Below are 55,151 nucleotides of genomic sequence, written 5' to 3'. Positions count from 1 at the left end.
TTTTTGGTGCTCAAAGGGGTCATTGTACAAAACCACCCAATAACGATAAAGATCCAAACAGCGCTCCAATGATAGTTGATTCAGACCCAGCCTGAGGGATCTGTCAAGAATCCACCATTGTTTCGACGCTGGAGCAGATGTAGACAAGAACGTCTCCTAAGCAACTGAAGTTTTGTTGTTGAATGTAATAACTGACATAGCAGTCTTCATTTACTCCCGACATCTGAAGACACAGTGGATTACCTTTGCTTTTCAAGGGAATGCATCCTCTGATCATTTTCGTATGCATCATTCATGATTTCGCAACTTGCCTTGCCTAGTATCTTGCTAGTTAGCAAGTTCTGTGCTGGCTAAATAAAGAGTTTTATGAGGGGCAGGGTAACTCATTAGCATTTAAAGGAACATGGACCAAAAAAGCTTACTGAATCCCTAAAAAATCATACCAACTTGTGGAAAATAAGCATGCGACGACTCCTTTAAGTTTTAAAGCAAGCGCTTCTGTAATTTTATGTGAAAAATACTGTCTTTACAACAAATGGAGTAATATTTGAATTGTGTACTTTGTCAACCTCTGATCATGTTTGAGAACAACTATAAAAATTGTGTAACCCTCTTTCTATATAATAGGGCTAAACATGTGAAACCAATGGTGAATCCACATAGCACTGATCTTCCAATGTCTCTGCTTTTAAAGTATTTCTGTATAGTTTTCAGTATTTTGAGATTATATTCATACATTCTCATCATTTAGAGAGACCACAATTTTTGTTCAAGTGTTGATTGTTAAGTAATTTGTTGTTTCTTTTAAACTGTCAGAACAAATGTCAATAAATATGGGGACATCACATGATGTATTATACTTCTGACCTTCAATACTACTTACACAAAATATACCAAGTGAAAAAAAATTAACAAAAGTGAAATGTTACTCATCAACAATAGCTTAATTCCCCTTATTGCTTTCATGACCTATAACTAAACTAGATTCCTAATAATCCAAATAACCCTGTTTGCATTATTAAATAATCATCATACATATTTGTTTTGTAAATGATAAAATTTTATTCCTTTAATATTTCTGACGAGCTATATTCAGCATCAGCAGAAAAAAGTAATCAGGACACAAAAGATGATTGTACAGAGAAAATACAAGCTCTGTGTTCAGTGCAGTGTGTCTGAAGAGCGTCTGGGTTCAGTGCAGCAGCATGAAGGAGAGAAGAGAACAGAAGAGGAACAGGAAGCTCTGAGAGACGCTCTGAACACCGTTACACAGGTTCCCTGAGCAGCACGAGACGCTCTGAACATCACCAACAGGCGCGGTGCCATCACAAATAGATTTAGAGACACAGCCTTTTACTACTGTTGACGGGCCTCCAAAACCCCCTGATGAAAAGACAGAAAACAAGTGTTTTTACAAGCTGGAAATTGTATATTTTGGTCTGTATCAAATACTCAAACAGCGATAAAATATATATATATTTTTCCCGCAGATTCTAACCTGTTGCTTTAAAGCAGCGATCTTCACTTCCTGAACAGCTCAATATGTTCAAGCAGCTCTTATCGTCACAAGAGTAACACGTCCTTCCGTTGGACACAGTAGAAGACTCTAAAGAAGAAAACAAATGTATTCATTTATTTTCTTTACAAAATAACCACTCAATCAATACACCAATGACAAGCCACACCCTTTACTGTAAAAGCACAATACCTGGAGCATCTTGTATATTGCAGTTGTCTGAGGTGCAGCACGCTAGAGATGTCTTTGCAATACCGAGGTTCATGGATCCAGTGGCACACTCAGGAGTACAGTCTTTGACTTTCACTTTAGCAGTCATCCCACCTAAAACATGGACGATTCAGGAAAGACCAGTTCAACACATTTTGACAGAAAACACATAAATGTCAAAATGTAGAATTTCTTATTTCAAAGATTAATTGAATTTTAATGCTAGTGTTATCTGAAAGAAACTTCTAAATAGAATATTCTGCAATAACAATCATAAATCTTTGAGGAAGCAGTTCCACTATTAGTAACATTTCCAGTGACACAGTAGCAGTGGGAAAAAAGAAAAAAATCTTATCAGTTAAAAGTGGATTTCGAAGCATCATTGTCGACTTACCAGCTTGTGCCACCGTTGTTAAACTCATGCACTTGGAAAATCCACTGGGGCATGTTTTTTGCTTTTGATCTGAACAGGAACCCGTCAGACCTAGGCACTCATAACAGCTAAAAGAGTGTCCTTTAAAACAAAGAGAGATATTAATAACCTGTATTTGTATTCAATATCAATACAAACACTATTTGTCTTTGTACCTGCAGTGAAAAGACTGAACAGGAGAAAAACTGAGATCTGTAGATCCATCTTTGAGCAGGAGGGGAATGAAGTACTGAGTTTGTTCTGGTGCTCTTTTTATAGCTTTTCAAAGGGGGTGGTCTTTATGAGAAAATGAAAGAAGTAGACATTACTAAAAAATTAATCTACATAATTTATTTAATGTTTAATGAACTACAAGGGATGCATAGGACTACTTAAACGAATCATCTTAAAGAGATGCTTCACTGCGAAAATAAACATTCTGAGTCGCTCATGTTTTGTCCAAATCTGTTCGACTAATCCTCTGTGGAACACAAAAGAAGATGGTTTTAGTGTGGTTTGGGTCTCAGCAATCTTTCACTCTCGGGTAACCTCGTGGTAAGAATAGTAATTCACATATCTGCACATATTATGATTTTTGTAACAAAGAACTGTTTCTTCAGTTTTCACAAGCAAGGTGGTTTACGTGCATGTGCTGGTGTTACATAACAAATATTTTTTCCCTTCTTAATATCATATTGCATTCCTGAGAGCCACAGCCCTGCAGAGTTTAGCTTCAACCCCAATCAAACATCTCATGAAATGTGTGTGCTTAATGCGTGAAAACAACGATCATTGGTTCTCTCACGTTTCAGCTTACGTTTAAAATATTTGATGTGACCTTCAGAAATTTAATTTAGTAAAAGTACAAGTACTTGACTGGGGTGTGTACAACAGGCCTGAGCATGCATCCCTCTCATCAGCCTGAGACATAAAGTATCATCCAGCCTCAAGCGCTTGGGGGTGAATGTGGAGAATTCAGCGTTTTTACGGCCCAAACAGCATGCCCTAACTACAAGTATGTGCCCAAAAAATTTGAATATCAAGGGAAAGTCTATTTATTTCAATTATCTGTTTCAAAAAAATTAAACTTGCATGTTATATCAGTTCACTACACACAAAGTGTGTGCAGGTGACGTGATTGGATTCCAGCAAAAACAATTTTGGTGTCCACACTAGGCAAGACCCAACAGAATCATTCAAATATCACAGCCAATCAGAAGCATGCGTGGGGGGACTCTCTCTGGAAGCACAGTGTTATCGCAACGAAATTTATACGTTTATATTCTCATTTATAAATATTAAAGCGTTATAACATCCTTAAATACACAAACTGAGTGACTCATATCATCTCTGTTATGGAATCTTTGCTTGAATTTTCAAGTTTTGAGGTAAACTGCTTGTTGTTTATTTCAGTATGGCTTTAAGGCACGTACCATGTTTAAACTTGTATTAGACATGTTTAACTTCGAATAAAGCACATAATTACCTGAGATTATCTACTGTCATATAGTTTTATGCTCAAAAGGGTGAAGCTGCAGTAAAGATTAGTTGGGAGCCAGAGCCTGTGTTTTTATAGCATCAAATTTTTAGCTAAAATCAAACTTTTAAACATATATCAGCTTGACAACAACTACCATAAATGACTAAAACCATATTTCGGAAAAATGTACTGGAAGTATAATTTCTTTCTTTTAATTTTGACTCAAGTCTCATTCACATGAAGAGGGCACTTCCAGACCTATCGGGTTTTTTTCAGACAGTGTTCACACGTTTTGCAGCGTGTGTGCTGTGATCATTTCCAACACTTAGACGTATTCCTTCGCCTCTCATTCCTGTACATCAATTAATCAAAAAAGATATGATAGGAAAACATGAAACCCAAATTAGCACTCATTCATATCCTACTTAATAATAGAATCACAATGTAAAGCAACCAAAAGTAAAACATATCAATCAAAGATAAGTGCTGTTTAAATTTCCCCAAGTCATATCCTGATATGCTATTGACGGATACTGCAGTCATGCTTTTGTCAGTTGTTTTCACAAATAGCCCTCTAACACATAGACAACAACCACATGTGCTCAAAATAACCACCACTACCCCTAATGAGACTAACACTGATCCTATTAGCGAACTCCATCTGCCTGCAACTTATTAGGTCATTTATGCCTGAGTTTTCAGCTAATTCATTTGACAATGCAGCATGTATTGTGCAAGCAAAAAATTCAAGGCTATCCTATTTTGCATTGCCATTGCTGACTTCCTTGCACTGCACTTGCGGTGTAGTTAACAAACCTCTGCTGATTGTAATACAGATAGTTTATCCAATCTATGTTTTTGTTTAAAAAGGGCCGACTCAATTTCTGAAATCTATTTGATTTCTTGCTTTAAATTTATCTGGCGGCCCCCTTGGACCCCTATTGCATCCAAGTGCACCTTTTTATATAATGACCTTCTAGGTAGGCTTCTCCTTTGCTAACCCTCATGTAATTGTTCAGTAGCTCCCTTAGATCTGGTGCTCTGAACATCTAAAAAGGCATAATCAACTGTATTATTGTACATGTCCCTTTCCAATTTCCCCTATGCATTGTTCTTATTTTTACATCTCTGCATAACCACCATACATCACCTCTGCCCGTCTTCTGATGGGTCAACCAGATATTGTTATATATTTTTGTGGTTATAGCGCTTTTAACAACACAGGTTGCATCAAAGCACTGAACAGTATAAAGCAGAAGAATACAATGACAGTTGAACCTCTCTTGTTGTAAAATGCCCGTTACAGGTTCCTTACTCCTGTTTCCTTCATCATCTCCCTCAGAGATTTAACTTTGCTAACATACTCTGGGATGAATTCACTGCAATACCCTGTGCAGTACTTCTTTGCTCCCTTCCGAGATCACTCTACCCAATTACTGTACTGAGTTTTCTGCGACCATTAGCTTACCCTTTGATACTTTCATCCCTATTCTGTGCAGCTCCATCAACACTGTTTTGGTTAGTCTTATGCAACCCTCTCATGTGTAGTGAGCAATCAAATTGTCATCTACATATTGTAGCCAAACGCCTCCCTTGAAACTTATGGTTTCCATTCAAACCTGGATGAACATAAGGGGAGATATTGCCAGCCCTTGAGGAATTTTTGAATAGCTGTAATTAACTGTTCTCAAGTCATGTACTAGTCTCCACTTGCCATTAGGTTTTCTTACAGGTAAAATGGGTGTGTTACACGCTACCAAGACAAGTTTTTAGCATTTTTAGCAGTCACTAGTCTTATCCCTACCCTAGCTTCTTCACTTATTTTGTATTGCTTCCTGCAACTACTACTGGCTGCACGTTAGCCATGCGACTCGCATCAAAGTCTCCCTTGGCCCATAGCTCTTCAGGTAGTTCCCTCACACCTGTTCTTTGTCTCCATCCACAAAATGATGTGCTTTTGTTTCATCCCTACTTCTGTTTGCTCGTATGGAAGTAAATACCAGCCATACTCACGGTTTACTAACACTCCTCCCTTCAACCACACTACATTGCCCATCATCCGTTGCATCGATCACGCACAGGTGTAATTTATCAGATGCCTTTTATACGCCATGCACTTTTCTTTCTTACCGCCAAATATTGTTAAGCATGTATCGCTGAACTAGTGATGGCTGCATTAGCTGAAGTTTCTAGTCTAGTCTTGTGCTCTGATTCTTGCCTGTGTTCTTCAGATGCCTTTTTGCCTTGCTGTTTCGGTCTGTGTTTGCACCTCACCTGGAATACTGCTAATGTTTTTGGATTATCCCACTCACGCCTTCCTTTGGACAATCTCCTGAAATGTGCACTGTTTGACCCAGGCCTGTTTTATGACCACATCTCTGTCTAATAAAAGCCTGCAGATGGATCTGTACGTCCCGTAATGTCTCGTTCGCCCCGTAACATCTACAGAGTCCTGTATAAAATGAGATGAAATTTGTCACTTTCACAGTTAGAATTTTTCTCTTTTTTTTCAGTCAAAATATCTGCGGAAGAATATAATGTTCATCTTTCGAAAATGTGAAATGAAAATAGTAATAATTATTATTATATCATAACTATACTTTTGTTTTTTACATTGTGTTAAACGTCTTTATACAAACATGTTAGTTTTTTTGGATTGTGATTAATTAGTGAACACTACGGGTGTTTATGGTTAAACTGAAGAGTCTCTAATATCTGACTAAACTTTATCTTTATTTAAAGTCAGCGTCTGCCACAGACACACATGTGACTTCGTATGACACACACGTTTCCATTGCATCCGGTTATGTGGGTTTTGTGTGTGTGTGTGCTGTGAGAAAAGGTCAAGGATTCGCTATTATGTATCGCGTGCATCTGCACCAGCAGCCGCTCTTGTGATTCAGCTTTGTTTATTTAGTTGCTTTTGACATACCACTATTTTAAACAATTAAAAAAAAGGTCATGCGACATTTGCATTTTCATCCTGTGCATAAATAAATCAATGAATAACTGAAAATGATTTATGCAATTCGAAAACGCCATATTATTGAAAATAATTAAAACAGCTAAACTCGGCTAAATCTGCCCGTCAGTCATGTAGGCCTAGAAGTAATCAATTATCTTGACTTTTTATCAGTTTTTGATCTTGTTGGTCTTTTTGTTGTTCTAATTAGCCTAATTTATGGCAAGATGAGGTACAATTATTTTGCCCCTAGTATGTATGTATAGCACGTTATTATCATTTGTCAGATTTAGTCAAAGCAGTTTTGAGGTTAATTGATTTAATTTTGTGTTTCTGGAAAATAAGATGTGCGTTATGTTGAATATCAAAGTGTTTTGTGTCTTTTGTGATAATAGATTTGTGGACATGTTTATGTTTTTAGGCTTTTGGAGTAAAAAAATATATTGTTTTGAATGCTTTTAAATATGCTATATATGACGCTCTAAAAAAAAAAAAGAAGATCCAGTTGCAGCTATTGAAGAATCCAAAAAACGGTAATTCCCATTGGAGCAAAAGAAGAAAAACGTAGGCAGGCTAATTCACAAAAGAAACCACCAAACAAAAGACATAGCGAACAGGGTATATATATAACAAAAAGAGCTAAGATAAAGACACACAGCTAAAGGTAATGGAACAATCATAGTGAAAGTGGTCATGGGAAATGAAGTCCAAAAATATATAAATAAAAAAATATTAAGAAGAGTGTCCTCTGGTGGCTGTCAAGGGCCTACCAAGGACGTAAAAGACACAAGTTGTATGTCTGTTAAATTATAGTTTTTATTCATAAAGGAAAACTTCAAATTAGTATTGCTGTTATGACATAACTTCTAATAAAATAAGGGAAGCTAAACATTTATATATTCATAGACCCGTATATAAGTACCAGAATAAATTTACGTTTGAACAACTGATTCTGATTTGCCTGAATAGTATATTATATTAAGAAATTGGCCAATATTATTCATTAGTACGAAATGTTTTCCTAAATGTTGAAATTAACAGTACAGCCCAAACTAATAAACTTAGTTGCTTTTTATGTTCAGATATATTAAGCAATACTCAAACACAAACTGAGTTGAAGTATAGGTTTTAGTATTATAGATTCAGTGCAGCAGGATGAAGGAGAGCAGAGAACAGGCGAGGAACAGGAAGCTCTGAGGGACGCTCTGAACACCGTTACACAGGTCCTCAGAGCAGCACGAGAAGCTCTGAACTTCACCGACAGACGCGGCGGCATCACAGAAAGATTTAGAGACGCAGCCTTTCACAACCGTTGACTGGCCTCCGAAACTCTCTGATGAAAAGACAGAAAGCACAGGTTTACCTAAACTGGCAATTTATTTAAGCAATCTAAAATGCCTAAAGTGAATAATGGAGAAACAAAAGTAACGACAAGCATCTATCTTTTCCAGATTCTCACCTGTTGCTGTAACGCAGCGGTCTTCACTCCCCGAACAGCTCATTACGTTTACACAGCTGTGCCCATCACAATAATAGCATCGCTTTCCATTGGGGACAATAGAGCTGACATCTATGGAAGTAAACAAGGGTTCTTTCATTTTATTTTCTTGACAAGCATGACATCTAATGAAACAAATCAAAGGCTGCTGCCTTTAGTCGTTTTGTGCATCACCTGTATCGTCTTTGGCATTGCAGAGGTCAGTGTCACAGCAGGAATAAGATGTCTTTAAAACGCCGAGGTTCATGGACCCGTTTTCACAGGCGATAGCGCAGTTTTTAATACTGACTTGAGAAATAATCTCACCTGAAAAACACGAATGATGCAAAAACGCTGTAGAAAGCAGTGCATCGTCTAACAGAACAGAAATAAAGTTTTGCGTTATCTCATTTTAAACATTTGCTTATAAAATAATAATTATAATAATAAATAAATTGCCACTATTGCATCATGAGTAAATTATACAGCATGATCATATTAGATTTACCGATTTGTGTTACTGCTGTTGAAGTCATGCACTCGGAAAATCCACTGGGACACGTCTGTTGCTCACAAGAACCTGTCAGACTTATACACTTATAACAGCTGAGACTGTTTCCTGTAGTAATAAGAGAGAGACGGTAAGAGAGTGACTTCAATTGTTTGTTTTTGTCTATTCAATATTCAAAGTCTTACCTGCAGCGAAAACAATAAACAGAAGAAAAACTGATATTTGCAGATCCATCTTTTAACAGGTGCTGAATGACATAACATGTCTGTTTCAGCGCTCATTTTATAGCTAATACGAAGGGGAGGGATTTAATGAGAAAATTAAATGAATAGTAACTGATCGCACCGAGCCTGCTCTGATTTCTGGACACAGGACTGATGGAGGTGTTCCTCAGTGGACAAAAGCATGTGACAACATTCTTAAATACATGAGAGCCACACACCTCTTAATGCAATACAATATAATTGCAACCATATCAATGTGTTTCAACCAGAAAAAATAGAAACAATGTAATGGACGTTACTATTTCTTTTACTATTTCTTATTTGTTACTATTAGGGTCAGTGGTTGAACTGTTACATAAAGAATTGATGATGATTGAAAATGATGATGTAACCTTACAGCACTTTTTTTACAGCTCTGTCTTGTTATTTATTTAAGATTTAAAACGACTTTTATATTTGAAACCTTAAGGTTAAAGTAAAGGTTAAAGGTCCTGTTTGATATTTAAATATTTAAACTTGTTGCGAATGGCGTCACGGCAACTCCTTAAAAAGCCTAATGGTACGAGAAAATTACGATTTCAAGATGTAATACATTTGGAGACAGAAAGAGAGAAAAGGGCTGAGTTTGAGGATTAAACTTCAAAATAAACATGAAGCTACTTTGTTTCCAGTCCAAACAATGAAGATCATTTATTTGTTGAGCTATTTAATTATTATAACAATTGATGCTAATTGTATAGATCAGCTTTTATTTAATCTCTTTTATTCATTTTCATTTCTTTTATTCATTTATTCACTCTTTTATTAAAGTCTGAAATGTAAAGCTTATCATTTTATAAAACGTTTTGTTTTACAAACCACTGACTACGCTTGTTTAAGTTAAAAATAACAATGTTGTTGAAAATGAGTAGAATTAGTCCTGCTATAGTCTGACTAACAGGACTAAAGCTACTCAAGGCTTGAAGGTCTTTTTACGTAACACTAAAAAAACACCAGGAGAGATCCTTAAACACCCGTTTGTCTCTATAACACTCAACACAGTCCACAGTTTCACTGCATGCAGGTCTTTGTGGCTTAGGTCTTATATTTTCACACACGCTGAAAGAAATGTTCTGTTCAAAGGGATCATTTCAGTACGTTTTAGCATAAAATCCGCTTGTTGAAAGCTCTAAAGACCCCCAGTGTCAACGCCAAAGACAGAAAATGATTGCATTTTCACTTTCGCCAAATACATTTTTTAATCTTTACATATTTCACGATGCCACGGTAAGGATCAGAGGCGGACAGTAGTGAAGCGCACCTGAATATTGTACTTAAGTATGCTTTTTGAGCATCTGTACTTGAGTTTTATTTCTTATGACTTTAACCTCATTACATTTTACTCCACTACATTTCTACCATGTCCTCAAAGTAGAAAGCCGTCTCTATGTAGCAGCTTTAAAAACAGTGGGTGAGTTTTTTTGTTATTGGTGTTTTTACAGGTGCTAAAAATCAGCAATCGCTCTTGAAGGGTTGCGCAAACGTCCTTCCCTAAAAGACAACTGACGACAAAAGTGAACAAGAAGCCTTCCATGGCTGTACTTAAGTATGTTTCAGTTTTGTGAAAAGATTACAGACTCATTTCGTTTCAACTGTTTGCTTTGTCAGCCTAAAACAAATCATACGTCCAGCCTAGTCCTCCTATTGATAAGCTAGTTATTACGCAGGTATTACAAACTAGTCCGTGTGTTGTTTCAGAAGTATATGGTATTGCAATTATAAAACAGAATGATAATGAAACTTATGCATCGTCCTTTGGTTATTTCAAGCACATTTACTGCATCAAAGACTTCTATAGCTCTATAGCTGTTTGAGGTTAGAGCTAAAACTCTTGCACGCTACAGATTTAATGTATAAACTTTTAAATAGTTACATAAAGTTCATGAGTTTTTACGTGTGCTTTTTTAAACCCAGTTCTTCGTTGTAGGCGACCAAAGATGCCTACACAGTATAAACGCAGCGACAGACAGTTTAACACTTTACATGTGAATTTTAACACTACTACCACAGTCCCACTAGTGTTTAAAGCAGGGGTGTCAAAGTCAATTCCTGTTGGGCCGGAGCCCTGCAGAGTTTAGATGCAACCCTAATTAAACACACCTGATCCAGCTAATCAAGTACTTCATCATACATGTATATGTGTTTTAGCAGGGTTGAACCTAAACTCTGCAGGGCTCCGGCCCTCCAGGAATTGACTTTGACACCCCTGGTTTAAAGTATACCCATGTAAAAAAATTACAATTAAAATGTCACACTTGCAACTGTTGTTCAGATTTTATACAATGGGGTATTTAACAAGCCAGATGTTGTTTTTCAATCCTTTGAGTGTTATTAATAAAGTTAGACGTAACGTTAGACGTAAAATCAAGAGTCTTCAGACAGATTGAAATTCCAGCCTTTATTTAACAAATGGGCAAAGCGGCAACTTATCAGATGTGTAGAGGTTAATTAGACGTATCCATGAAATGTCGCACAGAAACATAACATAGTGAATAAAACACATAAAATCTGCAGTTTTATCTAGACATGAACAAATATTACAGGGTCAGTTCAAAAATGAAAATTACTTTCAATTATCTTTGAAACCTGAAACCTGAAGATTCAATACAGTATAAGATTTCTGTCCCTTGAACGACGCTCCGTGCAGCTAGCACTTTATAAACGTCATAATAAATTAATAAATGTATTGGTGTTTCGATTGTTTAAAAAAATGATCATGCTTCTTACACGGTGGCAAGAGTGATCTTCTGACATAAAATAAATATTCTTTGGTTTTATGGGTTTTTTTATAATTGTCCAGTGCTTTTTATGTTTCATTTCCTCTCGCTATTTCTGAATTAAAGACACATGCAAATATGCAAAATGTACAGTATATTTTGATGACATTTATGGTTATATTTAAGAAATATTTTATATCAACATTCCTTCAGAAACAACTGGAATACTAGAGTAGACAGGTTTATTATGATATTAATAAAATACATCAGATGTTTACTGACAAAGAAAAATACTCAAGACAGATTTAATTCAATGTTCATTTCAACATTTACATGATTAAAATCAAAAGCTGTATCTGTAAATAATGGACCTGAGCTCACATTATAGCAATTATGATCAACTGTATTTTTATTAACTGACAAATATTGGTAAATACTGTAAAAAAAATGTGACGCTCGTTTAATGCATATAATGTTAACTAATGGTATACTTTTTGTTGTAAAGTTTTGCCATTTCTTCCAGTTGTAAAGTAGATTTTGTGTGTGTGTGTGTGTACATGGTTTTTTAATGCGCTTTTTGGGTATATCACTAAGAAAATAAAGCTGCTTGTTATGGTTTCTAAGGATTTCAGTACATTGATTGGTTAACCATGCTGTAGTCAAACAACCCAAAGCCCATTTTCACGATTGACAAGATTTATTTATTTCTTGAACAAGAAATACGCGTAGAAATATGCGTAACGTATGAAGTGCAGCGGGATTCACTGAAACAGGAAGTAGAAGAGCAGAGGAGCCGACAGCAGGAGGAAGCTTCCCTTATACGCTCCATCTGATCAAGACAATAATGAAAATAATGGTTTTTTAACAGTGCTGCTGATAATAATAGCAATTAAAAATTTGCATTGACTGAATCAATCGATTTTAATCAATTAAAAAAACAAAACAATCAATACTTGTCTCGTTTTTAAGCATTTCCTTTTCATTCTGCTCTAGCTGTGCACTATTGAAATGAATCCTCTTTATTTTATTTTTTATTTTTTATTTTTTTTACATTACCTGCTCCGTTGCAGAGGTCAGTGTCACAGCAGTGGCTGATTTCTGTCCCTTCTTCCAGGACATGCTGGTTCCCAGCTTCACAAGTAACTGCACACCGTTTAACTGTGGACCACAGCTTAGCGGAATCTGCAAAAAAACCCAAAAAAACTCAATATACAGTAATATAATATAAATTCCTCTTGTTATAGACGCATAATTGCAATTGTGTGGTGAGTTAAACCGATACAGTAAACTCTAGTTTCACTTTCAGGAAACTATGACTACATTTTTTCATCATCTCGGACTTACCAACTGTTTTTTCTCTTGCTATGCTTTCACATTTGGAAAATCCATTTCCACATGTCTCCACTTTTGCTTCACAGGTACCTCCCGGAGCAGATGAGCATGTGTAGCACTTCAGAGAGTGTCCTTAAAGACAGAGAAAGACATTTAGTGACCTCTCTGTGTCTACATAATAATATATTTTTTTAACATAATTAAATACTTGCTGTTTTTTGTACCTCCAGTGAGGAAAACGAACAGAAGAACAGCAGAGACACGCAGATCCATCATGCGTCAGGAACAGAATGAAAAAGGTACGTTTAATTTCCTTTTATATCTCTTCAGAAAGGGGTGTGCTCACTGAGGGGACTATGAGGTTATTGTAAACCGGAAAGAAATTAGCATCTTGAACATCAGCTCATTAGGCACTTGAGCAAACAGGTTTTACAAAAAGAGTGACTTTTTGATCAGTTTAAAAAAACATGCACTGCTAGATTGCCAAAATGCTAATGAAATCATTTGTAATTGTAACAAACTTGCAGCAAAAAAAAAAAATGCAGCATTTGAAATAATTTAAATGAATCTCTCTGTTTAATAAATGACGATAAGCATAGTTTTTACATTTACTGGCACATTTTTTATCCTGCACATTTTATACAGTTAAAGGAATTATAATAATGCAGCTAAATAACAAGGAAATAATAATAATAATAATAATAATAATGAGGAAAAGATTAATACAGTTACATCAAGGTTGTTCTCGATTGTTATAAGAATTCTTTTCAAGAATTTTCTCACATCTAAAAACACGATCTCAAAACTGCACGAAAACTTCCGAGCCAAAGTCAACCATTTAAGTCAAAAACAGAAAGGTCGATCGGCCAAAACCTAACCCTACCTTACCCTAACCCTAACCTGACCCTAACATTTTATAAACCATGCAATGGTTCGTCCCTCAGGGTCTCAATGGGACCTCTTAAACCCTAGCGTCTTGAACCCCTGGGGCCCTCCGTTACAATGCACACCTTCTTCTATAGGGTCTTATATCTCACCTTGTGGGGGTCCTGGAAGTATAAATCAAAGTGCGTTGCGGAGGTCCCATCGAGATCTTACTTTGACCCAAAATTTGGTGGCTCTAGCTCAATGTCCCACCGAGATATGGCCCTCAAAAATTATAACTAAATCATTCTCTTTTTTTGAGGCATATGACTTTCTGAACCAAAATGAACACTAAACCTATTCATCTCTAACAAAAGAGCACACCCCCTCTTGCTATGACATAGCTTGCGATTACTGGAAATGAGAAATGGGGTGTACTTGGTTGCAATACAATACCTCGGCGACTGGTGGCGCTAGAGACACCAAAACATGTGCAATCGACTATCGTTTACAGCCATGTATCCATTGTTATCAATGTATGCAATTTTTGTGCTAAATAATTTGTGGGAATTTTTTCAATAGCATGTTTTTTTTCAGGGGTGACCAATTTCGGTTTTCTTCCAAGCTTGAACCTCACCTGCCTGTAGCTTTCTAGTAACCCTAAGACCTTGACTAGCTGGTCCAGGTGTGTTTGATCAGGATTAAACTGAACTCTTCAGGACTGTAGCTCTCCAAGATCAACCAAATCGACATGAGCAAGATCCGTGCATAACCGATCATTGGTGATCACTGCAAGATGCACGCCAGTTAATGCTGCAATGCTGCTTTCTTATTTAAAATGATTTGGTTTTTTTATCCGATTTCATGCAATTATTTATTTAAATTATACATGCAAGTTTGTAAACACAATGACAGTTAAATCTATGTGTTAGATATGTAATTCTAATATTTCTATAAAAACGGTAAAATACGGACATAGACGATAAAAAAACACGCACGATAAAAAATGACTTTCTTCTAGAGGGTGGCTGGGTGCTTCCTTTGGAGATCATTCGGGAGGAGCTCAGAGTAGACCTGCCGCTCCTCCACATCAAGAGGGACCATCAGATCGTGCTTTTCCTCCCGTGCTGATTTTCAGTGTCCCACTGGGAGGATGTAAGTATACTTTTTAAATTACAAAGATTACCTCATTTTGAATGCATTACTTTGCCCAACACTTTATAATCCATATGACCAATAATTAATTATATATAATTAATTAATTTTTTTTTTTTTTTTTTTTTTTGTGAAATGTAGCTTACTTATGTCTTGTATTTTGAAAGAATACGTAGGCTATAGCTTATGATAGATGTATTTATTAGTTTACTGTAAAATCCTTTGAAGTAGAATGTTTATTTATGTTATGTCATATGATCTCCCCGATCTGTCTGTGGAACACGTGACAGACTGAAAGCTTTTCATTGGTTTGGACTTCAAAGTCCAGAGTTCATAGCGCCTCAAAACGCGGAAGTGCCGTCGACCCGTCCGTAGTGGAAGTGTGGCTGTAGAAAATGCGGTAAAACATCGACAAAAGCATTAAATTCATATATGTAGTTGAATTTTGTTTTGTTTTAATGAATTGCGAGCGGTCAGTAACGTTGATCTTTGATATTTCCTGCTCGTGAATCTGTCCCGATTTTTTTGTTTATGTTTCAGCTCATGCTGTCATATTTTGGTTGTTTAAACAATTACATTATACGTAGTAAAGAAAACTAACCGTGTTAAAATAAGTAGATCTTAAATGCAGTTTATTAACGTGCATTGGCACACAGCTTTGAAGCTGTTACTTATGCGATTAAAAACAACATAACAATTTTCATTAACTGATAATACATGCAATGTTTTTGCTGCTTTATTGTCGTTTATTTCATATATATATATATATATATATATATATATATATATATATATATATATATATATATATATATACACACACACACACACACACACACACATACACAGTATATATTTATATTTATATACAGCAAATATTTATATTTGTGTAGCGTTTTTGAAGAGATAAAGTGTAATTCATCCAATTCCAGCAGCCATAAAGTCTTTATAGTCTACTTAAAAAGTTTCTTACAGTCATTTTCATATCATGTGAGCAGTGATGCTCGAATGAATGTTTATGATTGTTATGATCTAGTTGAGTCACAGTGTTTAAAGAGTCTGTTTCTCAGTATAAAGAATAACTGTACTGTGACTGGAACAAAGATGGTGTGTGTGTGTGTGTGTGTGTGTGTGTGACCATGTCTGCTAACACAGGGCCCATTCAGAAGAGCCGTTTAACAGACTCTACGAACAGCATGTCAATAATTAGATTTAACCGTCTTCTCAATTGAGATGTATTTTGTTCTATTTGAATGTATTATGTGTTCACAGTCTGCTTTATACTCAAGTTGCCTTACGCTTGAGAGTATGTGTGTGTGTCTGTGTCCATGCAGGTGTTGGTGTGTGTGAGCGAGACATGGTGCCGGAACATGGGAAGCAGCAGAAACGCCCGTCGCAGCCGACTCCTAGCGAGAGCGACACGGACGGATCGTTCGTGTTTGAGGCCAAAGAGGCCTGGAAGGATTTCCATAACTCCCTCAGACAGTTTTACGAGAACGGAGAGCTGTGTGACGTCACCTTGAAGGTATCTGGCGGAGTGAACGCGGTCACACACAAGCTTATTCTGTTTCTAATTCTTTTCCTTTTCGTTTTCTCTCAAGGTTGGGAACAGATTGATACCATGTCACAAACTGGTTCTGGCCTGTGTGGTGCCGTACTTTCGTGCCATGTTCCTCTCAGACATGGCTGAGGCCAAACAGGATTTGATTGAGATTCGAGACTTCGATGCCGATGCCATCCAGGACCTGGTGCGCTTCGCGTACTCCTCCCGCCTGACGCTGACGGTGGATAACGTCCAGCCGCTGCTGTATGCTGCGTGTATTCTGCAGGTGGAGCTGATCGCTCGGGCCTGCTGCGAATACATGAAAGCTCACTTCCACCCCTCCAACTGTCTGGCCGTCCGCACCTTCGCAGAGAGTCACAACAGGGTGGACCTGATGGACATGGCCGACCGCTATGCCTGTGAGCATTTCAGCGAAGTGGTGGAGTGTGAGGATTTCATCTGCGTCTCGCCTCAGCACCTCAAAACGCTGCTGGCCTCCAGCGACCTGAACATTCAGTCCGAGACTCAGGTCTACAACGCCGCCGTTAAATGGCTCAAAGCTAATCTGAAACACCATGACGTCTGGCTGGATCAGATCATGTCTCAGGTTAGCTGCTTAGGGCTGGCATAGAAAGTTGTCGGGGGCTCTTTTTTTTTTTACACACTCTTTTTAGTATCGCAGTCAGAAAGAGATAAATAAATGTATTTATAAGTGATGTTTTACACAATGCCAAGTTGAGTGTTCATGAGATGGATTAGCTTAAGGGAAGAGACTGTTCTGGACCACAGTAGTTCAGAGAAGTGATTTTACCAGCCCTTTCACTCGCTCTGGAGAGCGAGAAGGGCCTTGTAGTGAGAGAACATGACCTCTCATGTGAGGAAATTTGCCTGATGAAATATCCTGACATATGAACACATGGTCAAATGCTGAAGTACGCTGTAGGATCTGGTTAGCGAGTGATGGTGCTGCACAGATCCAACGTTTGCTTTTAAGCTCTTGTTGTCAGCAAATATAGAAGTTGTTCTCTTCTCACACAGGTGCGTCTTCCTCTGCTGCCAGTGGATTTCCTCACAGCCACTGTTGCCAAGGAGGAGATGATCAAGGCCAATTTGAACTGCAGGGACCTTTTGGATGAAGCTCGGAATTATCATTTGCACCTTAGTAACAAAAGCGTTCCTGACTTTGAGTATTCGATCCGTACGACTCCACGCAAGCACACCGCAGGTCAGGAAATACAGCAGAGGCTCTTCTTACACTCTTGCGTTCTTCTGCTGTCTTTAATGGAGATCTCTGACAGGTGTGTTGTTCTGCGTCGGAGGACGGGGCGGCTCCGGTGACCCGTTCCGCAGTATCGAGTGTTACTCCATCAGTAAAAACAGCTGGTTCTTCGGGCCTGAAATGAACAGCAGACGCAGACATGTGGGAGTGATTTCAGTAGCAGGTGAGAAAGTTAAAACAGTGATTTCCCTAACTCTAACACTTAATTAAAAGTAGGGATGCACCACTTTTTGTCGAGTACCAATACCTGTATTTTCATTGCATTTGTATTTTTTTTAAATATTGGTTGCGAAACTCTTACACAGAAAAAATTGGCGTTAGGCCTAGCTCATTTGTCACAGACTGCTTATTACAAATATTATCTATTCATATACACTAAATATCACTGTTTATTTGTTGTAATTACTGAGCATACATAAGTCAGTTCTGATTAAATAATTAATACTAAATAATTAAAAGTTAACCCTAAATTTGGTTTTATTAGATTTGTAGTCAGAGTTGAACATTGTGCACAAGTAAACGCTTCGGGGAATACTAGAACCTCCAGCTTACAAAAAGTGACAAAAACACCTGACTAAAATTTCACATTTGTCATTTTTATAGGGAAAGTTTATGCTGTTGGAGGCCATGATGGCAACGAGCACCTCGGGAACATGGAGATGTTTGATCCACATACCAACAAATGGATGATGAAAGCCTCCATGAACACAAAACGGTATGATAACTAACAAGGTTTCATTGACCTGATAACTAACAAGGTTTCATACTTTAAATAGTAATGAAACAACAATGAATTGCAACTATGTAGTTAGAATGGGCTATTTCTCTCTGGGAATGCCTCTGTGTTCCCCGGAAGAGCTGGAGGAAGTGCCTGGGGAGAGGGAAGTCTCCAAGTGTCCCTGCTTAGGCAGCTGGCCCCGTGACCCGGCCACAGATAAGCAGAAGTGGGTCGGATTGATGTATTGATTGATTGATTATCATGGGATCAAGTCCATGCACCCGTCAAGCTAATGAAGATATTGTACATAAGAGGTTATCCCGTGTTTGTCAGGAGGGGGATTGCTCTGGCGGCTCTCGGCGGACCCATCTACGCTATCGGCGGCCTCGACGATAACTCCTGCTTCAGTGACGTGGAGCGTTACGACATCGAGTCTGATCGTTGGAGCGCCGTGGCCCCGATGAACACACCCAGGGGAGGCGTGGGGTCTGTGGCGCTCGGGGTATGAAAGAAGCTCATACTGAATCACTTACACACTACTGTACACTAAGACACTAGCCGTATCGTCAGCAAAAAGAATGCTGATATAAAATCAGGAAATATGCATAGGGCAGTAATGTTATAAGACTAACTTAAATAAAGAGATGATTGGGACAGCTGATCAATGCTGCTTTAAACACTTCTGTGCGTTTGTGTGTGAGCGATCTTTGATGGTCTTGTTTAGAACAGCGTTGGGCATTATAGCCAATCACAGATTGTCTGCACAGACAAGTGACCAATCATATGGCAGGAGTAAAAAGAGAGTGAACTGTGTGCTACACACTGGGAAATCCTTTAATTAACAACTTGTTCATAAGAGACTTAATTGATCTTAACATGCTATTTTATTCTCGTTCAGCACAATATTCAGCTGCCCAGACAAGCTTTTACTTCTATTCTATTGAGCTGAGACTTCAGGGTTTGGTTGTGTTCATCAGGGCTATGTGTATGCGGTCGGAGGAAATGATGGCGTGGCATCTCTGTCCAGCGTGGAGCGTTTCGATCCTCACCTGAACAAATGGACAGATGTGCGAGAGATGGGCCAGCGGCGTGCTGGGAACGGTGTGAGCGAACTCAACGGATGCCTCTATGTTGTTGGTAACGACCAGAATTTTCCTAATCGTTCTCATTTTCAGCCGGAGTGATATTTGTGAGCTTCATGTGCTCGTGTTTGTCTGAAGGCGGGTTTGACGACAATTCTCCGCTGAGCTCAGTGGAGCGTTTCGACCCCAGGACCAATCACTGGGAGTATATGGCGGAGTTGACCACTCCCAGGGGCGGAGTTGGCGTTGCCACAGTGATGGGGCGTGTCTTTGCCGTGGGGGGACACAATGGAAACATCTACCTGAACACGGTGGAGGCCTTCGAGCCCCGGATGAACAGGTGAGATATAAATGTAGAGCATTGATCGCGAGTTCATTCAGATAGAATGAGTGTGTTTGTGTGTGTTTTTGCTCCAGATGGGAGCTGGTGGGCTCTGTGTCTCACTGTCGGGCCGGGGCCGGAGTCGCCGTCTGTTCCACTCACATCAGTCAGATTCGAGATGTCGGCCAGGGCTCCAGTAATGTGGCTGACTGTATGTAGTCACATCGTCATCCTTTGACGCACTACAACACTAATGCTTCTGCCTGAATGCACTCCGTTTGTTTTTTTTTTAAATTTTTTTCTAATGTTCACGCGATCACTGTATCTGGTGTTTTTTGCTGCTTGAACTGCTGAAAGTAATTTCTCCAAAAGACGATAAGAAATCATCAGTAAACCAGACTACAGCGTTCAGAAGCAGAAGTTCGTTCCTCTAAATATCCATGACATGAGCTCAGTGAAGCGTTCGAAAGGCAGAATGACATCTGATACTTGGTTAAAAATCACAGTTTTGTGACTTCAGGGTGCAAAGAACGGTCAAAAGAGATTGTTCTGTAGCCGGGTGTTTTGCGTTCGTACAATCACAGACGCGATCAGGACAAAACGAGAGATTCACGGGATGGCATTTCTGTCGTGTGTCTTAATGGAACCCTGCATAAAGTCTGTATAACGATTAGATTCGGTTCCAGCTTTAGGTTTGTGCAGACGAATCTAGAGCAATGATGTGTGATAAAGGATTGTGCTTCTGTTCTGCTTTTCACTGCCAAACATGAACAGCCACCCGAGAGAAGCTCAGAAAGGCTTTATGTTGCTTTGGTCTATTACAAATGTAAAGCTTTTCTGGATTGCTTTATTGTGTTCACCTTGTTTTACATGATTTCGATAATAAATATTAAAAAAGTTTGCATTTTTAAACCGATGTGTTGTACCATGAGGGAATGCATTGAGATCTTTGAGTCTGGTGCGTTTTCTTTTTCCAGTGTGACTTGAGTCTTGAATAGAAAATAACGTCTGAATTCTAAAAATGAAATATTTATTTTATGTAATGCATCTTTTTTTTTTTTTAAGAAGAATTGAAAAACAATTCATATTGTTGCTTGTATACAGCAATTATTGTTTGGACTCTAGTGAAATAAGATGATATTTGAGAACTGTCGTTGAAATTTGTGTTTTACATTATTGTTAAGGTTGCATTCAGTGATGTGAAACAAAAATAAATATATTCATGGAGCGATTTATTTAATATTTGTGTAACTTTATTCTGTCCACAGATACTTGGGTATCGACTGTAGTTGCTGATTTAAATGCAGTGTGTTTGATAGAAGTGACTCTTGGCTTATTTACCTATGTGTATATATTACTGTTTGGCTTAATAGTTGTGCTTTTTTTTTTCTTCTTGTTTCAATTGTCACAAAATTAAAAAAAAAACTTTTCTGTGTTTTGAAACCATGGTTTTTGAAGACGTATAGATTAGTAATACATTTCATGCCATATGTTTGAATGTGAATATAATATTGCAACAATCCGTTGCGCCAGTAAACAGATTATCTAACATCAACCCACGTGAGCGGTTTAATGAACGGCGTTGTGTAATTTATATTTTAGTTTTGTATTTGCTGCATTTTTATAGTTTACCGTCCATTTCGTCGCTATAAAATGGTTAAAAAGTAACACGCACGTAAAAGATCTTATTCAAAATATATTGTCCTAAAATATGTGCTGTCATAAGGGTTCTGCGACAAGCTTTTTGAACTTTGAAATTTGAATAAAATTAGAATCACAAAAGAAACAATCAACAAATGTGTGCAGAGAAACTTTTGTTGCTGTTATTTTACACCTGCGTCTAGTTCTGTGTTTAGCATGGACACATTGACTTCTGCACTTCATGTTAGTGTTTAAGTAAATCTGCTTAAATCAGTTAAAAAATGTTTCTGACTTGCTTAGAGAGCATTTTTGATAACTTTATCAACTTGATTGCACCGAAACTATTTGAAATAAATTGGTTTGGATGCAACGTTAAACTGACTTTTTATTGTTCTTTTGCATTATTTTAACACTATTTCGCTGTTTTAACACAATACACACTCTGTATTGTAAAAAAATAAATAAAAGGTGACAAGAGAACAAACACCGTCTTCAGGGTTCTGGTTTTTTTAAGTTTAAAGTGCTTTGAAATAAATATTTTGTGTCAAAACAAACGTTCTGATTATTTCCATTCTGATTATTTTTGCTCAGTTCGTTCCAGATGCCTTTCTTCAAGAAATCTCCCATCTCTGAACACTTCTGACCTAAAACAAAAAACATTTGAAATACTTATGATTATGTAATAAATGTGCAGACTGAAATGTTTTAGCTTTGTTCAAAAACATTTCGGTCCAGTCCTATATATTGAAACTTTGATTATTGTAAATTTGCCCAGTTCTTTTATTCATTATATCTGTAAATGAAACGTTTTTGACGTCAAATCTCCTGGAATCAATCACACGTACTAATTTGTAACGTATTCTTCAGAAAGTACTGACATGTCACATGTTTTTGTGAATTGGATTGTGGTGGATATTAACGTGTGTCGCAGCATCAGATGATCACAGATGGTTTACAACTTACTCTTTGGACTCTGATGAGGGTGAAAAGAGCCTTCATTGTGTGGTGATGTGCAGATCTCCGGAGGAAAGGTGTGTGGAATGACAGAAAAATAAACCCGCGTAATGCTGCTTCCAGTTACAGACTAAAAAACTTGTTAAAAAATTCTATAATGTTTTTGTTAGTCTTCACCCTCATTGGCCTCATCCATTCTGGTAAGTTCATAATAATGTTTACAGTAAATTTAATAGAACACAGTTAATAGAGGAACCACTTTGTAGAAATGGTAAAAGCATCATTCTGTGTTAATTGTGACTGTTTATCCCTGGCAGTTTTATCCAGGATCTCAGAATAATTTAGTACAGTTTAAATCAGTGTTAAATTTACACTTCATTGCTTCATTGGAGGAAATGCTGAAAATTGTATTCAACATTATTGCCAAACTCAACAACAGAAAGATGCATTTTATATATATATAAAATATGAATTTTAAATTTAACATAGGTGGGAAAATGTGTTTAAAGTTTTGTCAACGTTGATCGACAAACTAAATATATTATTTAATAAATGTAGATTGTGTCAATAAATGTTTTAAATCCATGTTGCATTGACAGTAGCAGTAAACTTCAAATAATTTACCAAAATGAAGTTGGCATTTTAGTTTGAGAAAGCAGTGGGACACAAAAGTGAGTCATTTGGCTTTGAAGTCTTTACAACTGAGGTAAACGCAGAAAATTATGATTTTTTGGCAGTTGATTTGAACCATTTGTGACACAAAACCAGTCATAAGAAGTATAGGTGCATTTGTAGCAATGGCCAAAATTACGTTGTTACGATGATTCAAAATGATAAAATTTTCTTCTAGTAAAGATCTTGTTCAATTAAAATATTTTGTACATTTCCTACCATAAATATATCAAAACTTTATTTTTGATTTGGTTTGATTTTTTTTTAAATTCAAGATTTTCAAATAGTTGTATCTCATCCAAATATTGTCCTATCCTAACTTACTATACATCAATGGAAAGATTATTGACCCTTATGACTGGTTTTGTGGTCCAGGGACACATATGATTGTTTATGACACCCTTTGCAGTAAAATATTAGCAGTGCATATGACACTCAAGTTTGAGCTTTACATTTCAGTCATGAGGCTTTTTTTATGATAGAGAATTTGACCATTGTCTTTTGCAAGCGGAAATGTTTCTTCTCTTTGTTTTTAGCCAAATATAATAAAATACAACTTGTTTGAGAGGAAAGGCTTTTGATTTTTCTAAGTTGAACAGGTTTGTGAGTAATATGAGGAACAATAAGATGTTTATCAATAACAATAATGTTTCATCTAAGGCTTCAGTCAGTGTGAGGAGGGCTGGCGGTCGTATGAGGACAGATGCTATTTCTTCTCTTCTGATATGAAATCGTGGCATGACGCACTGGAGGACTGTGTCAGTAAAGGAAGTAATCTGATGAGCATCCAGGACCTTCATGAGCGGGTGAGACGCACACCACCACAGTAACGATGAGAAATAGTCCCCTTTCGTGTAATGATGAGCATGCTCTTGTCTCTGCTCGGGTCAGACGTGGGTCCGAACACAGATCGGCACCTCCATCTACTGGATCGGACTGAATGATGTGGCATCTGAGGGGAACTGGGAATGGAGTGATGGGACTGTTTACTATCCTTACCTGTCGTGAGTCAGAAGTTCACTCCTAGAAGCTGATTTCCCAGATGTGTCTGTAATGATAAATGATGGTGTTCTGTGATTCTGTGAATTGCAGGTATTGGAAGGAGGGTCAGCCAGACAACTGGGCAGATAATGAGGATTGTGGGCAGGTTCTGGGAGCTAATGACGGTAGATGGAATGATGAACCCTGCACAGCCAGACGCCAGTACATCTGTAAACGGTCAAACCGTATGTATGATCTACTAACTTCATATAGCATCCATGTGTGTCTGCTGGTGCGTGACACATCTGTCTCTCTCCAGCGAACCCAGCTCCGGTCTGCGACTCTGCCAATGGATGGCAGACCTTTGGCTCAAACTGCTATAAGAGACGAGCGGGCGTCAGGAAGAGCTGGGCATCGGCTCGCAGTGACTGTGTCCGAGAGGGAGGAGACCTGGTGTCAATCACTTCTTCTGAAGAGGAGCAGTATGTCACCAGTCGGCTAGACGCGTCCTCCTTTGACCTCTGGATTGGGTTTTCCACAATGGTGAGAATTACAACATGCACCGAAACCTGTTGAATCGTTTCCTAACAATTATTTTACACTTATTTTCTTAAAATTCAGGGCAAAACTGCACATCAAGCAGTTGCATTGTTGATATATTTCTGTTGAATGTCATCTGTGTTCACTTCCCTTCTTTTCACAGAAATGCACAACTTTATCCTGTGAAATACAACCAAATGCCACAACTTTCACCTGGTCTGATGCGAGTACATCCACTTACGTAAACTGGCCACCAGGACAACCTGACCTCACGTAAGTCAACTGCTAAACTTGTTGTAGTACCTTGTTAGTTTTCTTTTCGAAACTATAACTCAAAGAAAGTGTTTTTCACTGTAATAAAATTAAAAACCAAAGTCTTGAACATTGGGATAACTCTTACTGTCGAACCCAGTGACAAAGCCAATGGATTGTGCACTGCTATGATAAAAGAATCAGGAGAGGATTATGGGAAATGGAGATCACATGTCTGCCGTTTTGAGAGACCTTACATGTGCAAGAAAGCTTTGAATAGTAAGATCCAAACATTATCAATTCTTTTTTTTTTTGTGCACCGATGCAGTATCGTGCATGACTGAGCTGTTAGGTTTACATAATCATCATGATTGTGCATTTCAGTTGTTTTGATTCAGTGCTTTGCTCTTCTGTTTTTGTCACTCCAGCCATTTGTCCTTCTGGATGGTTGAGTTTCTCTGGAAACTGTTACTGGGTGGTCAGTAACCAGAATCTCCTGACCAGCTGGTATCTGGCTCAGACCAAGTGCTTTGACATGGGTGCAAACCTAGTGACCATCAAAAAGTGAGAATAAGCACTAAAGATTAAGGCAGTTTTGTTTGGATAGTAATGAGTTACATACATACTTAATTTCTATGTTTATTTTTTTCTCTAGCGAAGAGGAGCAATTCTTTATTAATGCACAGTTACCTGATTTTCACCAAGTAGATATACCTGATCTGTGGATTGGCATTTCAGGTGAGTGATACAGACCTTGTAAAATTTTTCAAATGAAGCTCTTTGAATGCTCCTAAGGTGTGTACTTTAATCGAACTTCTGTTTCTAAAAGGCAATACATTTCAATTCACATTTATTTGTATGGCACTTTTCACGATATATATTGTTTCGAAAATACATTTAAGCAAGATATTTTATCGGTCAAAGTAATGTTCAGATGTAAAATTATAAAATCATGCATTTAGTTAATGTCAAGTATTCAGTCCTAAGTCCTCGCAAGGACTTGCGTCATCACAAATCTTCATAAAAGGCTAGCTCTGATCTGGAGCTAGAATAAAACAGAAAATATCCACTGTTTATAATTCATAAGATGGTCTCTGATCAGTATTACTATGATTTGTATTAGTGATCTGAATGTGAACAGTTCATTGAGCTCATCCTGGTGTTTTTCTGAATTTGAAAACAGATAAGGACCAAGATGGCACATTTAGTTGGGTGGACAAAACTGCAGTTGAGTATTCAAACTGGAGCCCAAATTTCCCTCAGAACTCAGCAAACCTGTGGGACTGTGGCCAGATTTACACCGGTAAGATTCTCCATTGAGTTATTCAGTGCAGGGAGAAAGCTTTAGAAAGGTTTTCTTAAAATTTAACTGAATCTGTTTTTGCTTGTAATAGGAAATTATGCTGGTAAATGGGAAACGGCCAACTGCTTTAAAAACCTGGGGTATATTTGCAAGATGCCTGGAGGACAGAATGTGAATCCCACAACAGCTCCAGGTGATCTACAGAAAATCCCATGTTGAGCTGGTTGAACGTACTTTAATGTATATTTTCATAATGACACAGTCATATGACGTTGGTTTTGCAGAGAAGGGTTCTATTCTCTCACATAACACTCAGAAGAAAACTGGCCAACCAGTAGAATTCACACTTTTGGTCACATGGCCAGAGCTGTTACATAAAACTACAACTTGTTGGTGCTCATGTACAGACTAATTTGCAAAGCAACAATTGATTGTAAGGAAAGAAGCTGTCTTTTTTGAGAGAGTGATTTTTGCGTTTTCATTCTTCTGTTCTGCTGGATTTTTTTTTGTTGGTCTGAACGTTGTTCTGGTCTGAATGTGATCATAGAAATGTCAGGGTTTTGTTTTTGTTATGGTTTACTGATTTTTTTTTCTGCAGACTCACACTGTGATGAAGGCTACCTTCTCTTCGGTGAGTACTGCTATCACTTTGAGACTGAAACAGTCAAGAACTGGCAGGATGCAGAAAATTATTGTGTGGCTCAGAATGGACACCTGGTCAGCATCCACAACGAAGTGGATGTCAGCTTTCTGACAGGTAAGAGAGAAGACTGGTCCATTAAAGAACTGGATAATTTTGCCAACAAAACACTGGAAAAAAATCATGTAATATAACACTTTTGGGTAGTTTGTTCAATTGACTTCTTGCTATCAAGGTAAAATTTATACCATAAGAATACAGTAAATGCCTAAGCATTCAAGCATGGTTGTATATGAAATGTTTTGTTTTTGCTCTGATCTCGCAGCCCACATGAGCAGATCTTCTTGGGTGGGTCTCAATGACATTGTCAAAGAGGGAACATTTGTGTGGAGTGATGGAACTCAAGCAGTAAGTGATCAGACATTAAATATACATTTCAACCCACAAAGTGAAAAAGCTTTGGGAGATTAACAATATTTTGGCAGTTCCGCATCCATTTATTTGAAGCTTTATTTTGATCCATGTCAAGCGTTTGAGGAGCTTGTCTGTTCTCTCTGGCCTCTGCAGAACTTTCTTCCCTGGGAGACGAATCAGCCTGATAACTGGCAGAATGATGAAGACTGTGTTCACATTCGTGGCACTGAGCACCACGATACGGGGAAACTCAACGACCTACCCTGCTCATCTACTTACCCCTTCATCTGCCAGAAAGGTGTGAACAATCTAGGGTTTTCCTGTCTGATTGGTTGTATTATTGATTGAGCACAATTATTAGAACATTGTTAAAGTGAGCTACACTAGTCTTTATTGACCGACTTTAAAGAATCAAGTCTATTCTTTTTATTGGTGTGATTTTGAGATGATACTGATATTGATCAAATTCTTCCAGCAAAAGGTCAAGGGCCACCACCTCCCCCAACATCTGGTCCAGGTACTGTTTTATTACTCTTTTCACACCAAATACTAACACGTCACACATTTGTGTTTGTTTCTCAGTTTTACATTGCATATCTGTCTCCGTCTAACAAATTGTAAGCATCTGATTATCCGTGCCTGAGCTCTTGAATTAATTTCTTCTGCTTCTTTTGTCAGGCTGGAATGCTAAATGTGGCTCCTGGGTTGCTGACCCGTTTAATGATTACTGCTACCTGTTCATTTCTCTGTCCATGAGGAAGTGGGCTGATGCTCGCGCGGATTGTGTGAATCAGGGTGGAGATCTCGTCAGCATCACTGAGCCGTTTGAACAAGCCTTCATCCATGGTTAGTATCCAGTTACTCAACAGACTCTAAAGGTGTTCCAGATGCACTTACTCTCACACATCTCTTGTGCACGCTCAGCTCAAGTCCAGTCGGTTCCCACGGGCGTTTCTCTGTGGATGGGAGCACATGACTCCATCACCGAGGGAGGCTGGACATGGACGGACGGCTCTCCATTCCGATATATAAACTGGGCTTCAGGTGAAGCTGCAAAAAGATTTGAGACCTTTAAGTACCTTTTAATGAGCCAAAATTTTAATGAAGAAGATAATTTGCGCCTCTCATTTACTGTTAAGGAAACCCTGATGATTATTATGGTGAAGACTGCCTGTCCATTTTAATCAACTCTGGAGCATGGAACGATGATAATTGCGAGAACAAGAGAGGGTATATCTGCAAACGCCGTGGTATATTCCTCTGCCCCTTTCTTTCCCATAGAAATAATACTGAGCAAAATTTACAAATGTTTAGAAAATACATCTTTTGCTTTTTTTAGGGAACACACCCGAGCCTCCTCCGCCACATGATGGTATGTTTAGCTTCTGTTTCTTGTGTGCCACGAAACTCTCAAGGCTCTTGAGCCTCGCTGAGTTTGTTCTTTTGTTGTAACTCTAGGTTTCTACACAACATATGCATGTCAGGACTCCAGCTTGGTCCTTCACTGCCCTGAGAACAGCGTTATTAACATCCAGTCTGCTTTTTATGGGCGCCGCAGTGACAAGATCTGTCCGTATGGAGATGACGCCTCAGGTAAATCACAGTGTTGAGAGTGAAAATAAGAGCATTTGAAGTGTTCATGCAGTATCTCTGATGGACTGAATGAACCCTGCAGGTGTGTGTACTGTTGAGGGCACGCTGGCTTTGGCCAGGAAGAACTGTGATAACAGACAGTACTGTTTCCTGTTTGCTCGCACGGACCCTGATCCCTGCCCCACCGTCTCCAAATACCTGGAGGTGGTCTACAGCTGTGAGCAGAATGGTGAGGACACTTTTACTGACAACATGAATATGAATGAAATGAATTAAGACCTTCTAATGCAAAACCACACGCAGCATGGTCAGTAAATGTTACTGTATTCAGTATGTGACACATTCCCTGATGTGTGTGTGTGTGTGTGTGTGTTTTTCAGTGTGTGTGAGAGGGTTGGGTGTAGAGGATGGAAACATCACTAATTCAATGCTCTCTGCATCATCATCTCTAAGTGGTAAAGGACCAGATCAAGCTAGACTGAAAGGGAACTCTTGCTGGATGCCCTCCTCTTCTGGTCTGTCTCCTCAGTATTTAAATGAATCACAAAATCACCCATAACATTGCTTCAGGTATTTGAAGAAAAACTAAATCCTGCCTGATGTGCAAACTGTGTTTCAGCGAACTCCTGGATTCAGGTGAATGTGGGTCAGCTGAAGAAGATCACAGGGGTCGTCATTCAGGGCTGCCCATCTTCAGATCACTGGGTCACTAAATTTAAGATCCAGACCAGCACAGATGGCCTGTCCTGGAAAGACTACAGCAGTGATGGAGGGGTACACACACACACTTTACACACACAAACACACTACTCGTAGATCAGATATGAGCTCAGGAGTTTCTGATTGTGGTCCTGTTGCAGGAGTATCCGGGTTCTGTGGACAGGACGTCTCCAGAGACGCGTTTGTTGGGGACGCCGATCTCGGCACAGTATGTTCGTGTTCTGCCACTGGAGTGGAATGGTCAAGTGGGGCTACGACTTGACATTTTGGGCTGCTTACCAGACTGTGAGCTCAACCAAAGCTTGAAGAATTGTTGTTTTGGATCATACTTAAAACTGAAATAGAACTAAAATTAATCCCTATCTGAACCTCAATGTATATTAGGCCAATCTGTTTCTCTTTTTTGTCTGTATTTCAGATGCTGTGACTTGTAGTGCAAGACCCAACCTGGACCACTCCGTAGACAGAATGACGTAATTATTGAGTCTGAATATCTGAAACCATGGTTTAGTCTTAATACACTGGTTCATGATCCACAGCAGCACATCTTTTGTGACTCCATTATTAACAAATTGATGCAAATAATAAGTGATGAATGTACAGAAGGTGCTGTGGATTAACAACTACTAGTCTAAATGTGGACTAGAAATCTTGCAGTTGTATGTGTATGTTACCCATGTCATCGAAACTCATTTTTGGAGGTTATTTCATTGTTTTGGGTTCCTGTTTGGTTCAGGGTTCACTGTCCTGCTGGCTGTGTCATGGAAGCATATTCTGTGTACGGGACAGACATTTATAGAGGGGTAAGATACTAACTAATTATAACCTGACTGCTTTAATCTATTATGAGTGCTCATGATACAATTTGTTTCAGGACTCAAATATCTGTGCTGCTGCGATTCATGCCGGAGTGGTTCTCAATGACAATGGAGGAGACTGCACTCTTCTTAAAGCTGATGGTCAGAACTTTTACAGCGGATCCACCAGGAACGGCATCGTATCCAGACAGTAAGCCTCAAGTCTTCTCTGAAATACTGCTTGTTAAAGAGTGGGCTTTAGAGTAAAATACACTGTGATGTGTCGCAGGTTTGATGGACTCTACTCTGTCTCATACCACTTTACTGATGGAGGTGAGACAGTTTTCTTACTAACATCATTACTTTGTTGTAAATGTACTTGGTCTGAATAGTGTGTCTCTATAGAGCTGAGGTGTTCTGGTCCTGACTGGTATGAGTTTGGAGAGTTCTGCTATAAGCCGTTTGAGGAGAAGAAGACATGGCACAGCGCGAGGACATCCTGCAGAAAGCTGGGAGCCGATCTGGCCTCGATCCTGTCCCTGACGGAGCAGAGCTGGCTCGAGAGTTACCTGTACCAGGGTACGTGTGTACCACCTAAGTTCACTTGATGCAAATAAACATGAATCGTGATTAAATACACAGCTATATCCATTTCAATCGCATACTTTCCCATCTGCTCGTGTCACAAGGCTTTGATGGTATTTGTTGAAATAAAAGGGAAGGATTTAACTAAACACAAGTGATCACAGGAGACATTTGGATGTTCATAATACATGTGTATGTGCGAGCGAGTGTATGAGTGAGTGAGTCTGTGTGTATTAGTGAGAGTATGTTTGTGTGTAATAACTCCACATGCATGATGGCTATGAGTGCTCTTCTCTCAACAGCCACCAATGACGTGTGGATCGGTCTGAATGATCTGGGCTTTTCGGGTCTGTTCTCATGGTCAGATCATCATGAGGTCACGTTCACACACTGGGCTCCCGGGGAACCCAACAATCACATGGGCTTCAGCGAGGACTGTGTGGAGATGTTTCATGAGGTACTGCTTCTACTAACAAACACAAAACTAAACAGGAAAGTGATTGTCATGGTAATGCTTTCTGTCTCAGACGGGCCGATGGAACGACGTCACCTGCACAGAGCTAAACACCTACATCTGTAAGATGCCCAAGGGACACTATCCTCTGCCCTCTGTCCAGCCCACCATCTATGGCTGTCCTGAGGTCAGTCATTCACTCTCATGAGGGCCATCAGTGACCCTAACCGTCAGGCTAACAGTATGTGTGTGTGTGCTCTGCAGGGCTGGGATGTTTTTGAGTACTCTTGCTATTGGTTTGAAGAAACTGCTAAAAGTCGCGAGGAAGCCAAAGCATTCTGTGAGAGTCAGAGCAGCACTCTGCTTCATATCCTGGACCTGTAAGTGTCTCAAGCTCTTGTGTTCTGTTATAAACAGCTTCTGTGTTTGTGCAGTTGCTCACTCAGCTGCTGTCGCTGTCTACAGATACGAGCAGGCTCACTTCACAGCTCTGATGAGCAGGTACTCCGGTGACTGGTGGATCGGCCTTCGGGCGAGAGGAGGGGCAGCGGGTGTTGACTATTACTGGGACAACGACGCTTTAATAACATATACTAACTGGGGTCGCAATGAGCCAAGTAATTACTCTGTTTACACCGCAAATCCTTCTGTCCTGTATATAGACCTGAGAACCACATCACAACTCATAATCCAATCTGATTTCACCATACTCTAGATAACCATGCTGGATCCTGTGTCACGATGTCCACCAGCCCTTTGGCAGGATTCTGGAACAACAAACAGTGTGAAGAATCATTCCCATTTGTGTGTGAAGCTCCTCGTAATGGCGTCTCTCCACCGACTCAAGCTCCAACGCTGCCTCCAGCGACCGGATGCGATAGCGGCTGGGGCGGACAGCCTCACTTCAGAAATTGCTACAGGGTGATCTAAGCCATGCCTTTCACTCACTGACATGCAACACAGAGCGGGGTACTGTTAGGAGTAGCGTTCACATCTACATTTACTGCACATACATGTGCTGAAATTAATGAGCAGCTTTAGTTCACTTCTTCACATGCACACGCTTCAAATATCTCTCCAGAAATGTTCAGGAACAGGACCCTGATCTAGATTAAACAGAAGTATTTCTGTCCATATCAGCAAGAGAAAACAATCTTCCAGAGGAAAAAGGGGAAGAATCATACGTCAAACCTAAACCATGAATATTGGGTGTAATTATAACAACACCAGTGGTTTTTGCTGTTCTCTAAGTAGCTGTATGCAATGAAAAAACAAAATTGTTACACTTTTTTATTGTATATAGGAGTGTAGAGAGTGATGAACTGGTTCCTTTACCACTGAAATTTTTGCTAGATTTTTACTTCTCCCATCTCGCTGATGCCTGTAAAAACCCAGGACAAGCCATTTTTAAGGGTGATTACGTAAGTTTTCTATGTTTTTAATGGTCGTTTGTGTGTTGATGTGTTTGTGTTGGTGCTTTTTTTGCAGCTGTTTACAGTGGACTTTGCCCAGAAGAAGAGCTGGCAGGCTGCCCGAGAAGACTGTCTCGCCCGTGGTGCCGACTTGGTCAGCATCCACAGTCCCGAGGAAGAACTCTTCCTGTCCGACTACTCGAAGGGAAAAACCAAGTGGATCGGACTGAGTGTCAACTCGGTGGAGGGAGGTTTGTCTGCTTGTTGGTGTTTCACTAACCGTAATGTGGATTGGTTGTGGATCGAACATCTTCTAAACTCTCTTCTCTAAGGTTACCACTGGAGTGATGGGACGCCGGTCAGTCACACCAACTGGGGCCATGGTGAACCCAATAATCACAATGGCCGAGAAAACTGTGTGGAGATGGTGACCACTGAAAATAGAACATCCTGGTGGAATGATCTGAACTGTGATGCCCACCAGGACTGGATTTGCATGATTGCTAAAGGAAAGAAACCAATTATACCTCCGCAGCCACCATCACCCGTCCCAGGTGCCAGTGCAATCACTTATTACCAACATAACCTTCCTTCCGTTTCTGTGTTCTGAGATGCTGAGACATATAAAAAATATGGAGCAAATAGCAAAATAACAAAAAGTATATATAAAAGTCTGGATTAGTTTATTTATTGCAGATGTTAATTACTGTTTTTTTCTGCAGCTCCTGAGTGTGGATCGAACCCTGGCTGGAGGAAGAACAACGGCATCTGTTATTACTATAACGACACAGATATTGTGGACTTTCATGTGGCTCTTCTGAGGTGTTACGAAGAGAAATCTAGTCTTGTGTCCATCGCTGATGAAACCGAGCAGTCTTATGTGGTCAGCCTGGTACGAAAGCTCCATGCTTGTGAATGTTGTCCTCGTAAGACAGCACATTAAAGATAAAGGAATGGAGTTTTGTGAAAGTCCTATTATGTGTTGTTTTCAGGTGGGCACTGGTCAGGCGGCTGCAGCCTGGATAGGAATGAGAATGTTTGGGGTTGCGGGAGGAGAATATTTGTAAGCCTTAAACAGAATATTACATTATAATATTATATTATAGCGTGAAAATCAGTCCTGTAGAGCTGTTTCTGTGTTCAGGTGGACCGATCTGTCTCCGGTGACGTATGTTCACTGGGGTCCCGGAGAACCCAATGATGCAAATGGAGAAGAACAGTGTGTCCAGATGAACAGACATCCAGGTGCACTAATATTGTTTTACCCTAGATGTGGAACCTTCATATTAATACGCATGTTGCTGTTTTTCATATTATCATACCTTATAAAATACTGAAATTATTAAATGTTAGATGCTTTTGAAAACCATACATCATTATATTCTTGGTATATAATAATGCTGTTTCTTTTAATGGAAGCTTGTCAAAACATATACCAATATATAACACATTAGAAACAAGAATTATTTACTCATTCAGAAAGAGTAAAACTAAATGTAAACAAGAAGAATAACATTCACTATCCAAATGCAGTGTGTCAGTCAAAGCCTAAATTCAGAAATCAGATAGATTGCACATTTATTGTCAAGTCACCTATATTTATATAGCTCTTTTAACAATACAGATTGTATCAAAGCACTTAATAGTATCAAATAGGAGAATAGAGTGTCAGTACTGTATAATGACAAGATTAAACAGTTCATTTTTAAACAAAGCATTATTGAATTCAGAGACATCATTCAAAGATCCAAGTGGTTTAAATATGAATGTTTTGTTTCCCATAGGTTTGTGGAATGATGCAAACTGTGGACGTGCCGATGCTGGTTACGTGTGTAAAAAATATCCAGGAAATGACCACACGCCGCCTCCTCCAACGGCATCATGGGAGGGAAACTGCCCTCAGGGTACAGTTGACATGAAACAACAGGCATAAATCCAGAAATAAAGCTTGACAGGCATTCAGTCAGCGACTGGTTAGGCTAATCTGCCAAAGGTCAGCAATTTCATAGAAACATTGTGATTTTGATTTTTCCAGGATGGATGAAATTCCGCAACAAATGCTACATATTCAAAGGAAACCACCATCATCAGTCTGAGGTCAAGGCGAACTGGACTTATGCACGGGACTGGTGCCGAAATGAGAAAGGAGATCTCGCTGTGATCGATGACCAGAATGAAAACGGTAATTTGTAAGATCTTATAATAAAAGCAGATCTTCCTTTGTTAATAGAGGGTTAATAGAGTTGAAGTACACTGTTTGCAATTTGAAACCAAAGTTGAAATTTCTCTTTTATTACGATGGCTTGGTAAACATGGATGTTTAATCTTATTTATTGTTTATGTATTGTTAATGTATTGTTTTTTTTTCTTTTCATTGAACTTTCTTTATATCCATCAACAATGACGTGTCATGCAAACAGTAGTTCATATTGTCCCAGTATGTGACATTTTTAATCTTTCTTCAGATTTTGTGGCTAGTTATCTCAGGGATCTGGTTGTACCCGTTTGGATCGGTTTATCTGATAGGCTGCATGAAGGGAAGTTTGCATGGAGTAATGGAGTAAGTCCGGTCTTATACACAAATTGGGCCGATAAAGAGCCAAACAACGCTGATGGGGAGGTGAGGAATTACTGTTGTGTAGACATAGATACAGGGGTTGGACAATGAAATTTAGCCAATTTAGTGTTGGAGGTTTCATGGCTAAATTTGACCTGCCTGGTAGACAATCTTTATTGATTGCACATTCCACCAGTAAGAGTCAATATACATGGCCGGGTTGTGGACAATATGAAACATTGTTCTCTGATGAGTCCACCTTCATTGTCTTTCCCACATCCGAGAAAGTTACGTTGTGGAGAAGCCCCAAAGCAGCATACCACCCAGACTGTTCCTGCCCAGAGTGAAGCATGGGGGTGGATCAGTGACGGTTTGGGCTGCAATATCATGGCATTCCCTAGATCCAATACTTGTGCTAGTTGGGCGTCACTGCCAAGGACTACTGAACCATTCTGGAGGATCATGTGCACCCAATGGTTCAAACATTGTATCCTGAAGGCGGTGCCGTGTAATAGGATGATAATGCACCAATACACACAGCAAGACCGGTGACGGAGTGATTTGATGAACATGAAAGTGAAGTTGAACATCTCATGGCCTGCACAGTCACCAGATCTAAATATCAATGAGCCACTAGTGGGTGTTTTGGAGGAGCGAGTCACAAAACACTTTCCTCCACCAGCATCACATAGTGACCTGGACACTTTTCTGCAAGAAGAATGACTTAAAATCCCTCTGGCCACTGTGCAGGACTTGTATCTGTCATCCCCAAGACAAACTGATGCTGTATTGGCCGTAAAGCGAGGCCCTACACCATACTAATGAATTATTGTGGTCTAAAACCAGGCATTTCAGTTTCATTGTCTAATCCCTGTATATAATATATAATTATTGTATTTTTAGATACAGCTAGTTGATGGCACATGCAGAGGAGCTGATGCTGATATCTGATGTCTTTCTCTCAGGAACACTGCACTTCAATCTCTCATAATCACCTGGTTACGGGCCGCTGGAATGATGAGAATTGTGACCGCGAGCGAGGATGGGTGTGCTCTATGAAGAAATGTACTGACATCTTGACTTGTGTCTTCAATCTAAATGTAGTTATATAAACAGGGATAAGTGTTAACGGTACTTGTTATCTTTAAAAATAAATACTCTAACTTGATAGTTTGAAATAAATAATTTTGTGAGATTTTGTGAGAACCGTGTTTCACTCTAACCACTCTAGCTTCTAATCATTTTATTTCGTTTTATCATGCAGCCCTAGCTTGAAGTTTATTCCAACTCTGACCTGTTTTCCACAGCAAGCAGCCTCCCGGTCCCACCACCCACCAGCACCCCGTGTCCGTCCGGATACATGACCTGGTACAGCAACTGCTATAAGCTAGTGTCCGAGCCCAAGAACTGGGAGGAGGCTCAGCAGGCCTGTGTGAAGGAGGGAGGGAACCTGGCCAGCGTGGACATGAGCTATGACCAGGCCTTCATCTCCGCAGCTGTGCAGCAGGGTGACACGGACGCCTGGATCGGACTCCGCCGCTTGGTACTTCAGCTCAGCCAGAGTTTAACCAGCTAATTCATATTACACAGAAGTCACGACCTGCTCTTCTTCTGCAGGCTGGCAGCAATTTGTACAAGTGGTCTGATGGCTGGCCGGTTTTCTTCACGCACTGGGGCCCCGGTGAGCCAACCAATCACACGGGAGAAGGGTGCGTTAGCATTCATGCTCCCTCGCTCTTCATCCAGGGCACCTGGAACGACACGGCCTGCGCTGCCACCAAGCCCTACATCTGCAAAATTACCAAAGGTAAAGGGGACCGAGCTTCATATCAGTTAAATTACATTTAGTCATTTAGCTTTTACCCAAACGACTTACAAATGAGGACAAAAGAAGGGATCAAAACAATCAAAAAAGCAATAAAATGCAAGTGCAAATGATTTATATATTTATATTGATAGAGGGTCAAGTGTGTAAAAAAACCCAAAAACAACTGGGTAAAACAGAATTAGAATAGAGAAGACTCGAGTAGGGCAGGTCATTCCACCTGGAGAGAACATTTAATGTAAAAGTCAGTGAAAGTGATTTTGTGTCTCTTTGGGAAGAACAACAAAGTGAAATTCACAAGCTTCTAGAGGCACATAAGTGTGAAGGACTGAACTGAAGTAAAGGGGTGCTGAGCCAGGGGTATGTTTGTAAGCAGACATGAATTTAATACAAACTGTCTCCAATCTCTCATAGAAAAGCCTCCGCCGACGCCGGCTCCTGGTGACGGGAAATGTATTCTTGGCTGGCATCCATTTGGACGTCATTGCTACTATGTATACGACGGAAAAGAGGGTTACTCGTGGCCATCGGCAAGACACATCTGCCAAGAGGTGAATGGAGGGGAATTAGCCTCGATTCACAGCCGGGCTGATGTGGAGTTCATCAGGAACATCAACTACACCAAATACCATTACGTCTGGATCGGCCTCACACGAGGAGGCTCATGTACGCAGCTAATCCCTCGCTCTCTCGTTCTTCATGTGCTTTTTAATTGGATGTGCTGATATTCTGTCCATTCTGACTGTAGATGAATGGGCCTGGACGGATCAGTCAGCTCTGGCCTTCACAAACTGGGCTCCTGGAGAACCCAACGAAGCGTATCACGATGGCGATGTGACCAAAGAGAACTGCGTGGAAATGTATCATGACGGCACGTGGAACGACAACAACTGTTTACAGAAGAGAGGCTTTGTGTGTCGTCACCGGCAGTGTACGGTCACTTCAATGATTCGTTCAAACTCTCACACCATACTAGAGCCCACACGCATTCATTTTTCAGAGCTTAGTAAGCTGAACAGACCAGATGGTCTGGATGTAAAATCTTCATACATACACAGTTCAAACTCAAACACACAGTTAAGAGTCACATGAAAGAAAAACACATCCAGTTCCATGACTCCATGCCCTGCTTCTAACAGCACTTTCTCGTTTTCAGATTATGTGACGGATGATAATGGGATTGTCATCCCGACTGACCCATCACCGAGTGAGTTCACAAACTGAGCGGTTTTACTCACACACACTATTATATGTTCTTGTGTTGTTGTGACGGAGGTGGTTTTTTTTTGTGACACAGCGGATGCCGGTCTGATTGCCGGGGCCATTATTGGAGCCATCATCATTGCAGCGCTGATCCTTGCCGCGATGTACTACGTCTTTAGTGTGAAGGGCGTAAAACCTGGAGATATCAGCTTCTTTAAACATGAAACCAAGAATATTGATGTGGTAAGTTCTTATCTTATTTTACCCTTTGGTTAACCTGAATGAGAGAATGTTACATGTTCAATGTGTTTGACGCCAACCAACACTATAGATATTTTTCTGCATTTAAAGTTTTTTTTTTACAATCTGTCAACAGCCTGCATTCAACAACCCAAACTTCGCTGGAGAATCTTACACATGAATCGTGGGAGATTCATCTGGCTCTGTACAGGAACTATAGCACGGAAACATGTTCAATCAGCACGGACACTGAATCGTAGTAACAGCAGCCTACAGATTTGTTTTTTTTTTACTTTTTTGTATGCATTTTATTATTCTCGTTCACATTTTGTAAATTGTTTTTAAGTATGCACAAATGCATTGTTGTGGTAGTGTTTGTCTGTACAGTTGTTTCTTGAAATGAATTTAAAATAAATATATTTACCACACAGCACTAGAAATTTTTCAAAACTTTGACATTGTATCTTTTGATTGGCTGCAAGTGGAGGCGGGGCTAAAACACCCAAACCACGGGATAAAAAAAAAAGATTTCCAAAAACACAGACATAATCAAACCTTATAAGACATCTGTGGGAACATTTAACAATTTAAATGAAGTTTATATCTGCAGTTTATATCTGCAACGGTGTCTTGTGCACTGGCCATCTTTACTCTGGTTAAAAATTTGGGGTCAGGACCTCTGTCTGTGGAAAAGGTATATTTGTAGATATGATTATTCTTATAACAATTAAATGAATTTCATGGCTTTGGGTGGTTTAATGCAGAACGATGGTGAAGCACTGTTCTGCTGCAGCTGCAATAAATCAAAGGCATTATTTATCGCTGTGGGTGAAAGTGCCCGTCTTGTCTTTTTATAATTCAGGCAGTTAAAAAAAGTTAAGAGATTCTTTATCATTTGATCCCATTATAAATTCGCTAACATTTGAAGTGGATCAAAAAAGATAACCAAACCTGTCCTTAGAGAAGAACACATTTTGGAAAAAACTTCAAATTGGGACTAGAATATAATTGTTAATATATGTTTTCTGTTCTGTTTATATTTTCTTATGTTGTGAATAAGTTGCATGAATGCGAGTTTTGCTTCCAAGGAGTCAAAAAAAATGAGTGAATAATAAAGATTTTATTAAATTCATATCCAAATGGTTTCTGAGAAAACAGACCTTCAGCTCTCAGTAATAATGTCAACTGAACTCAGTCACACACACACAAAAAAGGCACAAAAACTACAGAATGTGACAAAGCCACTTTCAGTGAAGATTTGGCAATCAACAACCAAATCAGACTTCTGCTGATTCTAATCAGTTTAATAAAGTTCTAGAAAATCAACCCAAACTCCCACATCATAAGATATAAAATAAATACAAATGATTTCATTTTGATATTCCATTTCTTTAGAAATTTTATCTTCCAAAGTTTGCAGAAAGTAAATCATCATTTGAATGTCGATCATAATCTGCTGCTCTGGACCCAAGACTATGAAAAAAAAAAAATACTGAAGGACAGGAAATACTTAGTGCTCTATTTAAAAAGTGACAAAGGATTTGACCAATGAGGCGTCACTATCTAGAAGAACAAATGGCCCGACCAATCAACAGGCTCAGTGCTGTTAGGAAAATCAATTCTGCACTTGGTCATAAATGATATTGTTTAATGCAAATAAATACAATAATGCCTCTCCACCTCCAAAAAAAAAAAAAATTACACAACCATGAGGAAAAACTCCAGAGGTCAGAGGTCAGGTCCATCAGCTGTACCTACACACAATTACAGCATGAGTTTCTGTGACTGCCACGGTTTCTCTGATGGGTCAAAGGTCACGTGACCACATAAAAGCTAGAATTGACAAATATTTGCACATTAATCACACTCGCTCTGTTTAGTGTTTGCTTGAGTTAATCAGATCTGAAAATATATTCTGCACTAAGTGTCTCCCCAAAATCTCTCTCACACACACACACACACTCAGGAGATGCTGATGGAGTTTGGCCTGGACGCTGGGTGCAGTGTTTCAGTGCATCATCATGTTTAATGTCAGAATGACCTGCAGGCCAAGTGCTTCCGTAGCTGTTAAAGAGAGATCGATCTTTTGACCTGATCATTGTGCAAACAAATAAAAGCTGCCACACCGTGGAATCTCGGGCGGTCAGCGAGGCTTCTGTGAGTCAAGTCTGATCCAGTGCAGTCCGTGTCGAGCGTATCGCACCAAAGCACTGACAGAGGACATCAGACTCAGAGGACCGACGGCAGAATCCAGCTCTCGCAGCAAACCTGCAAACCAGAACAAAACCGCTGCTCGTTACACACTGCAGAACAATCCTCACACCAACTCAACTCTTATATGTTGGTCTCACCGCCGCCTCGGAGAGCGATCTGGTCAGCCTGCTCCCAGACGTCATGAGCGGTCAGGAGGAGAGCGGTGACGCTGACGTACGCTGCTGCCATCTGCTGGACCGGCTGAGGAACGAGCAGCGAGCCGCTCCTGCAAAGACAAACACAGCGGTCAGGAGAGCGCTCAGTGGTCCGAGCCGGGGAGCGCAGAGAGGACCCTCACCTAGAGCCGGAGGGAGACGCGGACCACGACGAGCTCTGCAAACAAACACAAAGAGCGTGAGTCAGGCGTCTGAGCGAACACCAGCACTCGTGAGAGGAATCACACTGATGGAGTCACCCTGAAATGATCGGCCAGCGTCTGCGAGTGTCTGAGTGCCGGCTCTCGTCTGGAGCGGAACATGGCCATCTGCAGCAGAGCCTGACACCGCATGCTAAGGACCAACACAAACACAGGTCAGTCGAGTTCAGACTCACGCCTGATGGTCTCTGTTCTTGGTTCTTACCACAGAACACAGAAGTCCCTCTCGTGAGTGCCGGCCGCCGGATCCGTGTAGTTCTTCAGCTTCAGAATGAACCTGGACAGACAACAGCATCAGCAGCCAGTCCACAGCACTGCTGCTAGGGATGTAACTATATCATCCATATCATGATAGCAAAACTGACTCAATATTATCGTGGTCACATGACGATGCAAAAGGTGTAGTTTTATTTTATATATTTGTTTTGGGCCATTATGCTTTGGCACAGTATCTGTCAAATTAACTCAAACTGAAAGCACAATATGGCTTCAAGTAAATAGCGAAACACACTCTTGGTTCAGTCGATCAGCTCACGATCTGGTGTTTTCCTCGTCTCAGAGCGGATCCATTCACACTGAATGCGGTCCACTCCTTTATTTCGCTTTCTGTGAGTTTAGCACACGTTTGGGAACAACAGCCACCAGCTAGGCTTTATTTTCACTTGAGATGATTACAGAGATTCACTAGATTGAGTCTCAAATTTAAACCCGTTGTCACTAAAACTTGATTTTTGTTTTAAAATAAAAGCTAATGTAATTTCCGTCAAAATAAAAGCTTACAAGTGAAGTATAAATTGCTGACAGCTTGTGGTTTAAAATAGTTCTTTCCTAATATCTACACTTAAGAGATATTTCCCTACTGCAGTGTAAAGCAAAAATATGACATTTTGCACTGCAATTATTGTATAATACATGTTGTACAATACAAACTTTCATTGTCGTTCTTGTTATTATATTCTAATTAGTTTAGCTTCGTAAAACACAAGGGTGGGCTGAGTGCCCTTTAAGGATGTATTCACAGCAGGAAAGTCCGATGGTTCACTTACTTTGGTCCGAACCAAATACAATGTTTATTTTTTTTGGTTTGGTGCGGCTTGCTTTCAAACTGCCTAAGGTCATCCATTCATTGGACAGAAACCTCAGGCAGGAAAAAACAGAAAGTTCAAAAACAGCCTGATCATGGAGAGTTTTTATAGCGCAATTGTTATTGTGTTACTGATTTTCTGCCATCACCTAACGCAATATGAATCTGGCGGAGAGAGCGTGCTCTTATATATGACATCCTGACCGTGGCACGGTGCAGAAAATGGATGACTGTTAGGTAAAAAGAAAGTGAAACTTAAAAACAGAGTGTATAGGAAATCAATCACAGGCTTTCAATCGAACCAAACAGGACAGGTGTAAATACACCCAAATGTTCATCTACTATTAACTTTTTTCTGACTTAAGTTTTCTTAGTTAAGAACATGGGTTAGGCTTTTTACAGGGCTGTACAGTGTGACATATGTAATGAATAAATGATAGATAAATAATGATCAGCTGCAGTTCTGGTGCCACCGTCTCAATATAATGTGCTATACATTCACATCTTTCTGAGCACATGCACATGAAGTGCGCACTATGAGCCTGACAAACAGACAATTATTAATCTTTGGATCTGAATAAACATTACTATAAAGGTAATGTTCTGATCACTGAAAACACATTTTGTTATTAAACTGGGTTGAGCCACCAGTCATTGAAACATACAAAAGGTTATCTTCTCATTAAAAGTAGTTATAAAATTAATTTATAATGAATTAATATAAAATAAAATGTAATTTTTGTCATTATTTACTCACTCACATGTTGTCCCAAACCAAACAATAATTAAATTATGGTATTAAAACAATAGAACTTTGACATAATTAATGCATGACATAATTTTCATTTTTGGGCGAAATATTCTTTTAACGTTAAAAAAAACAAAAATACATGATTTAATATTTGTTTATTGAATTTCTTGAATGTAACTGCTAAATACTGCACCTGATAAATAAAGTGCTGCTTTTTAATTTTCAAGAAAAAAAAATACATTACTGATAAAACAATGACAAATTTTTTTATCTTTGCCCACTTTGGCCTAAACATCTGTCATTCTTTTTGTATTTTAGATTTTGTTACCTTGAAAGTAACAACAGGTAAATTAGTTTTACTGTAATACTCAGGCAACATACAAAAAGGTAAAACATGACAACGAAAATTCTTATAAATAAATCTTTCAAACTTTTGTAGCACCAGTGCTTTGTGCAAAAAAAAAAGCATATATAGCCCTGTCTTAATTTTGAACTCTTAAAGTGGATTAGATAGAATAATTACATTTTTAAAAATCAACAAAATTTTTCCCTCCCCAATTGTTCATTTGTACTTTTTTAGTTTTTTTTTTTAAATACTGAGATTTTGATATGGTTCCAACCCTATGGTCTCACTGGACAGCAGCAGATTCTCACCTGATCAGGTCCACCGTCTCGGAGAACATGGTGTAAGCAGATTTGGGCGTCTGCGGCTCCGTCTGCATGCCCTCAGCGCTCTCCGCAAACGACAGCGCCGCCTCCAGGTAGCGAAGTGCTTTAGCCATCTTATCAGGCTGAGAAAAAGAGAAAAGCGGTCAGATCGGCGTGGAACCCACCGTACAGCAGACTCGACCCAAGGCTTGATAAACACCGTAGCATCTGCTTTGTGCTTCAGCTTTTTGGCTTCCTTCAAATGATCTTCCACCGAGAGTTTCCTGGGAACCAGAGGTTAGAGGTCAATCACAGAAACAGTACATGCGTGGAGAGTGACGTGTGTTTTCTGTGAGAAGGTGTGTGTTTAAAGCAGCGACACACACCTGCGATCGGGCAGCAGCGCTCTGCGTTCGGGAGCAGGAGCTTTCTCTAGGAGCTCCTTCTGGCTCTTTACGGTTTTCTGTGGCATAAAAACAGTTCATTACATCAGTCCTGTAATCCCAGGAAAAATCTGAAGTGAGGATATCTGCAGTACCTTCCCACGAGTCTCTGCTTTCTTCCGCTGGCCGTTAGGAGCCGCGGTGGAGTCTCTGTCCTGATGAAGACCTGAGCTGTGTTTCACACTCTTCTTCTTTTTCATCATCTTGTCGCTGTTCTCGACGGCTCTGATGGAAAACACGAAGAGCGCTCAGATCCATCAGAAAGAGACTTTCAGGTACTTTCCATTCCACATTGAAAAAGTACCGCTGCTTGAGCCACATTAATGAATATCACTGCATTAGATCACAATAACTGACAATTGGATATTTTATAGGGAAAGATGCACAAACACTTTCCAAAGCAAACATTTTTAGAGTTTGAAACACTAAAAGAGTCTATGACCGTCAAGATTGCATTTGTGTTTTTTTAATTGGTGGAAGATGTTCATACAAAACAACCATCCAAGAGTGTCATATATCCCATAACCAGCATCATTTAACTTTTACAATAATGTATGCATGTATGTAAAACAGGTCAGGCTCTAATTGGCTGTGCATTTCTGTGACTCACTCTAATTTGAGGCTCTGCTTAGAGGAAGACGATCGTTTTTCTCTTTGTCCAGCTTCTGTTTCTTCTTTGAAGGCTTTTCATCCGTCTCCATCTGAAAACAAACACGCACACACACAAAATATGTCACATACAATAACGCGAGTGAACATGTGATTCTGGGAGAATTTCTGGAATAGCTGAAGTCAGGGTCAGGGGTTGTGTGTTAGCTGTGCTCACCGCTCTCTTGCGTCTCGATGCTTTGCTGTTTTCTGCTTGAGGCTGAGTGTCTTTGGGTTCCTGTGGGATCCTGGAGAGCAGGTTCAACCCGATCTTCACCAGCAGTGGAGGATGTTTGCTGTCTGCTGTCGTTCTCTTCTGCTCTGTGTGAAGTGCTCTTTTCTTTCTCTGTTGTGTGGGTCTGTGTGTGGATGTGTTTTCCTCACACGTGCTCTCCACAGTCTGTCGGTGATCAGACGCTTTGCCGTCGTCTGCAGGGACACTATGGCAAGTCTGTGCCCCCGGAGCCTCAGTCCTTTCAGAGGAATCATGGGAGTTGGGCCTGATGACATCACATGGGCTCCTAGGGTTCTGTTGGTGCTGGTTTTCCTTCCTTTCTAACCACCGTCCTAGCTGCCAGTCACTCTCTTTCTTCAACTAAACACACACACGCACGCAAATTAGGATGGAGAGCAAGTGAGCATACCGTTCTTACTCATCATATTATAACTTGTATGCAAGAAACTCATGTTGTTCATTTACATCCACATTAATGTGTGCGTGCACCTGTTTAGGTGTTTCTGTGTGTGTGTGTACATGTGTCTGTATTGTCTCGGAAGCTGCTGGTTCATCTGGGCCACTGCTTTTTTCACTGTCAGTGTCTGAACTGGTGTCAGAGTCACTGGTGTTGCTGGAACCACCTCTAAAAAACACACACACACACACACACACACACACACACACACACACACACACACACACACACACACACACACACACACACACACACACACACACAGAGTGAGCAAAATCAAAACAGTAGCGGAAAAGAGTAGAGAGAAATCTTCATCTAGATATTTTTGGAGCACCTTCACATGAACTCGAGATCTGATCTTATACTTACTGAGATACCAGCTGAACTTTGTCTGATGATTTATGAACTTCTAGTGAAGAACACAACAAATTAAAAGCACATAAACAGACTTCAACACCAACTACCCACCACACACACACACATACACACACTCACTCTCATATTTACCAAGAGCCGGTAATCCATGCGTCTCCTGTCAAAACAGTTACAATTAAAGTAAAAAAAAAAAAAAAAAAAAAAAAAAAGACTGAGCTGACCAATAAGTCTGAATGCTAGTGTTTTAGTGAGAACTAATGAAACCCTTTACTCTGATCTAACCTCGTTAGTGGAGAGGACCTTGGGTGGCTCTGCTGTGCTTGGTGAGCATATAGTGGTCAGCAGTGGAGGCCATGAGGTCATTTCCTGTGTGAGAGAGAGACACTGAAATCCTGCAGCTCTCTAATCAAGCGAGTCAATCTTAAACTCAGCTGACCTGCAGGATGTCCTCCACACTCGCTCTAGAAACGATCTGCAGACGAGAAAGAGAGAGACGCAGCCTTGATTAGAGCTCGGATGATAAAACACTCTGATTAGTGACGCTCTCGCTGTCACACTCACACCAGCAGCCTGCAGAGGGGCAAGGTTTGGTTTGCTGCTCTCCTTCAGGTCCTGCAGGTCCTCATAAGACTCCAGTGAGGTCTTGAGATCAGGAGAGCTGCTGGTCAACTCAGGAGAGCCTTCCCATGGCCTCACGTATGCCGTGGGTTTCTTGGCGTTGGGCAGTGTACTGTGCAGACTGAGCGAAGGTGCGTCCGGCCTGCGGCGCTCCGGAGACGGGCCGGTGTCTGAGTCGCTGGACATCAGAGGGGACAGCGGCTCCACAGGAGGAGACAGGGCCGGGAAACTAACCCAGCTCTCTCCCAGAGCAGGGCCGGGGATGGCTCTGGGGCCATCTGTGGGTCCCGACTGAGAGGAACGCTCGTGAGGAAGAGCGGGGTCCTCAGGTCCATCACATCCATCCTCATAATTACCCAGCATCTTCTGGATGCGACTCGACAGCTCGTCATCTTTGATTCTCTGCAAAGTAAATCAGACAAAGGATTAAGTGTCTTTATGCTTTGTTAATCTGCAACAGTCATATGGTGGGTTAGCGGCTCAGACCTGTTTGCACAAAGCTATTTTTCTGATTACCTTTATCCATACGACCCTAAATGACATCTAAGGTCCGGTGACCTATGAATTCTCTCTGACCCCAGATCATAGTTTAAGCAGTTGCTGGCCCTCCAAAACAGTATTTGGCTTAGCTGTTAAAAATCTCTTAATTAATTGAATGATAAAATTTCGACAATGAGTTGAAAGCAACACAATCTAATAAAACATGCGTAATAGATAGAGGCATTCGGCAGAAAGAACAAGTTGGAGGATCTTTGTCTTGTATTAAAAACATCTTGAAACAACCAAGTTTATAGCTGCTGTAGAATATCTAGTTCCATCAGTCAGAACACTTCTTTTTCAATCATTGGCATTTATTTCTTCCAGTCTATATTAGATCAGCACAGTCTTTAACTGTTTTTAAATCATCTCTTAAAACCTACTTGCTTTCTGTGGTTTATTAATTCATTGCGAGTTAATGGTTTGTACTAAGCTTTTCTTTGTTCAATATTTGTTCAGCCGCGCTTGGGGGTTTTTAAATATGCTATATAAATAAAACATTAGTACTGGAGCCTCCACGAGATGCAGCGATGACGATGTAAGTGCTGTTGTTGTTTTAATGCTCAATGCGGAGAAGATCTTGAAGAAACCGAAACCAAGCCATTCACGCAGAGCGCAAGTTAAAAGAGGTTTAACTTTTGGGTGAACCTTTGATTAGGACTGGAGCGAAAGTCTGCAGGACACAGCCCTCCAGGAACGAATAAATGGATATGAATAAATACATTCTGCTTTGTATTACATCAAATGTACAGTATGTAATTTACAAAATTAGTTCATTTAGATATTATGCACTTTTTTAATACAGTCATTACTTCATTGAATTGAATAAATAATGCTGTGCTTCTGTGGCCTCAGGAGACAAGACAAAGTTTCCCTGACACTTATTTAATCTGCATGTAAAATATAAGAAAGGGGATCATTGTTTATGTCCAAGGTATTATTCACCTTGATGTAAAATAAAGAAATAAAAGTTTTGTAAAGTAAAAATCACTGTGGAACCAAATAAATTAGAAACAAATATTTTAGCTAACCCATCTAGGCCCGCTGTCTGAGGGATCTGTCCTCGCTTCATTACACTTACAACATATCTTTGGCTTTAGATTATAAACAGGTCTCATTGATACGGCTCTGTGTTTAGAGAGGATCAGTTCAGTCTGAGCTCATACAGTGAGTCAAAGACCTCCAGAACACACACACACTCACATCAGGGTTTCACATCATCAGCACGACTTCAGAAATTTATCAAATATTACAATTCTCTGACTGTTCTGACTGAGATACAAACGCACAGCAGAATCTGTGAACACTTTCACTTCACACACACACACACACACACATCTTTAGATACAACACCTTATATGGCTTGTTGAAGAGAGGAGTGATTCGGTCATACTGCGTCTCCTCCGGCTGCACCTCCTGACTCCTTCTCTCTCTCTCCATCCGCCGCAGCACGTTGCGATCCTCCATCTGCACGCTGCATGAACACACACACACACACAAACACACACACCGATGAGAACCAGGGGATGAACATAAAACTTGTTCACATTAAAACTCACATTTACACTTGTATGTCACACCTGCTCTGTGTGTGTGTTCATGATGAGCACAAAGAGGCTGGTGTGTTCTGAAGGGTGTGTTCTGCGTGTCTCAGGTGTGTGTCTGGAGGGAAAAGTGTGTAAGGAACATCTGCTCTCAATTAAGCCTTTCTCTCACACACACACACACACACTTGTGCAGATCAAAGACCATTCATGTCTGTCATTTAACAAAACATTTTTTGCATTATATCTATTAACGCTAAAAATGTAAAGAAAAAATGGTATTAAAAAACAGAAAAAAAGCCTGAACCTATTAGACACACTGTTTAGTTTCAATATGAAAGCTCAAGCACGCTCTTTTAACATTATATTATCATTGCATAAATACCTAAATTCCCACAATAGCATGTTCTTCCTCTCCTTGACTCACCGACAGAAATAAACCCAAATCATTTAATATAAACAGACACAGTGGTCCCATGTCATGCCCACGGACCTCTAGACTGAAGTCAATGAAAATGTTCTTTGCTCTCTTTCCGAACGAATTAAATTTTCATGATTTTAGCCTAACTGACAATTTTATTAAAACCACATTCACATTAAATACAAAGTAAATTGTACAAAAAATATTTTATGGCATATTTTATGCCACCCATATCCGTTACTTAAGTAAGGCTGAGGACACTCCACAAGATAATCAGGCTGATTTTGAGCCGATTTCTCCCCTTCCGACAATCCTAGCTAATGTCCCGATTATCTTGTTGGTTCTATTATATTATCAGATTTTTCTGTGGTGTAATGTGCATTAAGAGTGACTGAATCTGCTCGGAAGAACATTGGAGGTGCCCCAGTCGCAAATGTTTTTTGATAAGACATTTTGATAAGATTAAAAAATCTTTTAGCGTGTACCCAGTCAAGAGACTACGTGATAAGGCTACAGTTTGATGATAAACGGTCAAGATTTAAACCCCCTTTTACTCAAGTCCCTTCAAAAACAATGAAGGCATGACTAAAGTGCATGACAGATACTAAAGTGATTATCAGTGTTCACTGAAGGTCAAAGGTCATAACAGTGAAACACACACACACCTGCAGTGGCTGGACACATTTTCGTGTGTTTTCTGTGTCAGATTCAGATGAATGAATGTGTTCACACTGATTGTACAACACAAACACTCACTCTCTCTCTCTCTCAAACACACACACACACACACACACACACACACACACACACACACACACACACACACACAAAGAACACACCATTATAAGTTTGACAGCGATCATTAATGAATTTCTGGAGATCCTTTCATTGTGTAGGTGACTCAAGTATTGACTCACGATGGTGTCACTCCACTTTTATTTAGTTTGTACTCATTCGTGTGCTTCAGTTACTTCAATCCTAAATATTCAGTCGGTTTTTAGAAGTTATATTCGTCCGTCTACCGCGTCTGTGTGGATTTGGTGCGTGTTCATAGACTTTAAGTGTTTATTTGCGTTTTATTCCCGCAGTTTGAGCTCGTTTTTCCAGAGTTTTCTCACCTGCTCGTTCTCGGTTTGTACTGTCCGCCGTGAGGCGCCGGTTGTCGGTCGCTCATGACGACACGATTCGCCGATTTATCACATTTCTTCGGATCTAGAAATCAACGCTGATTTCCAGAAGTCGGTTCGACCGAAGCGAGCTCGCGAGCAGAACTGAGCTCCGCGGACGCGTCCACTCCTGAGCGCAGGACACCCGATGCAAGGTGCTTCAGATCAAACACACACGATTCAACTCTACATTGAACGACAGACTCCTTTTAATAATGACTCATAAGGAGTTTTAATAGTTAAACATTAATTCGCACAATTATGCCATGAAGTGAAGCGCACACCCCCGCGCAGTGTTACATGGTTCCGGCTCAACGCTCCTTTTATGGGCGTGTTAAGGAGCGCGCACGCCAGCAATCACTTTATCACGTTAGCGCAGCGATAATAAACAGTAATACATGTAAAAATACAAATGGATTTTATAGTGAATGCTTACAGGCAGCTTTAAATAAAATAAACAATGGCTAAATAAAATCGTTTGTTTAACTGAATTTGATTGTCGTTTTTAACTGCACACCACTAGACTCTTATCTGTCTAAATCTTTACCGTTGTGCCTTATAATGTTTATAGAATCACTCAGGAGTCGCTCAGACTCGTTTTATTCGTAATGATGACCAGAAACGGGGGGCACTGTAGGCGGTTTCCCATGATGCCTGTGAGCCGGACACAGAGCGGCAGGTGTCTCAGGTGTTTCAGGTGTCTCAGGTGTGTCAGGTGCGGTGTGACGGCGAAGCGAAGGCCGCAGTTGTCGGGGATGATAGATGGAGAGTCGTGGAGCTGAACGGAGATAAGGTGAGTCGGAGAGTTGGTGTGAATTTGAATCGACTCTCCGTTCGGAACTGATTCATTGACTGACAGTAAAACAAAAACTTCATCCCATGCGCTGCATCTCGAGTGAATAAGCCAGCAGAAGTCCCCAGAATCACCTGCAGGAGTCGACAGAGACATAACTAGCGGAAAAAGTAGTAGACTCTCTCTCTTTCTCTCTCTCTCTCTCTCTCTCTCTCTCTCTCTCTCTCTCTCACATATATATATATATGTGTATATATATATATATATATATATATATATATATATATATATATATATATATATATATATATATATATATATATATATACTGCTGCTGCTCAAAGATGAGGGATCAGTAAGGTTTTTAATGTTTTTAAGGCAATGTCTTCTACTCATCAAGTCTATATTTATTCAATCAAAAACACAGAACAATGAGTAATATTGTAAAATTTTACTGCACCCAATATTGTTTCTTAGATTCCTATTTAAATGCAAAAAAAAAAAGTTTCTTTGATGCACAACGGAATTTTCAGCATCATTAATCCATTCTTCAGAGTCGAAACTGTCGTGCTGATTTTACAACACAAACTCTCACTCACTCTCTCTCAAACACACACACACACACACACACACACGCGCGCGCGACACAACAGACACAAACAGAACCCAGTGTCGAAACTGTCGTGCTGTTTCATGTAGTTTTTTTTTGTAACGTGATTTGTTAAAGAATAAAAAGTTAAAAACAGAAGCATCTGTTCAAAATAGAAATGTTTTCTAACAGTATAAGGCTTAAATTTTTATTCAACACATCCCCACTGAAGAAAAGTATTAATTTATTTTAGAAAAAGAAAGAAAAAATGTACTGACTCCAAATGTTTCAATAGTATCGTTTTAAATCAATGTTGTTGTTGTTGTTTTTTTTTTTTTAATGTTTTCTGTTATTGTATTTATGATTACCTGCCAAGGGACTGCGAATGAAAACTAGCCACTGGCTAAATTTGATACACTGGTGCAATGGAAACATTCATGTGAAGATTTCGCATGGTTCCTTTTCAAATAACTTTTAATAAATAAATAAAAAAGCAAAGCAGCACAGCAGTCCTCAACATTAATTTTTCATCAAACAGTAGATTTTTTAAAAAAAAAAAAAAAAGTTTTTCTTCTGCACATCAAGGCTGTGCAGAAATAAAAATAGTTAAAAAAAAAAACTTTTAGTACGAGTATACACTTTTTTTTTATTTCTGCACAGCCTTGATATATATATAGTGTATCCCATTTCTGCACACCGTTGGTTTCCATTCTTCATACGGACCCTGGTTTTGTTTAACTCGTGTAACACACAGCGGACTCTTACCGGGCTGAGAGTCTCGGAAGCGGACCGTGAGCCTCCGCTGTCTGTCTGCAATCTGTCGGTAAGAGAGCACCGTGCAGCTCAGCACACAGTCAGACGGCATCTCCGCGTCCTTGGACATCTCAGTAATAATCTCGTCCTTGTCCAAACACTCCCAGCTGTTCTCGTGAGCAAACACACAGGACATGACCGAAAGCAGCGTTGCCCATCGCAGCCAGGACGATCTCACACAGGCCATACTGTTTCAGAAGGACGAGTCGTTCCTGCGTCTGTTTGCTTGTCTTCTCTTTAGTGTTCAAGGTCAGACGGCCCGGGTCTGTGGAGTCTGTCTGAAGCCAGGAGGAGCAGAGAGCTATCGAGGCTTTGCGCAACAGCCACACACACACACACACACACACACACACACACACTTTCAAACACTGTGTGCCAATAAACTTCCAAAATAAGCCGCTCATTTCAGAAATGCTCTGCAAGTAACCTGTGTCTGAAATCATTACTAACCACTGAAAAATTAGCAGACTGATAAATCCTTTCAGCATTCGAAGCTTTCAGAAATAACACACACAAACTATAAAAAAGAAAGAAATGTTGTATGGAGCTTTTATCAAGGGAAGTAAGGACATCACATCTTTATGCCATGAAAGCTTTCTTTAATAAAACATTCTGCTGATACAAGCGTAAATCCTGTTTAATGCTAGCTAAACATGCATGTGAAAGTTAGTTTCTCATTCCTGGATTACATTTAACGGTTTTGATATTTTCTAATACAACGGTGTGTAGCCTACAACATGGAAGTCAAGTTACGCAACATTCAAATATATATAATGCCAGGTTGAAACTGTTCCCACATTGATTTTGAAATTATGCTGATTTATGGCCAGATGGTTTTTGCAAACATGCAGTCGAAACGTTCTTGCTGGAATGTGTGTTAAATTCTTGTCTACAAAAATTTTGTTTCTTGACATGCAGTTTTGTTATCGCTAACGAACACGCCTGACACCTCGTTTGATGAATAACCGACTTTAGAATTCGAATTAAAGGAAGGTAATTGTGGATGCAACACAGTTTGGTCGTCAGACTCGCTCAGTGAAAGGTTTGGCAGAGTTGCTCCATCGCATTTTTTCAGGGAACATTCGCTGGCCGCTGCAGCCACAGCCCCATAAAAGCCTGAAGTTAAAAACAGATTTGGCCTTGAACTGATTTATAACAGAAGGTCCATTGTCCATTTCTGTTAAAGTCAAAAAACAAGCTTAGATTAGGAACCTTTTAGGCTTTTCTGAGAACTTTATATGAGTCCACTCTTACAGCCCACAAGAGTCTGAGAGTCTGACTCCCAACAGCAGCAAAAGTCAAAAGATGCTAAATATGTTTGCCTAGCTATAAACCTACAAATCCCAAAAGCGGTGCTTTTCTACTGCATTTCTGTGGCTCTCTGTCACATGACCCGTGGGTCAGGAAGGCTATCTAGAACGGCATCATGACCTCTGGGTCCTGCGTGTGCTGTCCAGGGTCGCAGGCGCACTCACGGATCAGACTCAGCGAGGACAGAACCAAACTGCTCCAGTTGTCCATGTAGAGGATCGGGACGATGTCATGAGCTTTTGGCTTGCAGCACTGTGGAAGACAATTAAGATCTGAGCCAGAGACGAGATCATCTGAAGCACTTCATCAGTCTGAGGCCCGTAGATGAGAGGAAAAATCTTAACAGATAACTCATGGACTAAACAAGATGTAGATGTAATGCACCTGTTCAGGTGCGTCTGCGCTCTCAGAAGAGCAGGATCGGCACTGGACAAAGGTGATGCTTTCTGGATAAACCACCCACTGTTCCCAGCCCAAATCTGGTGCATTTACACAAGAGAATACATGCATAATGAGGCCAGTGTCATACGAGGCCAAAGAAAAGAAATGGTATCAAAGCCTTGCTTTCCTTAATGAAGTGTGAAGTATTTATACTGTAGCTGTACAGCAGTAATTACAGTGAAAACATAGTGGAATGCATCTGATCGCTCACCTTTAATGAAGACCTGACAGAACTGTTTGCAACAGCTGGAGTTTCCGGAGTCCTGGAGGAACGTTGAGTTACCTGCTAAATAGACAAAAGATCAGATTCAGCAGAAACCGGTCTGATCTGGTCTTTGCTGGCACTGGATCTCTGAGGTTAGGTACCTGGTGAGGATGGCAGGCTGCTTCTGAATCTGTCTTTCCACTGCTCACGCAGATGATGCATCTTCGACACGGACATGGACACGTGAGGCTCCTGTTGGAGGTTTAGTGATTCCAGGAGGATTTTCCTGATTTCCAGTTCTCCCTTGCATCTGCAAAACCAAAAATACCCATCATTGCAAACCCAGAGTGTCATAACGTCTCTGCAGACTTGATGTGTGTGCATCAACTGCAGCCAAATGTTTTGGAGCGCAGCCGTTGAGATTGTGAAAGCTCAGCGTTTGACCTGTAACAGGACACCGGAGGATCTCATTTATACCTCCAGAGCTTCACACGTCTTTGCAGTCAACCTGTACACAACAAGTCAAGCTTTCTGTAGATATCCAGTCATTCTCTTTTGGTCAGTCAGGTCGGCCGGCACTATTTGAGTCTTAAATGGAAGAAGAGCATGTTTTTGCCCTGAGCACTTGAATATTAGCCTAAACATCTACCAAATCTAAGACTTCAGGATAATCAGGGATCACAGACTGAAACTCTCCCCAAAACCTCCTAATGAATAAAAGTGCAGGTGATTAAAACAGGATGCCCTGATCCAATCATCATGACATTGCCCATCTTTAGATGGTCAGCTCTTACCTGTAGACTTTGACAGCAGATGC

The 55,151-nt window shown here is 39.9% G+C and overlaps 7 protein-coding genes across 13 annotated transcripts in view; 2 read left to right on the top strand and 5 right to left on the bottom strand.

Annotated features, from left to right (window-relative positions):
• Positions 1 to 1,028: 1,028 nt before the first annotated feature.
• On the bottom strand, positions 1,029 to 2,406 carry LOC122341017 (urokinase plasminogen activator surface receptor-like). Its single transcript, XM_043234309.1, has 5 exons — positions 2,315 to 2,406; positions 2,121 to 2,240; positions 1,709 to 1,840; positions 1,499 to 1,606; positions 1,029 to 1,383 (listed from the first exon to the last, which is right to left on the bottom strand). Exons 1-5 carry the CDS (start codon positions 2,361 to 2,363, stop codon positions 1,193 to 1,195), a joined length of 600 nt encoding a protein of 199 aa, XP_043090244.1. The 5' UTR covers positions 2,364 to 2,406; the 3' UTR covers positions 1,029 to 1,192.
• Positions 2,407 to 7,722: 5,316 nt separating this feature from the next.
• LOC122340958 (urokinase plasminogen activator surface receptor-like) lies at positions 7,723 to 8,802 on the bottom strand. The gene is made up of 4 exons (XM_043234222.1): positions 8,754 to 8,802; positions 8,253 to 8,384; positions 8,040 to 8,150; positions 7,723 to 7,913 (listed from the first exon to the last, which is right to left on the bottom strand). Exons 1-4 carry the CDS (start codon positions 8,800 to 8,802, stop codon positions 7,723 to 7,725), a joined length of 483 nt encoding a protein of 160 aa, XP_043090157.1.
• A 3,424-nt stretch (positions 8,803 to 12,226) lies between these two features.
• LOC122340980 (lymphocyte antigen 6 complex locus protein G6d-like) lies at positions 12,227 to 13,213 on the bottom strand. The gene is made up of 4 exons (XM_043234241.1): positions 13,105 to 13,213; positions 12,893 to 13,012; positions 12,605 to 12,730; positions 12,227 to 12,377 (listed from the first exon to the last, which is right to left on the bottom strand). Exons 1-4 carry the CDS (start codon positions 13,154 to 13,156, stop codon positions 12,310 to 12,312), a joined length of 366 nt encoding a protein of 121 aa, XP_043090176.1. The 5' UTR covers positions 13,157 to 13,213; the 3' UTR covers positions 12,227 to 12,309.
• A 2,018-nt stretch (positions 13,214 to 15,231) lies between these two features.
• On the top strand, positions 15,232 to 21,968 carry klhl8 (kelch-like family member 8). Its single transcript, XM_043234358.1, has 10 exons — positions 15,232 to 15,299; positions 16,234 to 16,424; positions 16,501 to 17,049; positions 17,481 to 17,667; positions 17,741 to 17,884; positions 18,325 to 18,436; positions 18,773 to 18,941; positions 19,417 to 19,576; positions 19,660 to 19,861; positions 19,939 to 21,968. Exons 2-10 carry the CDS (start codon positions 16,257 to 16,259, stop codon positions 20,060 to 20,062), a joined length of 1,815 nt encoding a protein of 604 aa, XP_043090293.1. The 5' UTR covers positions 15,232 to 15,299; positions 16,234 to 16,256; the 3' UTR covers positions 20,063 to 21,968.
• A 549-nt stretch (positions 21,969 to 22,517) lies between these two features.
• On the top strand, positions 22,518 to 39,040 carry LOC122340957 (macrophage mannose receptor 1). Its single transcript, XM_043234220.1, is given in 51 exon segments — positions 22,518 to 22,638; positions 23,771 to 23,916; positions 24,002 to 24,114; positions 24,203 to 24,336; positions 24,411 to 24,634; positions 24,795 to 24,904; positions 25,044 to 25,162; positions 25,312 to 25,447; positions 25,539 to 25,621; positions 26,067 to 26,186; positions 26,278 to 26,379; positions 26,785 to 26,943; positions 27,152 to 27,234; positions 27,394 to 27,538; positions 27,716 to 27,757; positions 27,919 to 28,086; positions 28,165 to 28,284; positions 28,380 to 28,490; positions 28,580 to 28,612; positions 28,699 to 28,833; positions 28,916 to 29,062; positions 29,214 to 29,348; positions 29,453 to 29,607; positions 29,694 to 29,838; positions 29,972 to 30,026; positions 30,290 to 30,356; positions 30,428 to 30,561; positions 30,640 to 30,683; positions 30,756 to 30,929; positions 31,238 to 31,392; positions 31,463 to 31,576; positions 31,654 to 31,769; positions 31,855 to 32,017; positions 32,059 to 32,310; positions 32,500 to 32,510; positions 32,802 to 33,052; positions 33,134 to 33,355; positions 33,524 to 33,693; positions 33,794 to 33,864; positions 33,946 to 34,046; positions 34,586 to 34,705; positions 34,837 to 34,983; positions 35,267 to 35,421; positions 36,324 to 36,423; positions 36,666 to 36,901; positions 36,976 to 37,165; positions 37,598 to 37,849; positions 37,932 to 38,114; positions 38,340 to 38,390; positions 38,481 to 38,629; positions 38,763 to 39,040. Coding segments are annotated over 51 exon segments (6,636 nt in total). The 5' UTR covers positions 22,518 to 22,595; the 3' UTR covers positions 38,808 to 39,040.
• A 691-nt stretch (positions 39,041 to 39,731) lies between these two features.
• aff1 (AF4/FMR2 family, member 1) lies at positions 39,732 to 52,718 on the bottom strand. Of its 6 annotated transcripts, XM_043234456.1 has the most exons (13): positions 52,330 to 52,718; positions 50,135 to 51,109; positions 48,632 to 48,713; positions 48,405 to 48,525; positions 46,458 to 46,916; positions 46,333 to 46,368; positions 46,179 to 46,262; positions 46,017 to 46,053; positions 45,891 to 45,930; positions 45,554 to 45,689; positions 45,008 to 45,424; positions 44,792 to 44,882; positions 44,277 to 44,406 (listed from the first exon to the last, which is right to left on the bottom strand). In XM_043234456.1, exons 4-12 carry the CDS (start codon positions 48,516 to 48,518, stop codon positions 44,793 to 44,795), a joined length of 1,413 nt encoding a protein of 470 aa, XP_043090391.1. In that variant the 5' UTR covers positions 48,519 to 48,525; positions 48,632 to 48,713; positions 50,135 to 51,109; positions 52,330 to 52,718; the 3' UTR covers positions 44,277 to 44,406; position 44,792. The 6 variants fall into 6 exon arrangements, with proteins under 6 accessions (XP_043090392.1, XP_043090391.1, XP_043090387.1 ...); XM_043234452.1 differs by lacking the exon at positions 48,632 to 48,713; XM_043234455.1 differs by lacking the exon at positions 48,632 to 48,713 and having other exon boundaries at positions 45,584 to 45,689.
• Positions 52,719 to 52,933: 215 nt separating this feature from the next.
• Positions 52,934 to 55,151, bottom strand: part of gsdf (gonadal somatic cell derived factor) — a 4,352-nt gene continuing 2,134 nt past the window's right edge. The window contains exons 1-5 of one of the 2 annotated variants that reach the window (XM_043234286.1): positions 55,129 to 55,151; positions 54,496 to 54,644; positions 54,341 to 54,412; positions 54,073 to 54,167; positions 52,934 to 53,940 (exon numbers count right to left, since the gene is read on the bottom strand). The exon at positions 55,129 to 55,151 is cut by the window's right edge and continues 2,134 nt beyond it. In XM_043234286.1, coding sequence (XP_043090221.1) covers positions 53,791 to 53,940; positions 54,073 to 54,167; positions 54,341 to 54,412; positions 54,496 to 54,644; positions 55,129 to 55,151 — 489 coding nt within the window. In that variant the 3' untranslated portion in view covers positions 52,934 to 53,790. Of the gene's footprint in view, positions 53,941 to 54,072; positions 54,168 to 54,340; positions 54,416 to 54,495; positions 54,645 to 55,128 lie in introns of both variants that reach the window. The other variant, XM_043234285.1, reaches the window with a different exon arrangement.

The sequence above is a fragment of the Puntigrus tetrazona genome, unplaced genomic scaffold (assembly GCF_018831695.1).
Source record: "Puntigrus tetrazona isolate hp1 unplaced genomic scaffold, ASM1883169v1 S000001111, whole genome shotgun sequence".
In the NCBI taxonomy this organism is placed as follows: Eukaryota; Metazoa; Chordata; class Actinopteri; order Cypriniformes; family Cyprinidae; genus Puntigrus; species Puntigrus tetrazona.
Note: the sequence above shows the minus strand (reverse complement) of the source record. Positions and strands in the feature narration are given on the sequence as shown.

Excerpts from the sequence above, each read along its gene's own strand:
- LOC122341017 (XM_043234309.1), bottom strand. The coding sequence starts at position 2,363 with ATGGATCTACAGATCTCAGTTTTTCTCCTGTTCAGTCTTTTCACTGCA. Across the intron at positions 2,241-2,314 it reads GTTCAGTCTTTTCACTGCAG|GACACTCTTTTAGCTGTTAT; the intron begins GTACAAAGACAA and ends TTTGTTTTAAAG. Across the intron at positions 1,607-1,708 it reads CAATATACAAGATGCTCCAG|AGTCTTCTACTGTGTCCAAC; the intron begins GTATTGTGCTTT and ends TTTCTTCTTTAG.
- LOC122340958 (XM_043234222.1), bottom strand. The coding sequence starts at position 8,802 with ATGGATCTGCAAATATCAGTTTTTCTTCTGTTTATTGTTTTCGCTGCA. Across the intron at positions 8,385-8,753 it reads GTTTATTGTTTTCGCTGCAG|GTGAGATTATTTCTCAAGTC; the intron begins GTAAGACTTTGA and ends CGTGTTTTTCAG. Across the intron at positions 7,914-8,039 it reads CCGCTGCGTTACAGCAACAG|AGAGTTTCGGAGGCCAGTCA; the intron begins GTGAGAATCTGG and ends TCTTTTCATCAG.
- LOC122340980 (XM_043234241.1), bottom strand. The coding sequence starts at position 13,156 with ATGATGGATCTGCGTGTCTCTGCTGTTCTTCTGTTCGTTTTCCTCACT. Across the intron at positions 13,013-13,104 it reads GTTCGTTTTCCTCACTGGAG|GACACTCTCTGAAGTGCTAC; the intron begins GTACAAAAAACA and ends TCTGTCTTTAAG. Across the intron at positions 12,378-12,604 it reads TGACCTCTGCAACGGAGCAG|ATGGAGCGTATAAGGGAAGC; the intron begins GTAATGTAAAAA and ends TGTCTTGATCAG.
- klhl8 (XM_043234358.1), top strand. The coding sequence starts at position 16,257 with ATGGTGCCGGAACATGGGAAGCAGCAGAAACGCCCGTCGCAGCCGACT. Across the intron at positions 18,942-19,416 it reads TGGGGTCTGTGGCGCTCGGG|GGCTATGTGTATGCGGTCGG; the intron begins GTATGAAAGAAG and ends TGTGTTCATCAG. Across the intron at positions 19,577-19,659 it reads CGGATGCCTCTATGTTGTTG|GCGGGTTTGACGACAATTCT; the intron begins GTAACGACCAGA and ends GTTTGTCTGAAG.
- aff1 (XM_043234452.1), bottom strand. The coding sequence starts at position 50,190 with ATGAGCGACCGACAACCGGCGCCTCACGGCGGACAGTACAAACCGAGA. Across the intron at positions 46,369-46,457 it reads CCCCTCTGCAGGCTGCTGGT|ATCGTTTCTAGAGCGAGTGT; the intron begins GTGAGTGTGACA and ends TCTCGTCTGCAG. Across the intron at positions 45,690-45,890 it reads AAAGTTCAGCTGGTATCTCA|AGGTGGTTCCAGCAACACCA; the intron begins GTAAGTATAAGA and ends TGTGTTTTTTAG.